This window comes from Balaenoptera ricei, chromosome 15 (assembly GCF_028023285.1).
Source record: "Balaenoptera ricei isolate mBalRic1 chromosome 15, mBalRic1.hap2, whole genome shotgun sequence".
Classification (NCBI taxonomy): Eukaryota; Metazoa; Chordata; class Mammalia; order Artiodactyla; family Balaenopteridae; genus Balaenoptera; species Balaenoptera ricei.
Window position 1 is genome coordinate 66,532,851 of NC_082653.1, and position 59,848 is coordinate 66,592,698.

Here is a 59,848-nt window from a genome sequence, read left to right on the forward strand (position 1 = left end):
TAGAGAATGGACTTGAGGACGAGGGGAGGGGGAAGAGTAAGCTGGGACGAAGTGAGAGAGTGTCATGGACATATTACACCACCAAATGTAAAATAGATAGTTAGTGGGAAGCAGCCGCATAGCACAGGGAGATCAGCTCGGTGCCTTGTGACCACCTAGAGGGGTGGGATAGGGAGGGTGGGAGGGAGACACAAGAGGGAGGGGATATGGGGATATATGTATACATATATTCACTTTGATATACAGCAGAAACTAACACAACAATGTAAAGCAGTTATACTGCAATAAAGATATTTAAAAAAAAACCCCAAAAAACAGATCACTGGGCTCCACCTCCGAAGTTTCTGATGCAGTCGGTCCCCGTAGGGCCGAGATTTTGCATTTCCCCAGTGATGTTGCTGGTTCAGGGACTACATTTGAGAACCACTGCTGTCATCTTAACCCTGGTTGCATAGCCACAGCTCTGGGTGTGTAGGCCTCCAGATGAACTGAATCAGAATCTCTAGAGGAGAGGCTGAGTTGCTTGTGTATTTAAAGTTTCCCTGGGAATTCTAATGCTCTAAAGCCCAGAGAGGCTGGGATTTGCCCAAGGTCACACAGCAAGGTGAGGCAGAGGCAAGACTAGAGCCCAGGACTCCTGGCTCTCAGAACAGTCTTCCCAACACATCATCATGTACCTGAAATTGCTGGGCTCTCTTAATACATTAGCATAGATAACCCTCACTTTACAGATGAGGAAACTGAGGCGAAGACGCCTGCCTACGGTGGCAAAGGTGAAGCAGGCACCCAGGGCTGCCTGCCTTCAATGCTGCCCTCTCAGGGGACAGTATAACAAAGGCCTGAGCTCTGAAAGCAGAAACACCTGGACTTACCTTCTGTTTCTACCACTTGGTGGAACTCAGTGACCAAGTGAACTTGGATAAGTATCAACCCCTCTGTAAGCCTCAGCCCCTCATCTGTAAAATGGGTTTAATGGTGTCTCACCCAGTGGAAACGGAATGTTCTGCTCCTGCGGGACCCCATGTTGGCCCTGTCTCCTCACACACTCGCTTCCTCACACCCTCGGTGATGTGTCCTCTTCAGGCCCCCAGAGCCCATTCCATTCCCTGCCCCGGACCCTGAGTTCCTAGGAGAAATCCCACCTAGCCCCTTTGCACATCAGAAGTTAGAAGACAGGAGTCCTTTAAGCTCCCATTCACACATCATCTCATTTAATCTCTACAGCCACCCTCCGGGCTAGGCATCCCCATCCCCGTTTTCAGAAAAAGACACTGATACTTGGAGGTTGTACAGCTCACAGGGAGCTGGACGGGAACAGGAGCCAGGGTCGCCTGACAGCAGAGGTCATGCTGTTAAGAGGCAAAATGTCCAACTGACCGCTGTGTGCAGACAAATCTGCTCATTTTCCAAGTAAAAGCAAAACTTACTCCTTTAAAAAAAGCAGTTTCCAAACCAAAACAGGAGGCTGGCATCCGTAGGCTGCTGCTGGTTAGCAGAGCTTGCCGCCTTCTCCTCAGTGGCTGCCCTCTCCCTGACCCCCCTCGTCCCTCCCTGCAGGGCTGGCTCCCACCCACGGCCTCCCAGCCCCTGGTTCTGGTCCTGACGCTGGCGAGCCGCACCGGCATTTGGTGGCCGGGAGTTTCTTGAAATCTCCTAGCTGCGCAGGGCACCTGTGCTCATGTCGTCCTACCCTCTCCTTCTCTCCTGGAAAGCTGCACCTGTGCTCATGTCGTCCTCCCCTCTCCTTCTCTCCTGGAAAGCTGCGCTCTGTGTCAGCTTCTTGCTTTGCTCGAAAATGCTCCCCCTTCCTGCCCCCTGCACTCCCAGGAAGCCAGACTTTGGTGAAGTTGGAAGTGCCTGGGCGGGGCTTCTCTGGACGGTCCAGGTGGGACCTGTGGTGAAATTCTGTCACCCTTGGACTAGAGAAAGGAGAACTTCGTTACTTTGGAGCCAGGATTTCTTGCTCACCATTCTTTCCCTCCCTTCTTCGTTCCCTCCCTTTCCCCCTCTTTCCCTCCTTGGTTTCTATCTTCCTTCCTGGTTGAAATCAATGACAAACTGCTCACCCCTGATGCATCCCCCTGAACTTGGACTCATTCAGAAATTCTCCTTCTGGGACCCCACAGGGGGCGTGGGTAGAAGCGATCTTCAGTCTCTCACCAACTTCATTGCCTTTCTTGCCAAAACCTCTTATGTCTTTACGCCAAGATAGCTCCCAAGCCTGGCCCTTCTTGGACAGGAGACTCAGCTCAACAACTATACTTCCACTGAGGACTCTGGAGTCAGAGAGTCCTGAATTCAAATCCCAGAATGGTCCTTGACGTTTGGTGTGACCTTGGCGATATACTTAACCTCTCTGAGACTCAGTTTCTTTAACTGAAAAATGGGAATAACATGACCACCAGAGTTGTTGAGATCATATGGGATAGCAGAGGGCCTGGCACTGCTCAAGCCTTGTTCCCAGGTCACCACACTCACCAAAACCTCTTTCTATCAGGCTGACTCACTCAGGTATGACTGATGATAATTTAAAATACTTACATAATGATTTCTACTTTTAAATATATTTTCATTTCTATCATCTCACTTTACCCATACTCACCATACCCCCTTGTACTATTATTTCCCCAAACAGTGCTTTTTGGAGGAGGAAACAGTCTCAGAGAAGTTGTGTAACTTGCCAGGATCAAAGAGCCAGTGAGTGGAGACTGAGCATTTCACCTGAGGTCTGGGAGCTCCAGGCCTGAGCCTGGTAAGAAGCTAACACATGGCCCTGCCGCGGAGAACTTGCATTTTTGTAACAGTTCAAAGAAATGGACCCTCTAATGGCCTTTCAGACCTTCTTGACTGGTCAGTGGAAAGGCCTGTATTGAGAGGCAGGAGGGGATCCCATGGGGTTCTTCAGTCATACCAGAAGGTGACCCCACCCCAGAAAGCCAACAAGAAAAAAGTCCTGGCTTTTAGAGCTGGAAGGAGCCTCAGAGAAAATCTAGTCTCTGCTGCCATTTGCCACATTTTGAAGAGGAGGCCTGGAAAGGAATTTGAACCCATGCCTTGGGATTCCCTCTGCAGGTTTCTTGGCAAGATGGAGGGGAGGAGGTGACACTTGGCTTCTGTACCCTTGATCCCTAGTGACAGCAGCCAGGAGGTTCCCCCAGCTCTCAGGGAACCCTGTGCTCCCTTCTCACCCCATCACCAAAGGAGCTGGGAGGGAGGCAGAAGGAGCCCCTCCTATCCCGCACGTGGCCCACTCTCTGGGGCAGGATGTGCAGTACTCAGCTGGGGGGCTCTGGGGACCCCTGTCATCACTCCAGGAGGCTCTGGGGAGTGCGGAACGATCCTCCACCCTCTCCCCACACTCCCCACTTCAGGGGTGAAAGAGGGGGAGGGAGTTGGCAGTGACTGAGAGCTCCATCCAGCGCCGAGCATCGATCTGGCTCTCAGCGTTGTCATGGCAACAGCTCTTCTACTCCAGAGAGGTCAGCTCACCACCATAAGGAGACCTTCTTTAGCCTCCTCCCCTCCTCTTCCCAGGCCACCCCTCCCTCTCCTCAGCCCCCATACCGCCCTGCCCCCCACACTGTCCTAGTCACCTTTCCATCTGCTCGTGACAATCGTCCTGTGCTGCCACCGTCCCTCTCCCCTCCACCATGCTCCCCCACCCTTCCCCCTCTCCTCTCGTCCTGTCCTCGCCATCTGTCCTCTCCCTGCACTTGGCCCAACCCCCATTGGCCGCTCCCTGCTCTCTGCCCACCAGCCATCACCCCTGCAGACCTTGGGGCCACCTCTCTTCTGGGCACATACAGAGGTGCAGGGACAGGAGAGGATGAAACCTCTGAGCCGTGCTGCTTGAGGCAGCCTCTTCCTCCTGCAAGCGCTTCTCCCTGCTGCTCCCCAGCCTGCAGCCTCCTCCAGGGGAGAGCTCAAGGCCACCAGACCATTTTGCCTGCCTGAGCAAGCCTAGGAAGGAGCTCAGACTTACTGTCAGGCCAATCTGGGCTCCAGTCCTTGCTCTGCCACTTACTTTCTTTGCAACTTCTGGCAAGTGGCAACTTCTCTGAGACTCAGCTTCCTCAGCTAAAGAAGAAAATAAAAACATGGTAACACTATCCACCTAAACCAGTTGCTGTGGGGAAAAAAGGAGATGCCAATAGCTGCTCACACTGACTGAGCCCTGGCTGTATACCAGGCACCGTGCTAGGCACCTCACGTGCGTAACTCAGTCACGTGAAGAGGCCACATTCGCTGTCTCCACCAACAGACGCGGAGCCAGTGCTTAGAGAGATGATGTGACTCACCAAGGTCACCATCACGGTGGAGAGCTGTAGGCAGTCTTTGATCCCAGTGAGACCACAACCAGGGTTGTTGGGTTCAAATTCTATACTTTCTTGTCCCCGATATTGGGAAAGCAGCAAGCCGGTGGCAGATATATATCACACCCTACCCTGACAGTTAATTAATTAAATCATTTATTATGTGCCTAACATATCCCAGGTGTTAGAAATACAATGATAAATCGCACACAATCCGTGTCCTTGAAAAGTTTAAGAGGCTGTGGCAGGAGACAGACAGGCCAATACGGGCAGTGTGGTGCAGGGGTTTGAGCCCACACCTGAGTGCAAATACCACCTGCCCAAGGTACCAGCAGGCGCTCCTAGGCTCATGACTGTACCTTTCTGGATCCTTGTCTCCTCATCCATATACCAGGGCTTTCAACAGAACCTTCCTAGAGTTGTGAGAAATGACAAAGAGAATGTACACACGACCCAGCACAATGCCCAGGATAAATTAATACCCCATAAAAGGGTTAAGTCAGTATTTTTATTATCAACTTGGTTACACTGGGGCCCGGAGGAGAAAGTGGTCCGTACCCTTTGGAGGAATCAGGAAAGGCTTCCTGGAGGTGGTGAGACTCTTGCAGAATCTTGGAGGAACACTGTGTGCCAGGCAGTCCAGGAGGGGCAGGTCATTTGAGGCAAAGGATTAAGCTTTGGGGTGAAGACAGTCTGGGGGTGGGTGAGGAAGGGCGCACGGTGTGACTAGCAACAGCGGCATTTATGGAGTATTTGCTGTGTGCCCGGTGCTGCTTTAGGTCAGTGGTTCTCCCTCCTGGCTGCACATTAGAAAAACCTGTGGAGGCTTGTTCTTCATCTGTTTTTGTTTTGTTTTGTTTTGTTTCTTTAATTTTTATTTATTTATGGCTGTGTTGGGTCTGCGTTTACTGTGCGAGGGCTTTCTCCAGTTGTGGCAAGCGGGGGCCACTCTTCATCGCAGTGCGCGGGTCTCTCACTATCGCGGCCTCTCTTCCTGCGGAGCACAGGCTCCAGACGTGCAGGCTCAGTAATTGTGGCTCACGGGCCCAGCTGCTCCGCGGCATGTGGGATCCTCCCAGACCAGGGCTCGAACCCGTGTCCCCTGCATTGGCAGGCAGATTCTCAACCACTGCGCCACCAGGGAAGCCCCTTCATCTGTTTTAATATGAATGATGGGTCCTTTTCCCTGAAGATTCTTAGTTACTTGGTCTAGGGTGCCCAGCCATCAGCATGTTTTTAAAGCTCCTCAGGTGATCCAGGATGGTGAAGCTCTGGTCTAGGTGTTTTAGAAGTATTAACTCTTTTAATCTCCACGACAGCTCCATGAAGTTGGTACCAAAACTCAGAGAGATTAAACAGCTCAAAGTCGTAAAGTTGAATCAAGGCAGATCTGACTCTAGGACTCTCTTAAGCATTAGGCTGGGGATGGAGAGGAAGGTGTTGGGGCAATGTTAGGGGAAAGCAGAGATAGCAAGATAGAGAGGATGGTAGGTGGATGGGTGGGCAATAGGTGCCATGTGGCAGCTACACTGATTGTCAGCTTTGTGTCCCCATCTCCTTTGGCACCAGGCGTGGGTGCCATCTTCCCACAAACATCTGCATGTGCTTCTAGGGATCAGGACCTGGGCCACCTCATCCCCAGCCCCAGACCTCGCTGAGTGAGTTGGGCACTCAAATTGTAACCTCTGTATGCACCACCACAGGTGGGATCTTATTAAAGTGCGGATTTTGATTCGGTAGGTCTGGTGGAGCCTGAGATGCTCCAGTTCCAACAAACTCCCAGGTGAAGCTCGTGCTGATCTGCAGACCACGCTCTGAGTAGCAAGTGGATAAAAACAGAAGAATAACTGCCTATTCTGTCTGTGAGAGCCCATGTATCCCTGAACTTGGAGACAGCTCCCTTCTTTCTGCTCTAGGAGTGACTTCTGCACCAGATGACTTGCTTTATTCATGCTTCCCATAGGTAACACAGAGTATTAGCTCAGTAGTGGTTCCCAAACTTTAGCATGCATTAGAATGCTAGAATGCATTAGAATGCTAGTGGTTCCCAAACTTTAGCATGCATTAGAATGCATTTGGAAGGCTTGTGAAAATGCAGCTCACTGGGCCTCATCCCAGAGTTTCTGATTGAGTAGGTCTGGGGTGGGCCTGAGAATTTGCATTTCAATCAAGTTCCCAGGTGATGCTGCTGGTCTAGGGGCCACAGTTTGAGAATGGCTGTATTACAGTAGTATCTCTAGGACGGCATTTTCTTATCATGCCCACGTGGTTAGATGCACTGGATTACTTACTATCCTTATGTAAGTGGCGTTTGGCATGGAGTCAGGATCCCTGGTTTCAAATCCTGGCTGTGCCACTAGCTCTATCAGTGACCATATCTGTTATGGATTAAGTTGGCTGCATATAATGGAAAATCCAGATAACAATGGCTCATACAAAATAGGGGTCTATTTTTGTCTCGTGACATAAAACACAGAGGTCAGTGATCCAGGGCTAATGTGGTAGGTTCTGGATGTCATCAATATTCCAGACTCTTAACTTTCTGTTCTACTCTCTTTAACTTGTGGCTTCTGTCATCGAGATGGCCTCCTGGGCACAGAATAGTCCCCTCAGCGCTGGCCTTCATGCTTGTGTTCCAGGAGAAGGAAGGGAGAAAAGGCAAAGGGTATGCCTGCTAAGTCAAGCCCTCTTTTAAGAAGATTTTCTAGAAGCCGCATCTAACGATGTCTACTTACATCATTGGCCAGAACAGTCACACGACCATCCCTCCCTGAAAATGAGGCTGATAAATGTAGTATCTATTATTTATTTATTTATTTATTTTTAAGCTGGGCTTATCACCACCACCAACAAAATCTGGGTTCTGCTTATAAGGATGAAGAAAGAATGCTACTGCTCAGGTAACTAGCAGTCCCACCCAACTACAGTAACTTCCGGCAGGTGACTTTCACTCTGGGGCTCCATCTCTGCAAATTTAAAATGAAGCTGATATTCCATTTATCAGCTTAATGATTCTCAATGATCAAAGAGATCCCATTCAGCTCCAAGGTTATCAGATTGCATGATTCTGAACCTAAACTTACTTATCAGTTATGTTCAGGGAAAAGGAAAGAGGCCTGGTTATTTCCCTCATTCAGTCCTCCAAGTGTCCTCAGTCTGATGAAATGTCAGAACATATCCCGTGCCTGTCTATCCATTCACCCACAACACCTATTAAAAATATTTTTGGGTACCTACCATCTGCTAAGTACTAAGGGTAGAGTAGTGAATAAGACAGGTGTGGTCCCTGCTCTCCTTGCCCTCTTAGAGCTTACAGTTTAGCTAAGAAGATAGACATTAACAAATAAGGCTGAAAATGTTCAACAAAGTACTATAATGAAAGTGGATATACCACATGAGTGCCGTAAAGAAGATATAGGGGGTGTAACTTAGATGGGGGAGGCAGAGAAAATTTCCCCAAGAATTTATTTTGAAGCTGAGACCTTAAAGAAAAGGGGCCAGTTATGCAAAAAGTCAGAGGAAGTGCATTCCAGACACAGAGAACAGCAAGTTCAGACACAGGCCCTGAGGCAGGAAAGAGTTGGGCTCATTCTAGGAAATGGAAGACGGCTAGGGTGTCCAAACATCAACAGTGAGGAGGAGGCTGACACGGAATGAGGATGGAGTGGTCAGCAGATAGCACAGCTTGTTGGTCGACACAGGCCTTGGGAAGGAATTTGGATTTTATTCTAAGGGCAGTGGGAAGTCATTGGCATATTTTAGACAGAGGTGAGTCAAGGCTGATCAGATCTGCATCTTTACAGCATTCCTTTGGCTGCAGTATGAATAACAGATTTTAGGGGGGCCAAAGTGGAGGTGAAGAGCCCTTTAGGAAGCTATTACATCTGTCTGAATAGGAACTGATGGGGGTGGTGATGAAAAGTGGTCTCACTGAGAGTTACCTTGTATATTCATCCATCCATCCATCCATCCATCCATCCATCCATCCATCCACCCACCTATGCATTCAACAAATATTTATCAAGTATCTTTAAGTGCCAGGTTCTACACTAGATGTGTTGGGTGAATAAGATGGTTCATTCTCTCTAGGAGTTCACAAATTAGAGAAGTAGAGAGAGACACATAAATCATCATAGTTCGGAACAGGCCATAATAGCAGTGAGTTCCAAGAGGTGTAGGAAGAGGCTCTTATCAGTGGTGATCTGTTTGTCTAGTGCCGACGGGAGGAGAAAAGCCACAATATGATTCACCGCTCCGGCTGCAGAGGGTGAGGCGTTTTCTAGGCCACAGTGAAATAAACACATTTGAGGGTAACAGCAAGACAAGGGGAAGTTTGGGGGATAGACAAAAATCCCAGAGGCTACTAGGAAGCAGGCCCACCCAGAATGTATGGTGCCATCCCCTGAATCTATCCTATAGGGTTTTTCTGCATGAGTTTGAAGCCTCCTTGTTGACAGCCCATTGGTAGTTTATCAGCTGGACTCCAGTGGCTGTCAGGGAGAACAGGACTGGCTGTCTCTGTTCCAGGCACAAAACAAATCCTTCAAACCAGGATGCCAAGGCTCTGGGAGCAGAGAAGCCATGGGGCCAAAAGCAGATGGGCTTAGGCAGACACAATGGTCAAATGATGCAGGCTCTACCACCCAACTGCCTGGATTCAAATCCTACTTCTGCTGTCTGCTAACTGTGTGACCTGGCAGTTGTTTAACGTGTCTGTGACTTAGTTTCCCATCTTACAGGAGAATGCAACTGTACTTTCCTTGCTAGGATGAAAAGACTTAATATTGCTATGGTGCTTAGGGCAGTGCCTGCAACATGATAAACACTATGTGTTTGTTGTTAACAGGATTGTCCCTGTCTTAGTTCTTCTGTTCAGTTCAGGGTTAGACCATGTGCCCTCTGGCTCCCAGGGGCTGAGACCTGGGAACTGCATACCAGGAAGTAACCATGGAATGTGCTGATATCAGGTGTTGTGTCTGGGGGAAACCTTTGTTCCATTAACCAAGGCTCTTTGAAATGGTTGTCCCAGTGACCTTACTTCTTGTTCCTAACAGCTTGTCACTCATGCCCACGACTGTCCATCTGCCTGCCCCATGCTCCAGTGGGTAGAAAGTATACTGTAGTAGAACAAATTTGGGTTTGGGAGTCAGACTTGTTTCAAACCGCTCAGCTCTGTGCAAGTAATTTAACCTCTCTGAACCCCAGTTGGTTTAACTTCAAAATGGTAAAGAGTGCTGAGCTTGAGAAATGCTGGAATAAGGTAGCTGAAGTCCAAGTTCAGTGACTGGTCCATAGTTAGGGGAGCAGAGAAACTGAGGTAACAGAAGCAATGAGGGTCAGAAAGGCAAATAACGTCATGACTGACAGTGTGGACAGACCCTGGAATATTACCTCCTCGGGTTCAAATATTCCAATCTTCTCTTCTTTTCTGTTCCATCTGAGTCTGGAAATCCACGTGCCCCAAATTTTGGCTCCCCAGCTGGGGCAATGCCGAGACGTTCTCCTTCGACCGTTGCTCCTGGCCCTTCAGAACATCTTATCAGGCTCTTGTCTCCAACAGAGGAAGCGTTATCATCCTGCCTTAGATGTGGTAACTGGGGCCCAAAGGAATAAGGAACTTGGGCCACGCCAGTGCATTCTGCTACAAAGTCCACCCAACAAAGAGACCACTCTTGGAAGAGCGCAAGGTAGATGAATGCTTGTATATTGGAGTTCATGTCCCTTTGTCTGATTTTTCTTGAATACAGAGTACACGTTGCAAAGATAACAAAGTCAGAATTTGGGGATCCCTGTGAACCGAGAAAAAGGATGAGAGTTGGCTCATTCAAGGTTTATAACTAGCAATTTCAACCAATTTCCTTGCTGTTCTGTGCCCAAGGAACCCTGGATTCCAGCCCCTGCTCTGCCTCTTTCTAGCTGCCTGATCTTGGACAAGTTTCTTAACCTTGTCTATATTTTCCTTGTATGCAAATGAGCTAAATAAATAATACCAGCCTCATAAGGTTGTAGTGAGGAGCAAATTTGTTTGCCTGTGTCAACATGCCTAGCCCAAGGCCTTGAAATCAGTAGAAACTCAATAAATGTTGTGTCCTTTCAAACAGCCACAGGTACAATCTCCAGACTTATCTATTGACAGTAGCAGATGATGGACATCTTTGTTTAATTCAGCCCCAGATTCTCCTTGCCCCACACACATAAGCGTAGCATATTAATATGACCCCTAGCAGTTTTTAAGTTTTTGTTTGGCTTGGCTGGGGATGGGGCTGGAGTTGCAGGAGAGCCAGTTCACCAGTGGTTATGAAGAGTCTCATTCAGACAGACCTACATGGTAAAACATTTCCAAATTCAATTACCAGCTGAGCAGTGGTGGCGTTCTGAACAGCCAGGCTCAGATAAGTCTTAGTTGGAACACACTTCTACTGTCTGTTCTCTTCTCAACTGTGTCCACCACTACCTGACTCTTCTCCCCAGAAATGGGCCTTGGGAGTCAGGCAAACCTGAATTTGAATATTGTCCCTGGAACCTACTGTCACATCTCATTGAATCTAAGATGACTTTGATTATAAGACACATCATTATATGTATCACCAAGAATAAAAGAACGGTGCCTCCAAACTATGTCATGCCATCAATTATAACAACTTCAGATATCATAAAATGTGCTTTTTAGAGTCATTTCCCCCTTTCTAAGAAACAAGGTGAGGAAACTAACATTTAGCAAGCACCTACCGTATGCCAGACCCTTATACACAACACACAATCTCACTGCATCCTCATAGTATCCCTGGGAAATGGGTTTTATCATCACCATCCCCGCTTTACAGAATAAGAAATTGAGGCTCAGAAAAGTTTTCTGACTTTTCCAAAGTCATATATCTTATGACTGACCTTGGAATGCCCAGATATGCTGCCTTATCTGGGGGCCGCCTTGTAGTGAGTTCTCCATCACGGAGGGTAATCAAATATAGGGTGGATGACCACAATGATGATATTGGAGAGATCTAATCAACAAATGACTGGCACAGCCATCCATATACTTGTAAAATACAAGCATGAATCCCTATTTTACAAAGGGAAATGCAGCCTCAGACAGTTTTAGTGACTAACACAAGGTTGTCATAATGCTAGGAAATGGACGAGCTGAGACTTGAACTCAGGTCTGTCTAGCTCCAGAATTTTTCTTTCACTGAGTTCAGAGTCTACTGGGAGGAGGAGAGGAGTTGATGCAGACGATAAATAAGCAGACAGGTAAATAACCAAAATTGTTATAAACATAATTATAAGAGCTGTGAAGGAATAAACCAGGTGCTGTGATAGAGAGGCAATGGGTGAGGGGGAAGGTCTCTTTCAATGGGGTGATGATCAGGAAAGGACTCTCAGAAGGGAGGGGAAAATTGAACCCTCAAAGCATTCCTGGTTTGAAGATTAAATCTGGTAATGCATAATATTTGGCACCAGGAAGTTCCCAATAATTGGTAGCTATTATTAAGAAAAGTAGAATACTTCCTCAGAGAACACTGTGGAATCAAAGGGGCACTCTGTGCTTTGTCCTACCTCCAAAATCTAGATCCTTTCTCCGATGGAACAGGAGCAAAGAGGGAGAAAACTCGGGGCAGTGAGGGGCTTGGCAAACGGCAGCCTTGGCGGCTCAAGGCTGCAGCGCCCGCGGGCAGCCGGCTCCTTCGGGGCTGGCAGCTCCCACGCAGAGCGGAGAACGCCAAGGGGTGAAGAGTCATCTCCGCTCGCCGAGCAGTACCAGTGTGGCCTTGGGGGAGTCACGTCTCCTGTCTGGGCATCTGTTTGCTCATCTGTAAAATGAAGGTTTGGGTCTGCAAAATGAAGGTCCCTTCCGGCTCTCTCTTTCTAATTCTGACCACCGCCTCCCTCTTTCTTTTGGTTATGTTCCCACAGTGCCCTCTATTGGCCATTCTGTAGCGAGCAGGGACTGCGCAGCCCCAGGGAGATCGCTGCTCCCCTGGGGGCCTGGGGAGACCCCACCTGCTAACGGCCCCTCTCCTGGGGGGAGATTTAGAACCCTTGCGGGGTACATACGGATCAGCACGCAGCAGAATGAGTCAGGAAATCTGACTTCCCGGAATCATAGAACTTGGGAAAGAGAAACTCCTTTTGTGGTGGTTGTTTTTTCTTTTTGGAATGAGACTATTTACTGCAACAACAGCAATATGAACTAACATTTGTTTAGTGCTGGCTATTTACCAGGCTGGGCTAGAGGCTATGCATGAAGTGGTGAGTATAACAGGCACAGGCCTGCCTGAAAGGGGCAACATCAACACTGAGGCCTATAGGATGAGCGCTTGTCCATCCTTCACCTGGAAAGATTAACAGGCCAGGAGAACAGCATGTGCAAAGGCCCTGAGGGAGGCAAAGGTCTTGGGGTGCTCAAGGAAGTGGAGTCAATAGTCAATAGTCGCTAGATACTGGAAGATAAAGAATCTTGGGATGTTAAAAAAAGCATGTCAGGTATAAGTGCAATCACCTTGGAAAAGTGCTTGGTAGTAACTACTATAGCTGAATATACACACTTCACCAGAGATGGGTACCTGTGCTCACCAAAAGCCAGGAACAAGAAAGCAGCACCCTTCGCAACAGCTGAAAACTGGAAACAATCCACATGTCCTCAATAGTAGAAGTGATGAATAATTTAGGTTGTATTCTTCCTACAGAATAATGTCAGCAAGTAGGATGATCAAACTATAATTAAACACAACATGGATCAAGTTCACAAAGACAATGCTGATCAGAAGAGCCAGGCTCAAAAGATAGACATAGTATGACTCCTCTTAGATAAAGTTCAAAATCAGACAGAGTTACTCTGTGGTGCTGGAAGCTGGGACAGGTGTTGCATTTGGGAGATGCCATAACTGGAGGGGCAGGAAGGGGGCTACTATTTCCTGAGCTGGGTACTACTTACATCGGAGTGCTCACTTTGTTAAAATTTATCAAGGTGCATAAGTGAGATATGTGCGTGATATGTGTATTATACACCAATAAAATATGGTGAAAGCATTCTGTGGCTACAAAGTGACATCACCTTTTCATTACAGCTGCATTACTGTCACACACAATGCAACACAGCCACGACTATTTTGGGGCCCTATGTGCCAATTTTCCACCTGAGAAGTTCCAACTGGAGGGGACACTTGACAAGGTAAACCAGTTCCAGTGAGTCCCCAGAGAGCGAAGAAAGACCAGCACAGGAGCTGGCCCACTGGTCTCTTCAGAAGGAACTTGAAGGAATCAAGGGAGGGAGCATTTTCTCCCAGGTCATCTCCAAGTGCTGAACTGCCTCCCCCCCCTTGTATTTCAGGACCAGAGAGGCGCTCTCCCAGGTTCCAAGCCAACCAGAGGGTTCTGAGGCCAAGTGTACCACTGGGAATGTGTCTTGAGAGAGCCCCCGGTTGGATAGAGAGGGCTGTGCTGGGGCCAGAACATGCGGCAGCCACAGCCTGTCAATGGCAGAGTCATAGATCATTAAGTGCAGCGGAAGAGTATCATTATCTTAATTTACAGATGGCCCAAGGGAAGTTAAGTGGCATTCTTGAACTCACGTCAGCAGAAGTCAGTCTGAAATCTGAATTTCTTGATTCCTGGCCCAGTGCACTCTGGGTGTCAGTTTCCTTGTGGACACAAGAGAGGGTAGATATCTGTAAATCTCCTCTGGGTCTCCCAGTTCCAACGAGCCTTCTGAATTCCTGCTGAGTGGGAAAGGATTTCAAGGATGTCTCAGGAAAAGTGGTTTTTATACCATTCAGCTTTGCTACAGTTAACTAGTGGCTGCCAACACACACGCACACACTCACGCACACTCATGCACACACAAATACACAGGCACACACGTGCATGTGTACTTGCACACACACACACACACACACACATACACATGCTCACATCTTGCCACAGTTCTGAGGTAGGTTTTTAGTCATCATTGCAGAGTGTTGAGGGTCATGAAGGGAGGTCTGTGTAGCATGGAAGAAAGAGCACATATTTTCAATTTAAGCAACCCTGAGTTCCAGTCTTGTAGTCTGTCACTTCCTCACTGTGCAACCTTGAGCAAGTTACCGATGTTTCTGAATCTCAGCTTCCTCTTCTGTAAAATGTGAAATTTGAAGTGCTGACCCATTTAGCGCACTAAATAAATGACAGGTATGTGCTATCTGTGTGATGATGAGTCCCTTAAATCTCCCTATGCCTCAGTTTCTTCCTCTGTTAAGTGGAAATAATAGCACCTATCTCAAAGGATTATTGTGAGGGTTAAGTTAGATAATAAATGTAAAATGTGTGGCACACTAGTTTGTACATATTAAGTGTTCATAAAGTATTAGTTCATGTCTGAGGGAGGGGGTACCCCCTTCCACGTGCCCCTGAGAGGCCTATTTCTGGCAAACACAAAGGTTCTTAAAAACGGTCCCCTTTTGGTCCCCTCTAGGAGGTAAGAGGGCAGCTTAATACATTACAATGGGGAAATAGCCCTGGTGCTGACGATCGATGGTGATGGTAATACTGCAGTCATTATCTGTGTGGTTGCAACGTGACTTCATGTCCTGTATCGTCTTTACTTCTCTGGCAGCTCTGCAGCTCCCATTTTTACATTTAAGGAGTGGGAACACTTGCCTGGGTAGGTTGGGACCCGGAGTCCAAGTGTTCTGCCCTTTAAAACTGTAGCTCTTCTCATTGAATTTGGAGCCAGGTTTAGGTACTGAAATAAGATATGTACAACCGGGCCCCTCTCGCTCCCTGCCAACCCAATTCACCTAATGGCAAAGTATTCTATGAAACAAAGCTAATTCCTCTCGAAGACAGGGGCTCCCAGAATCCAGCATTTTATCTGGACTCCACAACAAACACTTTTTCTGAGACTTGCCTGTCTGAAGGTCCTTCTCTGTGACTTTTTTTTTTTTTAACTGCCCTTTTTCTTTTTTCTTTTTTAAAAAATTTATTTTATTTATTTATTTATTTTTGGCTGTGTTGGGTCTTCGTTGCTGCACGCGGGCTTTCTCTAGTTGCGGCGAGTGGGGGCTACTCTTCGTTGCGGTGCGTGGGCTTCTCATTGCAGTGGCTTCTCTCATTGTGGAGCACGGGCTCTAGGCGCGTGGGCTTCAGTAGTTGTGGCACGCGGGCTCAGTAGTTGTGGCTCACGGGCTCTAGAGCACAGCTTCAGTAGTTGTGGCGCACGGGCTTTGTCGCTCCGCGGCATGTGGGATCTTCCCGGACCAGGGGTCGAACCTGTGTTCCCTGCATTGGCAGGCGGATTCTCAACCACTGCGCCACGCCACCGGGGAAGCCCTTCTCTGTGACTTTCTAAGATTTGATTGCTGATTGGCTGTGAAGAGGGACAGAATTCGCCACCCCAAAGTATGCGTCTTGGGCATAAGAATCATTTTGAGCTGGTTATTTTTAAGAAAAAACAGACACCGGAGAAGCCCTGAAAACTGAGTAGAAGTCACGTTTTGTAAGAGACGTTTACGTTTATGAGGGAAACCTCCGTCTGTAAGGGTGTGGCCCTCTCTGTACCAGGAAGAGAAGGAGGACTCTAAACCTCTATCAAAGGAGAGGCAAAGACTTAAATCTGCATAACAACAACGAAACTCTGCAAAACAACCTTACCCTTGTTTACCTGGTAACCTCCCATAACCGACCTCCTCCCCACCCAGCCCTCCCTCCCCCAATCGTCTTTTGTCTTTAGCTAGAGATGGTATTTAAGATGATGGCTTGGGCCATTTCAGGGAGTTACTCAGTTTTCCTGGGCATCTCCCATGTATACAGGAGGTAGACATGTTATTAAACTTATGTTTGTTTTTCTCCTGTTAATCTTTTATTATGGGGTGTGTGTGTGTGTATATCTGGGGCGGGGGGTGTGTCTCAGCCTCAACCTATAAGAGTAGAGGGAAAATTATTTTTCCACCCTTACAGCTGCTATGTGTGTTCAGTTCTGGACTTAGTCTCCCAATCTCTTACGTGCTTGGTTTTTATGGGGTCTTTTTTTGTGTGTTTTCCCCCCTGCTGTTAAGTAATAATCACTCTTCAGCTCTCTCAATTTGCTCTCCACTAATAACCTCTCTATCAGTTTCCTAAGAGCCCTCCTCAATGAGAAAAAAATACTCAGATTTCCAATCAACCTCCCCTGAAGTCACAGAAAATGGAACTAAAGGGAAAGAAAAGCGATCCTTGCTAAGACTGACTGACGCTGGGATGGAGTGCACATTTGGGGTCGAGCCCAGAATTCCTGTTCCCATTCTGAGTTGGCGCTTTCATAATTATCCAAGTGAGAACTTCTTCTTTATTTTTGATATTAAGCTCTTTCTTCCTCTCCTGGAAGATGACAGCATGATGCAGCCTGTGTCTTCATGGATCCAGCCAGTAATGTGTGAATATGGCAAAGCCCCTGTCCTTGAGGAACAAACAATCTAGGGTGGAGGATGTGGGACGAGTATAAACAGATCACTTCAGACGCAGGTAACGCACCTGAGAATGAGGTTCTGTAGAGAAGAGCTCACAGAGCAGAGTGTAATCAGCTCTAGACTGGGGAGCAGGGTCAGGAAGGCTTTCCAGGAGAAATGACCCTGAAGTTAATTAGGGTCACATCCCCAGAATGGGAGGGGCCTTCCAGGCAGCAAGACCAGCACATGAAAAAAACAGCACAGGTGAAATGGAACAGGTCAAGGAACTGTGGAAAATTCAGACAAGCCAGAACAGGGGTATAAAGGGGATACGTATAAGATCTGAGGCTGAAGAGACAGGCAGGGCTCAGACGGTGGGGACTTTGTCTGCAAGCTAGTAAGCTGATCTCATCCCATAGAAGGTAAAGAGCTGCTGAAGGGGTTTCAAGAGAGAAGTGAATTGCTTTATATGCTGACTAGCTGCAGTGTAGAGAGTGGATTGGGAGGGGTGAGTCTAGAGACAGACCAGTTGGGAAGCTATTATAGAGGTATGAGAGGACAGTGACTTAGGAAAGATCAGGGTCAATGGAATCAAAGAAAAGTGGATGGATTTCATAGAGTTTTAGAAGGGAGAATCAACTGTGATGAGGAAGGAAAAGAAAAGGGTGATTTCCAGCCCTTTGTAAGAGAAAGAGGTAGAAGAAGAAGGAGGGGGTGAGGAGAGATTATGAAATGACTTAGGTTGGGTGGAATTTATCCTTTAGGGTCCTCACTCCAATTTCCTTCAGGGGACCACTTTCCCCCTGCCCCTCATGCCCAGCTGGTCACAACACGTCTTCTAGTGTCCCTTATAGGGTTAAGAATGGACATGTGACTTCTCTTTTGGGAACCTCAGTTTCCAACTGGAAAATGAAGGGACTAAACCCTCTAGGCTGGGATACTTCCCTCTTCTCCCAGGCTGAGTTGAGTTCTCCTTTCTCCCCATCTTGCCGCAGTGTCTGTGTCAGTCTTACACTGCTTGGCTTTGGCTGTATGGAGTTTGTATGCCCTGCTTTCCCAAGTCGACTCTAAGGTCCTAGAGGGCAGGGCTGCCCAGTTCTCCTCTGCAACCTCCACCACTGCTACGAGGAGGTACCCCACGCACCCCCAGGACAGAGATGTCAGTGTTCCTGATACAAGTCAGGTTCCTTCTCACAGTCTCCATCATCTTTCTACTCCAGAACTTCCAGATGCTGAGTCTCGAGCCTATTTTCTCTGTGACCCAGGTTGGACTTCTTGTCTCAGTGCCCAGCTGGGCAGGACTGGGGATGGAGGAGAGGAAAACTAATGAGAGAGGAGACATGGTTGGAGTCCTGGCTCCTGGGGAGTTGGATCCAGGTCCTGTGTCTTAGAGGTATGTATGCATATGTACATGTATCTATGTGTGCTTGTGTGTGTGTGTGTGTATAGCATAGAATGTGTTTCTGGTTTTATTTTTTTCTGTACTAAGGTGTGTGTCTGCATCTACATGACCACGCATAAGTCAATGTGCACATTAGCATCTGTGTGTCCTTTAGTGTTCATGTCTGTCTATGTGTGAGGGTCTCTTTGTAGGCAAATGTGTCCACATGTTCCCATGTGCCTGTATGCGAGTGGATGCATGTATATATGGTGGCACATGTGTGAATATATGAGTACCTCTGTGTGTGTGCTTCGCATATAAACAGAGGCAGCATAGAGTGTCCAGTCAAGAGCAAATGCCCCAAATTCAGGCTACCTGGGGTTAAACCCTGAATACAGAATTTGAAAGCTATAAGCTCTTGGGCGAGTAATTCTTTAAGCCTTGGTTTACTCATCTCTAAACTGGGGGTAATAAAAGTACATATCTTCAGTACCTAATGTGAGGGTGGAATGATACAGTGTCCACAGTGCATCCAGAATGATGCACAGGACATGTTAAAATGTTAGCTGTTACTAAGTTATTCATGGCAATAAATATGTAGGTGACTGAGCTTGAGGGCCCAGGTGAGGATCTCTGTGTGTGACATGTATCTTTGAGCATGTAAAGTTGACGTGTATATCTGTTGCAAGTGTATGTTGGTGTGGGTGTGAGTTGTGGGCCTGAGGGTCAGTGGGAAAGTGTGTGTGAATGTGATCTGCCTGTGCATGCCTCTGTGCATGTTTGTGTTCCACCAGATTGTGAACGTCTCAGGGGCAGGGACTGTGTTTCCTTCATTATTTCACCCAGGCCCTTGGACCTGGGACATAACAACTGCTCAGCAGATTAGTGTTGATTGAATGAATGAAGTAGACTGAATATTCAGTGGCTCTTACTCGTAGGGATGCCCATTCATAGAAGACAAAAAGCTGTAACTACCTTGATGATAGGCAGACAGATGGAGAGGGAAAGAGAGACTAGGAGCTAGATGGATAGATTAGATGATAGATAGATGATAGATAGATGATATATAAATAGATGTCAGACAGACAGATAGACAGACAAAGGGGGTTCAGTCTAGTTAAGCGGAATCCCATGTGCTTTACACCGGAAGAGATATTAGAGGTTGTATGTTCCAGGGAATTCCAAAATTTTGCCCTGGGTAACCCTGTGGGTTATCATGGAGTTTCTTCGGGGGTTTGAGGAGGGAAGCACAGAACGGAAGAGGTAAGCCCCCTACCTGACATCAACAAGAGTCTATTTGCTTTTAATCTCTATATATTGGATGTTCATGTAGACTTGTATTTAAAGAAATAGCTCCACTAGAAATGTTGTGAATCTTGCTCTAGCCAAGCCCCTTTTTTCTACAGAAGGGAGAAGATGAGCCTCAGAGAGGGGAAAGATTAGGACCTCTGACCTCCTTTCAGGTCCAATCCTAGCATGCCACCTCCCTTGGAATACAGTAGTTGTGAATCCTCTAACTTACTGGGAAACAGAAAGCAATTCCTCCTGGGGACCTCCCTTTCAAAGAAGCCACTATCATAGTGGTCTTTTGGGAGATCTGTCCAAGGAACACCCCCATTTATCTGAGACCTGCCCCCTCAGGTCGGCCCCACTGGCTCTGTTAGCTAGATGAGCCCACTCGCCTGCCCTCAATGACTGGACCAGGGGAAGCACTCACACCCACAGGGAAATCAGATTCCCCGGGTGCAATTTGGATGTGGGATACCAAGATGCCAGGTGGTCTCTGTGGTCTCTGAATTAAGAAGTGATATGAAGCTGCAATGTCCATATTTAATCAAGGATGATGAATGAACGGGTAAAGCTAGTTTCACAGAGAGAGGGGGGAAATGAAGGGAACACACAAAGATAAGCAGATGTAAAGGCTGCAAGGTTCTAGGAAGAGTGACAGGTGGAAAGACAGACAAACTTCAGTTTCTCGTGGTTCTCCTTGTGCAGTCAGGCTGTATCTTCTGTCCTTGGACTTGGTGCTCCTATATCCTTATAATTAATTCCCCTCTGGCCTGAGTCCATTGGAGTGGGTTTCTCTTTCTTGCAACCATACCATCTCTGAACAACGTGGCACTTTGGAAAGTCTCCTCCTGGCAGATGAATAGGCTGTGCCTCTGATCGCCTAGCCCTGATCCTGTCACTTTCCCTGAGGCCGGCGTGGAGAGGCCTCATGCATAGCGTTCTCTATCTGTGGCATCTTCGTGGAGTCTTTGTGAGGGTTCATTCAAGGTTTCCAGAAAGGGACTTCGCCCATCCCCCAGGCTCTGCTGCTACATCCCCATGGCAGAATTGATGCATCATTTTATAGTGGGACTCCCCGCTTAACCCTTCAGAGCAAGGGCCTCACTGTTTACAGCTAGAGGTGTGCTCTTGGGTGACAGCATCTCTGCACCCAAACTGAGCATTTCCTCTAGCCTCCAGGTCCCAGGGGTAGGGGTTTGTGTAGTTTTAGGCATGTCAAAGCATGTCTGCAGTGTGGTGGGGGACAGGGGAGCAATGGGCACCAGTCTTCCCCAGAACAAGGTCTCCAAAAGTGGCCCCTTTACAACATGTTCCCATGGATATTGTTGAAACCGTGATGGAAATACACCAGAGGAAGCGGGGTGAAAGCAAACACTGGTCTGTTCAATTCACTGGCAGTCAGAACAGGAGGTGTTTGGGAAGACCGTGGGGGGTACCTTTTTACAAGCAATTCCCCCGCCCCTTCTCCCCATTGACACAGCCCCTCTTCCCTGAAGTTATGAACGCGTGCTACACTTGTAGCCACAGAAGCACGTCGCAAGTTTGCTTTCAGGATCCTGCTAATGAATGAGGAAGTCAGGCCAGCCCAGGTGACAGGGCACCCACCATGAGAAAAAGAGGAATACAAAGGCACTGAGAGTGTTAAACAAGGGAAAGCTCTTCTTCTTCTCCAAGCCTAGTCAGGCCTGGAGACTGTCTATGTGATTTGGAGAGAGAACCAGCAGAGCTGAAGGGTGACTGGAAGCCATCGCCAGAGGGAAGAACACGAGCTTCAAGGCCAGATGCCCAGCTGAGCTCTCAGAGCAGCCCGGCCAGGAGGACAGGCAGGAGAAGCACGGGCCAGACCACCAGGAACACTGAAACGCAAGAGAGGACTGTCAGGTGCTGGGCTTTGGAATTCAGCAGCCAAAATGAGGTGGCATCCCTATCTTCTGTCTTACAAGGATGACAAAGGCAGAGTATCCTTAATATTTATTTTGGGTTACAGCCCCTGGGAGGTGGCACAGGGCCATGTGGTAGAGGCAAAGCTGTCTCACCACCACCAAACACTTCATTTTCCTCTGGGCATGTTGGAAGGCACTTTTCCCCACCTCTTTTGCAGGTAGGTGGGACCATATGACTGAATCTGGCCAGTGGAATGTGGGTAGAAGCTGCTTCTAGGCCTGGTCCTTAAAACCTCCTACGTAATTCTCCATGCTCCCTCATCCATCATCTAGGGACCAGATGCAGAGGATCCAGGAGAGGACTTGCAGGGGACAGTAGAGTTGCCAGAAGTTGCCAGAAGCTAAGAACCTGAGTTCCTAATGACTGCAAAGGCACTGAACTGCATCCTCCAGTGATTTAGTGGGAAATAAACTGTTGTATAAAAGCACAGAAAGATGGGGATTGTTTGTTACAGCAGCTAGCATTACTTACTATGACTAATACTGAAGAGGCAGAAAGACAGGGAGGTGAAAAAGCACTACTTCTGTTGCTTGACTACTTAGCTTAGGATCCTAGTTCTGCAACTAGCTGCGCAGACCCAGGCAAGTTATTGAAGCTCTCTGCACCTGAATTTCCCTGTATGCAAAATAGAAACATTACTAGCAGCTATTACTGCATGAGATTTTTGTAAGGCAAGTGAGTGAACTCATAGCAAGCATTTAGAACAGTGCCTGGCACATGGTAAACACCATGTAAGTATTGATTTTGAAAATTAGACTCTAAGATCTGGGAGGTTGGAATCATATCTCTTCTAAACATTGCTGTATACTCAGGGTTAAAGAAGGGCTTGGATCCTGGATCATAGCTGCCTCATATTGGAGGTCCTGGGAGAGGCATGCACCGCCCCTTCCACCCAATACCAGATTATAACGGCTCTCTGTCCCCTAAATTTCGGAGTAACTTGCTGGTGTCCTTAGGAGGGAGGGGGAGAAGAATATCATAATTTTCAGAAACATATTAGTATATGACAACCAGCTTATAATTATGAAATATTGGTTGATGTTCAATTAATTCTAAAACATCAAAAATGCTTGTGGGAGATAGCAAGCAATGAAACCATAGGTGCCCTCTTGTGGTACTCTGCTACCAGGTCAGAGTGATTCCCTGCATTTTCAGAAGGCTCCAGAATCCACTACCCACCAAGAAATGAGTCAATTTGGCAAAGTCTACTGGGAAGCCAGGCTGTTCCAGGCACTGTGCTAACCTGAAGGACTGGAAGAAATGAATGAGATTGAGGTCCCTGCCCTCAAGCTGCTTCTGGTCTGAGCCCTAACCCCCCTCTCCAATGAGCACTGCTTTTCTGAGTGTTGTCTGAATGTTAGCACTGAGCGTGGAGAGGACAACTTCAGATTATCTGGAAACTTTTAGACTGTTATCTAGTTGGAGATTTGAGGATGGGTAGAACTTTTTCATGTCTGGGTTCACCAGCATAGGCCATTTTGGGGGACAGTGAAATCTTAATAGCATTGCTTTCCCTTTGGACCAAAATACATTTCTTAGATTTGTCTTCCTATTGAGCTCCAATTCATCCATCAAAAGCCCTTTCAGATGTCAACACACGCTGAAATTCTCTCCTGACCTTATCCAATACAGTTAATTACTCTTCTGTGTACCCCTTCTGCACTATCTACTTGCTTGTGATTTATTTGCTTATATGCCTATCTCATTTTTGCAACTGGCATTCATTTTGCCTACAGGGCTTATTCTGCTAATATTTGCACACCTGTCTCCTTTTTCTCATTTAGTTCAAATATCACCTCCTCTGAAAAATTTTCTGACGATTTATCCATTCTGATATTCATTTTCCTTCCTATCTTGGTAATAGAACCATCACACATTGGTTGGGGACATGGCCACCCAGGATAAAGACTACATTTCCCAACTCCCTTTGCAGCTAGGTGTGGCCATGTGACTAAGCACTGGCCAATGAGATGTAAGTGGAGGTATAAAGTGTCAGCTTCCAGGACTGTTCCTTAAAAGTCATTGACTTCTTCCAAGTTCCCTCAATCCTGGCCTAGATATAAAGATTGGTGCTCTGGCTGCCATCTTGGACCATGAAGGTGATGGCCACACCCTAAAGATGGTAGAGGGGTGAGATGGAAGGAGGCTGGCTTCTTTTTTTTTTTTTTAGAACCCAATCCCAACTAATATGTGTGGCATGAGTAGTTCCCATCATAAGGCAGCAAAATAATTGCTAAAATTTTCACCAATTAGTGACTCAAGAGAAAGTTCCTGTTGAGGGGGGAATTCTCTGGCCAGTGCAATCATTCAGGCCTTTAAGTACAGGGGAAATGGAATTGGTTAATTATTACTGCTTTATAGTAATGCCCTACTGCAGAAGGATGAGCAACTGAGGAGTTTTAATTGTTAGGGCCAAGTGAGAGAGCCAGAGGGTCTCTTTGGTAGTTAGTTAGCTTGTAAGAAGCCCTTATCTACTGCAAATAGGAGAGTAGGTACAGCTGAAGAGCAAATGTGGGCTCAATATAGTTGCCAAGCTTAAATGATGGTTGAATGCCCTGTCTAGGCAGCTTTGCTACGATGTCAGAGCTCTGGTTGGAAAAACCTGGGGACTGAGGAACATGGGATGAGATCATCTGGATAGAGGCTCCTAAGGACTGTGATTCTTCTGATAGCCCGGAACCAATGCCCTCAGAGCCTACCTCTCTTTATTAGGAGCTAGCCTTCCCCTATCCATGAAGTGAGTCTGGATTCTTGATGACCTCATGGTGCTGCCCTTTTAGCCCTGGATTGCTTGCCTTGTGGACTTCATTTATGTGTGAGAGAAATAAACTTCTGTGTTATTTAAGGCGGTTATTTAACCCTAACCCATACTGGTAATTTTCTATCACATCACTCTCCTCTATTTCTAAACTACGTTCTTAACTTTTTATTATCTATTTCTCAACTGGAACACAATCTCCGTGAGGGCAGGCACCTGGCCTGTATCGTTCACCATTATAACTTCAGTGCCTAGAACAAAGACTAGCACACAGTAGGTGCTCAATAAACATTTCCTGTCTAATGACTGGCTCTCCTGCTGCACTGTGAGAGCTCATCTCTAGAGCCAGTCTAGGGTCTGATTCATTTCAGGGTCCACAGTTCTTGGCACAGGGCCTGGCACGTAGAAGAGGCTATAACTAAATATGCACTGAATTAAAAAGAGGGAGAGTTGGGAGGGAGGGCTGTGGGAAAGGCAGGAGAAAATGATGTACCTGCAGTGCTGGTGGCTCCACTCATGACACCAAGAGATGGGGCACCTGGAGACAAGAGCAGAAGGTGAGGGTTTCCATAGTCATGCTCCACTGACTGTGGCACTGTAGCCACAGTTGCTCCAAGACCTCCTGGACCTGGCCATCACAGTCACGGACAATCCACGTTGTGGAAGCATCTATTATCATGCATATGAAACTTAATCCTCCCGCCAGATTTGTGAGGAAACCGTTCTCATCCCCATTTGACAGATGTGAAGACTGAGGCTCAGCAATGTCTGCCAGTAAGTGGAAGAGCTTGGATTTGAACCTCAGTCTGTCTGATTGCAAAGTGGAAGTTCCTGGCACCTCCTCCCCCCTCCCCTAGCTACCCTGTGACAACACATGAGGCAATAAAAGGACAGGACAATTCCAGGCAGAGCCTTCTTCAGGAGACAGCCTGTTTACTCATCTGGAGAATGGAAGTGGTAATAGTGCTTACGTCCTTAGACTGTTGTGAACATTTCATGTGATAATGCATATAAATGTGTTTGGTATGGTGCCAGGCACAAAGTATTATTATTACTGTTACTATTATTACTGTTATTAATGTTACTGCATCCTAATTTCTCTAGGACAAAAAGAAATGTTTTCATTTTTTTGGATTTCTTGATTCTGCCATTCCAGTGTGAATAAAAACCATGACTAACTACCACAGGTACTGCTAACCCGTGGGATGGAGGGATGAAAATTTGAGGAGCACTTGGAAAGCTTCTCCTATGTCATGCCCCAGAACACCGTAACTGGATTTTGAGAAGCACAGTCATTCCCCAGAAAACAAAGTTGGTTCAGGACTTAGACTGAGTTATGGGGACCTGGCAGGAGGGAAAAGGCAAAGGACACACGCTTTGGAATCAGACCGAGCTGGGTTCAGTCCTAGCTCCAACTGCTCATGAGTGGGTGATCTTGGGTGAGTCAATCTCTCTGAGCTTCAGTTTCTCACCTGTAAAATGGATGCATCTGGGGAGGATTAAGTGAGTCAGTGCATGCTGAGAGCTTAGCCTGATCTCTAGCGCACAGCACATGTGGCAAAAGCGATTATCATTACCCAAAGCATCTGCTGGAAAGATGCATTCACCAGTGGGGGGCACTGAGGAAGCAGAAAAAGCCCTGGGTTGTTAGGTTGGTGACCCCAGGCATCTGCAGTTAACTGTCAGCACTTGGCCAGCTGGTGTTATCACCAGGACGTGGCCACTTCTTACCTCTGCGAGTGATGGGTCCCAGATCTAAAACACGGGCTGGGTCAATAGCCACTCCTTCACTGCGGAGTTGACTTCTCGAGCAAGACTGTGGGGATGGAGAATTCTCATTATGTCAAAATGTAAAGGCACGTTCCTCTCCAGACTACTCCTGCAATGGGCAGCTCCGGCCCAAGAATGGCGCCTCACCCACTGTATGATCCTAACTCTGATGTTTGTTTTTCTCAATCTAGAGAATTCTCACTGTCATGTCAAGTGAACCTGGGTTTGAATCTCTTCTCCTCTCTTTCAGTTGTTTAATTTGGGACAAATGACTATACCTGTCTACTATTATTAAATAGTATCTTCTTGGTTGTGAAGGTTAAAAGGAAGTATGTCTGCAACACACAGGCACATAGTAAGCACTCAAGAAATGCCAACTCTTAGCAGGCAGTGCTAAATCTGGGTTAAGAGCGTGGGCACTGTAGTTACACCTCAGGCAGGGCATACCCCAGCTCTGATACTTTCTAGCTGTGTGGCCCTTGGGCAAGGGACCTCTCTGAGCTCAGTTTCCTCATCTGTACAATGGGGTTGCTAAAAGAATCTACTTAAAGGGTTGCTGTGAGAATTAAATTAGATAAGGCATATAAACGTTTTAGTACAGTGCCTGACACAGAGTAAGCACTAAAAATAGTCAACTATTATTAAAATCATTTAAAATGTCCTGGGCCAAGGAAACCTAGAGGACAGGCTCTTTCGTCTGATATACTTCCTGGGGACACAAGGATTGCTTACACGTGGGCTTTTGGAGGCTTAAGGTACATCCATTCATCCTTCTTTTTTCCCTCTCTTCCTCTATTTCTCCTTCCCTCCATTCCATCCATCCACCCATCCATCCATCTTTCCATCTCTTCATCCATCTAACTTTCTTTCCTTTTCTCCCTTCTTTCCTCCTTTCCTCTCTCCTTTCCTCCCTCCCTTCTTTCAATCCATCCATAATTCCAATAAGTATATATGGAGGTACCAGGCCCCATGTCAGGCACTGAATAGTTGTTCAGTCCAAAGAGATACTCACCGGCTGGCACTGTTCTTTAAGAGAATCGCAGAGAGAAATCTCACAATGCAGGAAAACTAGGTCATAATTTCCAGCAAACATGAACATCTGAACTGAGAACCTGCTTTCCGATGACACCCCATTCTCTTCCACGTAGATAGTGGAATCACGTTTATTTGGGCAGCTGGGAGGTGACAGGGGCAGGGATTTAACTTCTAGAGCAACTCAGGGGGCCTGAGGCCCTTGGCTGCATCTTTAATTTGTATCCAGTATAAAAACAGCATCGGAGAGAATTAAAGAGCCTCCCCACCTCCCACCAAGTGTTTTCTCCAACCTATAACATAGACTTTTATTCCTCCAGGCTTCCTCCACAATGTTACCCATAAGCCCACACGGTTTAAGTTTTGGGGGGCACAGTCCCTGGAACGAGACAGACTGATTTCAAATTCCAACCCAACCCACTTTCTAGCTAAGCAATCGTGAGCCGATTACTTTACTGAACCTCACTTTTCTTATCTGTAAAGTAGAGACAGGAGTATGCACTTCCTAGGGTTGATGTGAGCATTTAATGAGATAATCCTTATATTCTGTTTAGCACAGTGCTTGGTATACAGCTAAACTCTATGATAAATATTAGCCAGTATTATTACCACGGTTTGAATCATGATCTCTAGATATGCATTTCCCTTTGTTTTTGCTAGTTAACAATATTCAATAATATTTTGTCCCATAACACGCTATTTTCATGTTGTTCAGTTAGTGTTAACATCTGTATAAAAGTCCCCTGTTTTTGAACTATGAACCTATTGCCAACGTTATGAAAGATACTGAAATGAAAAATAATTGGCATTTCTTTACCCTGCCCACCTATTTTCTATTAATCCTTTAACGCTACAATTTCAGGAGTGATATTTCTGGGTCACAGGGTATGGTCATGATATGTAATACCAAATTATTTTCCAAAAGAGGCAAGCCAATTTACCCAACTGCCAGGCAGGGATGAGGTGATCATTCTTCTCCACCCCAAACCTCATTTAGGCCAAAAGATAACCCCAGATTGTCCGGTACCTGTTTTTGATGATGAAATATCTCACAGGGTCATTCATGTCCCCAGTGGGCGTGGCATAGCAGTTCCTCAACACCAGGTTAAATCGGGACGTGTCACCTCTCTCCAAGATGGCGCCCACATAGAGCATGGATTCAACAGACAGCACAACTGCAGCCCCTTCATAAGGAGATGTGTAGTTCTGGTCTTGGAAGAGGGCCATCCTGACAGTGAACTCTCCCTCCCCGTCCACACTGATGTTCAGGGAACTGAGAACAGAGAAACCACAAGAATGGAAACTTCAGGTTTTGACCAGTGAGAACAAAATCAATCAAGTCCCACACCTGTGTCGGGTTATGAAGGCAGAGGCACATCTTTGATTCCTAAATGAACTATTCAATCACTTACTTAAATCAAGCATTTACTACCTTCTAGGCACTAAACTTGACAATCACATGAGTCTGGCTCCAGGATTCCTACAAATTCTCCCTGCATCAGAGAGCAGACATACCTCCTTCTCTCAGAGAACACCTCCGTCTTCTAACCTGTAGAATAGGCCTTGGAACCAGTTCTGCGGGCTCACAGTTTTTGGCAGCAGACCTCTTCCCTCCACCCCATAGTCTTCAATGAAACACCAGTTTTAACAAGATAAATAAAATGGCTTTAATATTTTTTTTTTATGAACCTTGGGCCCCAACACATTACAGACTGAAACCTAGAAACTGAACCAGAAGATTTCTAATCATAACCCTGCCATTCTGTGAGCCCAGGAGGCAATAAGGGAATGGGAAGGGCATCTTGGGTTTCTGATACCCCCAGAAGGTCCCCCAGCAAGTCTAGGAATGCTGAGGAATTCCTTCAACAGGGCCCATTCCAGGCACAGCGATACAGCAGTGAACAAAAGACAAAAGCCCCTGCCCAAACTGAATTCCATCCAAATTGCTATTTGGTTCTATTTCTCCTGAGTTATGGGCGCTGTTTATCCAATCAAAGCTCATCTGGCTTAAATCCCACATTTGCAGGGAAGCCTTCCTGCCCCCAACTGTCCTCCCCAACCAAGATTAGGTCAGGGACGCTTGCTCCCGATCCCACAGCACTCGGAGCCTACCCCACACTGCGTGCACCTCACTTGTAAATAATTTTTGATATAGTTAGTTGTTTAATGCCTTTCTTCCTCAAGACAAATGAAATTGTTGTGCATTTTTGTTCCTTAGCGTATTTAATTAACACTGTTTCATGTCGTTGTATTGTTTCATAGTAATACTCTTTAATATCCACAAAATATTCTATGCCTGCCTTGTTCACGCTGAACATTCCTCATGCATAATCAACAAATATTTGCGGAATGAACGAGCGAATGAACGGAAGCTCCTGAAGGAGGTGGGCGGATCCTGTGGTCATCATAAGATGTCGTGAACTTCAGGGTTATGGGTCAGGGTTATGGGTCAAAGGGTAAGGGTCAGTGCCATACCTTACAATGGGCTGCAGGGCAGTTTGGAGGCTGACTTTCATGTCCAGCGGGTAGGCACACTGGAAGTTGATGCTGAGGATGATGTCTCTGATGATGAAATCGTTGACCAAGGAGAGGGTATTTTTGTAGATGGCATGGGTTTGGTTTCTCTTTGGCATAAAAACAAGACCACATATATGTTTATGTGGATGAGGGTACAAGTGTATCTGGGATTCAGGTCTGTGTGACTCCAGAGTTGATGCTGTCGGTCAAGCTGACACCCTGCCCTCTGACCTCAAGGAGGCAATGGGCCTCCTCCCGCAGTGGCACTGCCACTTTATGGGAAGGGGACTGAGGACCCCAGATCAAAAACTAGAACAATAGATTGTTGACCCTTGGGAACAGTCAGGAATCACCATGCCTGGTCCTCTGTGAACCTTTCCCACCTCATCCCTAAGTGAAATAATCATAATCATAGCTTACATTTACTGAGCTTAGGCATCAAACCTATTCTCAGCTCCGTCCTGGACAAACATGTGTAAGCTCACATACCTCTAGAGGCCCATGGAGGCTAAGTGACTTGTCCAAGAGCTCCCAGTTACTGAGACAGGCCCCACCAGCCCAGCTCCCGCACTCTGGCAGCAGTGGAGTAAACACCACTCACCTCCAGAATGTTTCCACAGGCACCAGCCTGGGTGGGGCTGGTCACCGATATCCAGTTCTTCCCTTCTCTTTGCATCATGCTGCTGCAGTTCCGGTTCCGGTCCTGAAGGTAGGCATGGACCTCATCCCCGAAACCCAGGCCTCCCAGCAGACACTTGTCCAGGGACACTTTGATCTCCTTGGCCCCACAGTCCAGCTGGGGCTGCAAACTGTGCACATCTGGAAAGTTGGGAGAGGAAGGTAGGTAGAGTGGACAGGGGTCTGGAAGTAGTGGGCAGAGCTCACACTTTCTGCCCTTTGGCAGAGCCACCTTGCCCACTGGGAGGCTGGGGAGACTGGAGGGGGCCTGGGAGCCACGTGGGATTCACACCCAGGCTTGTGGTAGGCGAGGTTGGCAAAGATGCCCCTGGTCCAAGATTTCCAAGCATTTTGTGTGCAGGCTTGGTGAAGGTTCTCGTGTCTGGTTCCTGTTGAGTCCCAGAGCAGGTCGCCCCAAAATATGCCTAATGGTACATTGATTATTTTGAATTAAAGTTACTTAAGGTACAGCTAATGCAAGAGTGACACTCTGACCCTCCTCTCTGTCTCCCTGAAAGCAGGAAATAAGTCTCCCCTGTGAAAGGTGCCCTCCCTGCATCTGGAGGTAGAAGGACACCCTTGTCGCCAGAGACGGGGAACTCGGTCTCCCTCTTCTCCCTCGGCTTAGAACACCCTCTCCTCTACAGGGCCTGCAAGTGTGCTCACAGGGAAGCAGGCTTGTGCCCAAAGCAAGAGTCGGAGGCCCTTGTTAGAGTCTCGGAGGGAAGGAGATCGTCTCAGCGGGAAGCTCATCCAATCCCCACCCAGGGCTTAGGGCGCATCTGTGGCATGTCTACCCATGGGTCACCTGACGGTGTTTGCTTACCTACTGGGAGGAGAAGAACATCACTTCCAGAGCCTGCCCATTTGGACTGCTCTGATTGAATTCTCATAAAAACCCTGCATTGTGGGTATTTTTTAATTATTAGCTCATCCCCATTTTACAGATGAGGACATTAAGGCTCAGAGAGTGCAGGCGGCTTGTCCCAGGCCCCAGGCCCCACCTGGCCAATCCAGAACTGGCACAGGAATCTGTCCCTGTTCCTCATGTATAGACTCTGCAGATATTTGAACACAACTTCCACACCTGCAGAGTTCTCATCCTCAGTACCTTTGTCCCTCGTGGGTCAAGCCCACTCATTCCTGAGGCCCTGGTCCAGTGGCTGACCTGGGAGTGTGCTCCATCCCTGCCCCCCATCCTTGCAAACTCACTGGCTTTGGGCACTCTCATCCCCTGACCTCGGCTCCATCCCTGCTGCCCCTGGTCCACACCTGTCCAGACCCTCTGACGTTCCCTCCCTCCTGACCTGCCCACCAGGCCAGCCCGATCCCAGCGCTCACCGGAGATATTGAGGTCCTGTCTGCAGAAGCAGTCCCAGGTGTCGTTGACGAAGCGACACTCCTCATTGGGGCGGCAGGTCCTCTCACAGTTGTCCACCGTGGTGGTGGGGTCTGGGGTAATGTGCAGAGGAAGAGGATCAAGATGCAGAGCAGGGTGGACCTGAGGCCACCAAGGCCAACCTTGTCATTCTACAGGGCACGGAAGACTTGTGCCACGCTTGGTGGAAGGGTCAAGCCTCAAACTCGAATTTCCTGACTCCTAATCCAGCGAGGTGAGAACCTCGGAGGTGCCATCCTAGTGCTTTTACGACAAGGCAGACGCTGTTCCCAGTACTTTCCATGCATTAGCTCGTTCATTTCACGTGGGGACCACATGGGGGTGGGGGTAGCATAGCAGTTAAGCATTTGGATCGTGGAGCTGGGGTGCTAGGTTCAAATCTGGCTCTGCCACAATTCCAGCTCTGTGAGGTTGGGAGAACTGCTGAACGTCTCTGTGCCCCAGACCCCTCATCTGCACTAACAATATAGTGCGTGTCTCATCAAGTTGACGGGAGGACTAAAGGAATTAATGGTTTAAAGTGTTTAGAACAGGGGCAGGGGCACTGTAATGCATGCCATGTTGCTGTTATTTTTGCCATCGTCCGTTTTTTTCAGATCAGAAAACCAAAACTCAGAGAGTTAAATTAAACTGCCCAAGTGAAATCTAAATCTCAATGAGTCTGAGTTCTTAATATGATGCCACACACGTGGATAGATGTATCAGGAGATTTCACCTTCAAATCCGAATCTCTGGCTTTACTTGAAATGCTGGAAGGTCTGGCAGCCCTTGGGCAACATTCCCAACATTCTGGGCAATAACTGACAGGCACTGAGTCGAGGCTGTTCTGCTCAGTCTCCTCCTGACCCGCTCCACTCGCTCTACCGACCCTGGGCACTTCACCGGGTAGCCCTGCTCCCCTCACCTGTGCAATATCTCAGATTACACTGCGGGGTGCCCTCCAACCGGTACACGTGGTACTGGCCCGGGCAGGCCTTCACCAGCACCTCCGTCTTCCAGAGGCAGCAGTTGCCACTCCAATGGGCACAGGCGGTACGGCTGACGATGCCCTGCCCGAGGGTGGGGTGGGTGCCATTCAGCCACATGGGAGCAGCCGTCTGGCAGTGGTACACGGGGACGCAGTCCTCCGCCATCCTCACTCCTCCATCTCCCACAAATCGGTACCAGCCGTGCTTGTCACCGTCACAGCTCTCGACTTGTCCCGCATTCTCTGTGCTTCGGGAGGGTTCATCCAGTAGGGTGTAATTCTGGCAGGGGTCAAAACAGAGCTGGGCCTCTGGGGTGCCAGGGGCTCCACACTCCAAGTCCTGCTCATAGGAACTGGCACTGGTGGGGTTTCTGTAACCTGGAGAGTAACAGCACGCTTAGGTTTACAGAGAAACCCCAGAACCTACAGGGTTTTTATCCCCGACACACTTTATTTTGGAAATGCTAGGGGCCCCAGTGAGGACAAGCGGCACGTGATCCATTCATTGAACATCAGCCGTCATCACCCTGGGGTCAGAATAATAATGAGGCCTTTGTGTGGTGTATTACAGGCATTAAGAACATCAGGGTCATTAAAATGAATAAAGTAGAAATGAAACTTGTCAGAGCCCATTCCATTCCCAGAAGTAACCATAAATTTGTTGTACAGTCTTTAGACCCTTTCTATGCATATGTTTAAAATAGTTTTTTTAAAATAAAAATGGGTTTAATGCTGTAGAGCTTGTTTTTTTCCACTTGCATCTTTCTTTCCTTTCTTTCTTTCTTTCTTTCTTTCCTTCTTTCTTTCTTTCTTTCTTTCTTTCAACATCTTTATTGGAGTATAATTGCTTTACAATGGTGTGTTAGTTTCTGCCGTATAACAAAGTGAATCAGCTATACGTATACATATATCCCCATATCCCCTCCCTCTTGCATCTCCCTCCCACCCTCCCTATCCCACCCCTCTAGGTGGTCACAAAGCACCGAGCTGATCTCCTTGTGCTATGCAGCTGCTTCCCACTGGCTATCTATTTTACATTTGGTAGTGTATATATGTCCATTTCCACTTGCATTTTTTACTTAATATATCATAGACATTTGTCCATTATCAGTAGATGAAGATCTAACACAAGGTTTCTCAGCCTCAGCACTGTTGATGTTTGGGCTGGATAATTCTGTGTTGGGGGCTGTCCTGGGCACCGTAGGATGTTTAGCAGCGGCCCTGAGCTTTTCTTACTAGGTGCCAGGAGTACTCCTCCCCGAAGCTGTCTCCAGACATTGCCAATTGTCCCCTGAGAAGCAAAATTACCCCCCACTGGTCTAACAGGACCATTTCTGATTGCTGATCTCATGGCTTGTAACAGATTCAGGGACTGTGGTGCGTGAAGAGGCAGACAAGTAAAGCAGCGGTGGGGTGGGGGGTGGAGGAAGCCACAGGCTGCTCAGTCTGGGTTTAAGCCCAGCTCTGTGCCTGCTGACTGGGTGACCTTGGCAGATGGTTTAACTCCCCTGAGACTCTTCTGCAAAACAACACCTGTGAGCTAATGGCGCCCAAACTTCATCCATTCCCACGCCTCAGGTCATGACGTTTGCCACACGTGTGTCCACCTGTCCTATTATTTATTTCATGTGTTTCTTTCAATGACTCTCTTTATAAGTTCGTTTCATCCTAAGGAATAATATCTGTGATACCATAGGTATGACGTACTAGTTATTTTGTTTAATACCCATGAAGAAAAGTATATATAGCTATCAAAAAAAAATTTTTTTTGCTGCGCCCCTCGACATGCAGGATCTTAGTTCCCTGACCAGGGATCGAACCCGTGCCCCCTGCAGTGGAAGCTCAGAATTTTAATTACTGGATCACCAGGGAAGTTCCCCAAAAATTCTTTAAGAATTTCTGCACCCTCGCAGTCATTTTGGGATATGCATGCCCCATTTGGGAAAATAAAGCTTTAAAGGATTGTTGGCTGGTTAAATGAGATAGTAGGTGCAAAATGCCATGCACAGCACCTGGGGCCTAGTAGTTTAAGCTAGTTCTCTCCTCGAGTTCTGATATGTTGAATAGTGTGAGTGCCTTAATGATGAATTAAGTATATCCTACCAGGATCACAACACATTCCTTTTTTTTTTTTCCCCGACGCACAAGCTACTTAATGGGTGACTGTGTGCCCAGCACCGATGCGCTGATTGCTAGGGCTCTGTCCATCCCCACGAAGCTCGGATCGCATTAGAGGGAATTTTTAGAAAAGAGATTTTCGAGCCTTGCTTATGCACATGCTTGTTTTAAGGAAAGGAGTCACTGCACTTGTTATTCTTGGATTATTTCCTGCACACACTGTATTTTCCCAAGGGAGGCCATGAGCTGAGTCCCTCTAGCCCCCTCCACAGGTGACACGGGCAGAAATTTTCACCCTTGTGTTGAGCCTGAGAACCCTTCCTACAAGCATCTAAGATGCCCAATCCATGGATCTTTGGAAGGACCACAGAGAGATCACTAAGCCTAGTCCTTTCATTTTACAGATGAGCAAACTTGTTCGGAAGAAGGAGAGGCGCTGGCCAAAACAAGGCACAGAGTGACTGGGTGATTCATGTCCTCATGAACCCCGGGCTCTCTGATCGCCCCCATATCCGGGCACGGGAAGTTATGTTAACTGGCTCCCACTGTCCTTGAGGGGGAGTTTCTGATTTGGCTCTTTGAGAGACTGTGACTGGATTCCAGCTTCTCTCATCTTGTTTCCCTCGACTTTTGGCTTCTGAGCCTTTGCTTTAGTCATGCCCCTGTCTCCTCACTGACCCTGAAGCACCTTCTCTGCACTTCCCTGCTCACTCTCCGGGTATTGCAGGGCATCTGAGATGCCAGGTGAGCAGAGCACTCACCTTGCTGCTCTGTAGATGCCAGGGTCAGAATGCAGGAGGCCAGGGCCAGCCACAGGACAGGAGCCATCCTTTCCATGAGCTGAGACATGCGCTCACTCAGTGGCCCGCAGATTATCCATGCAGCGGGGGGCGGTGCGGGAGGAAGAGACCCAGATACGATCAAGGAGACAGAGGTTGTTCCCTTGGGTGCATGCAAGGGTAAGAAGGGAACTCACATCAGTTAGCACGTGTACTAAGCCCCTTGCATACCTTAGCTCATTTAAGGCACCGAACCACCCTCAGGGAAGGTATTATTATTCCTCTCATTTTACCGATGAAGAAGCTGAGACTCAGAGTAAGTTAATCCCAGAAATATTCATTGAGCCCCTCCTATGTGTAAGCACTGTGCTGGAAGTGAAATAGCTTGCTTAGGCCCACATTCTTAGAAATGGACCGATGGCTTCCTTCACGAAGGGCTGTATTGCTTTAAAGCAGGTGTGACTTGAAGAAAGGAGGTGGTATAACAGGAGCAGGAGACTTGCCAAGTGGGTGAGATTGACAGCAAGAGAACCAAAGGCAAGCTTAGAGCCAGCCAGGACTGCAGAATGTCCTAGAAGGTCTCAGGGTAGTTCCTACTCAGGTCAAGGTAGTGGCTCTTGGAGACTGGATGGAGGGGGGCGGGTGACGGTGCTATGAATACCTACAGACAAAAGTCACGGCTTCCCGTTCTCAGTTCTGTGCATCAGGCACTGTGCTAAGAGAGCCCGAAGTGTCCTCTACGTGTGTAGATGCCTGTGAGGGTGAGACCATGTCAGATTGAGCCCAGGGCTTGCTCCTTGCACAGTGTCTGACGCACAAGAGTTGCTCAATAGGGGTTTGAGGGATGAATGAATAATAAACGGGGAGGGAGTGGATAGAAACAAAGAGCTGTGAAGAGCCTATCAGCACTCAAATAAATAACACTTCCTCTTCTGGGAAACTCTCCTCAAATGGAAAAATCTCTGGATAACTTCGTACAGCCTCTGGAAGACTTCAGTTGAAGATAGAGGTCTGTTTCTGGAAGGGATAGCGTGAATATGTTATGAGAGAGCGCCCGGGACTGGTAATTCTTAGAGATAAAATCCCAAGTAGAGGCCTGTCTTCTCGGTGGGGTGTCCAGGGACAAGGGTGAGGGGGCATCTTTAGGCCTGGAGCAGCCAGCAGGTGCCTGGAGTCATGGCTGAACTGGACATAGAGTGATAACTGGAGCCCTGGACAAGGGCCGGGGTCCAAACTCCTTGCTGGGTTCTGAAAGCTTCCAGAAACAAACAGCCCTAGCAATCCCAGTGAGTCAAGGGTTGGGGGAGGCCCCCAGGATCAGGAGAAAGACTGCTGGGGCTTGAAGCAGGACTTACCTGGAGGTGAGAACACAGAGCATTCCTCCTCCTCCTCTGGCCATGGGAATCCAAGCCTGCCGTGGACCGTCCTTTTATTGCAGTTTCCCACCCATGTGGCTCTCCACGATTGGTGCAGAGGTGTGACTGGAGTTAGCCTACCAGGCATACACTGGGCTGGTTGGGTGCAGGTAAGATAAGCAATTTACCACAAAGGATGGTGAAGGAAGGCCCCTTTGTTCTCCCGCCATCCCCCTGCATGTAAACCCTTTCAGCAGTCCCTCCTTCATGCAAATGCTGCTCTATAAACAAGAGCAGTAGGTACTGAATGCTGAACACACTGGGCACCGCTGAGTGCTTTGCACCCATTACTTCTCACATTTAATCCTCACAATAAACCAATGAAGCTGGTACCATATTTGTTACCAGAAACCAAACGCTAATCAAAAGGAAGGACTTGGATATTAAAGGATTAATATCCAAAGGGAAGTGGAGAGAAATCAAACACACACACTTGCTTGCGCAACAGATTTCCAATTGTACCTTGTGTTCCTAGCTAATCACCTTAAAGCACTTCTGCTTTTGTGTCGATGCCACTCAGCTTGAAGTCAGTTAGAGCAAGGGACTAAGTAAGGAAGGGGGGGATGGGTATTTCTGAGTTTTGGCCCATAGAATCTACCCAACTTCAGATGCTCAATGCTGAGGAGTCTGGGAAGGGCCAATCTGGGGATGTGTGAATCACGGACTAGCAAAGGATAGCCCATGCCCTTGGACAAAATAAGCATCAGAAGAGCCTTTGGTATGTGGGTTACCCTAGAGATTGGAAGGTATAAAACTGAGAGGAAGCTGAAGATCTTGGACTTTTAAATTCCAGGCTTGGACCTGGCTTTTGTGGCAAGGTAGATATTACAGAATTAACAAACGAGTCAAAGCTTTAGCAGAATAAATGGCCATTGCCTTTCCTGTGTTACCCTGGGACTCTCTAAGGAGCCAGGGCTACAGGGGCGGGGAGCATGGGTGTCTTGGCGTTGGTAACACCTTCCAGGAAAACCTCAACATGGACAAGGAAGAGATGGTACAAGCCACCTTCTCTACTCCTAGTGCATTTGGAGAAGAATCCCCTAAATGTGAAACTTATAACAACTGCAAATGCTGGATTCAGAAATTCATCTGAGCCCACAAAATAGCCCACTGATCCATTCATTTTGGCCAGGTACCCACCCTAGTCTCCCCTATGGCCACTCTCAACCTTCTCCATCCTTTTAAACAGTCTTTGCAGCCATCACTACTCACTTACTCTCTCCACTTCCTCCATTCTCAGCAGGTGTCTTGCATTCTACTTCAAGAAAATTTAAGTCATCACACTTGACCTCACTCAACTTTGTGTCTCCTTCCCCTAGAAACATATAAATATCTACCCCCATTTTCTAGTTCCTCCGCAACTTCTGATAAGGTGATCTTTCTTCTTTTCAAAGTCAGTTCCTCCATCCCTCTCTGACTTCTCCATTTCAGTCTGAGGCATATGGCTAAGACTGCCCTGCTAAGGTCACCTCTTAGGCAAGTCCCCTGGGCATTTTTTCTGGCCTCTTATCAATGGATTTTTCGCTGCTTTCTTCAGGCGCTCTGTATCTCCTTGACTCCCCCGTACCAATTGTTTTCTTGATTCTCCCCTACGTCTCTGGATACTCGTGCTCTATCATTACCATTATCATTGTCATTATCATTATCGTCTTCCTCCAGCTGTCCTTGAGAATGCTGGTAGGTCCCATTTTTCTTGTCACTCCACAGACTTTCCCTGGGAGGTGTCAAGTTATCTCATGGTTTCAAGGACCATCCACAGGCTGGTGAGTTCCAAATGTGTATCTCCATCCCTGACTACTCCCTTGAACTTCAGATCCGCCTACCCAGATGCTTGCCGGACTGCTCCACTTGGACTGAGATGCTCGAGGCACCTTGAACCTTAGCAGGTCCAAATCCTAACTCATCAGTTCCCCTAGATCTCTCCCTGCTCGTTGTATAACCTATCTTAACCAATGGTACCACCGCTCACCTGGTCACCCGAGCTGGAAACCTGGCTCCTTCTTTTCTCCCTCAGCCCCATTAATCATCAGTCTTTCAAATATTCTTGAACCCGTCCTTCCTTCTTCATCCCCACGTCATCAGCCTTAATTCAGGCCCCCATCATCTCTTAGGAGGGTGATTTTCACAGCTGCCTCACAGGTCTCCCTGTTTTCGTTCTTGCCCCCTTTGATTCTGTTATCTCCCTGCAGCCAGAGGCCACAGTGTCACCTCTCAGCAATACGCCCTACCCCCGGCACACTAGGCTTCCTGGAATCTGACCCCCTGTTCACAGCTCCCAGCTCATCTACAGATTTTCCCCACGCACTCTATGCTCCAGCCTATTTGTGGTTCTCAGAACTCTTCCCCCTCCACACCTTTCCATACGCTCTTCCCTCTGCCTGGATTACTCCGTGCCCAACCCCCTCCTACTGCTTATCATTCAGGTTTGCCTATTCCAGGAAGTCGTTCCTAAATTCCCCAGACTTGTTTGTGCTGCTCTTCTGTGCTACTATGCCTCTCTGGGCTGATTACCGTCACACTCAACTACCCACTAACGTATCTGTCTCCCTCTGAAGGCCCTAAGATCTCTGTGGACGCGGATCCTGTCTTTGCAGCTCTCATCAGCACCTAGTCAGTACTTGTTGGGTAAACAAATGGGCAGAAATCACAGTATGTATGCTCAAGACCCTTTCCTGTGTGTAATGCCTCAAACTCATGGTGCCCAAGTCTTACTGAGAGCTTGGTGGAAAGACACAAGTTCCTGCCTCAGGGCCTCTGCACTTGCTGGCCCACTGCCTGTAATGTTCTTCCTCAGATTATCTCCCCGGTTCATTTTCTTACTTCTCTCAGTTTCTGCTTATCAGAGAGACCTTCCCCAACCATCCTATGTAAAATAACACCCTAATTGCCTTATTACCCTTGTTTCCCACCCCCTCCCTTCCGAGCGCTTGTTACCACCTGACATATCACATAGCTATTGTTTACATGTATCCCCCTTTTAAACATAAGCTCCTTACCAGCAAGGGCTCTGTTTTGATCACTGTCAGTTTCCCTGCTGCCTATAAAAGCGTCCGGCCTTGAATTTATGCTCAAAATCTCTGTTGAATATTAAGTTGAATAACTATCTGATAGCAAACAAAAAAGGAATGAAAAATAAAGGAAAGGAAAAGTAAAGGAACAGAGGAACAAAAGGATAAATTCTGATGTGCTTTTTCCTCCTGGCTCTTGCCTTTGGTCCTTGTTTTTGTTTTTATGTTCTCTTGTACCTGAATCAAAGTATAGATGATTCTGCACATGCCTAGCCAGGCCCATCTGACCATGGACGTCCTCCCACGTAAAGCTCTTACGTAAAGGCAGCAGGCATGGGGATTCAGTGCGTGTCTGCGTGTGATAAGAGGTTCCTTAACTTGAGATATGCTGTCCCCACAGCCCCCAGTTTGCTGATACACACGTGTGGTTTTCCCTGGGATCAGAGGTTCTAATAATGGGTCAGGGCCTTGGTCTCTCCTGAATGCCACGGCTGGGGTCCAGGGAAGCAGCTGGCATCAAGGCAGACATTTCCCATTGGCATCAGCTTCCTTTGGTCTACTGGTCAAAGAAGTCCAGAGCCCCTTGGGATATCCAGGTCTCCTGGGCAGCCTCTGGTTGTGCGTGCAAGGAGCCTCCTGGAGGCCCCCCTTGCAAAGCATCCCCTCTCAATGGGGGTAATGGTCTGCCTTCTACTTCTGCTGCCAAGTCCCTGTAAACAGGTCTACATCTTCTACATTGGGAGGGAGAAGTGCAAAGGATGGAGGGGTCCCTAGGACGTGCCAGGTACGTCACCTATAAGGATTGTGAGACTCCAGAAGGCAGGGGCTGTGTCTATCTTATTCACGTCTGTCTTTTCCCAGCACCTAGCACAGTGCCTGGCATATATTAGGTGCTCAAAAAACTTTTTCTGGAGAACTGAATGAACCCTGTGAGGGCATCACTATTATCCCCATTATGCAGAAGCAGCAGCCCCCTGCTATACCCTCCATTTCTGCAATGCCTGACACACTTATCATTACTTGTTGAAGTCCTTTTTCCCCTGCCAAACCTTAAGCTCCAGGAGGGCAGGGATTGTTCACTGCTGTATCCCCAGCAGCTAGCACAGTGCCTGGCGCATAGTAAGTGATCAGCAAATATTTCTTGACTGACTGACTGAACGGATAGATAGATGGATGAAGCTCAGAGACGTCGTGTATTTTATTTAAGCTCACAGAACTAGAGTTGAACCCAGTCTCAGCGACCAGACCGTGAAGTCCATGACGGCAGGGATGGAGTCTGGTTTTTCTCATCATCGGATCCTTAGCACCACGGACAGTGCCTACATAGAGCAGGTGCCCAATAAATACTTATTGGGTGAATAAACGACTCACAGACTGAGCTTTTCAAAATTATTATTTTGCAACACTATTTAAGGAGATAGGGGCCTCATGTGCAGACATATCACAAGTCCCATTTTGAGAGAAGGCAGCATTTAAAGACACAGGCTGTTTTTCGGTAGCAAGGATTAAAGGGGAGAAAATAGGAGCAGAGCGACTGAAACGTGGGCTCCTTTCTCTGTGGGTAGAGTGCCAGCCTGCATCGCCTCCCCAGTCAGTAGGAAGTGAGTTGGTAACCACAGAGCGCAGGGTTTCCAGCCACTGATCACTGAGACATCAGGGTCAAGGTGGCCGACAGAAGCAGAGGCAGCCAGACCTTCAGGAGCCCTGAAAAGAAAGCGATTACAGGGCTGCCGCCAGCACTGATGTGCACATTTTATGTGCAAAATGAACATAAACTGCTTCCTCTAAACTGACCAATAGGAAAGGACACCCTCTCTGGGCTGATCAGTTAGAAAAAGGAAGCTTTCTCTTTATCTGCCCTGAAAACCAATTAGAAAAAGGTGCCCTCCCAGGTGGGCCAATCTGAAAAAGGCAGGCTTTCCGCAGGCACTAGCCTTGGTATCCCCTCAAAAGGGCACTCTTGTGCAGTGACCAGCTTACTCAACCTTGGTGACCTTGAGGGATATTCACAAAGGGCAAGCCTCTTGGGGATACCTTGACTCTCCAGCTCTGAGCTCACTGATACTGGGATGAACTAGCTCAGGTCAAACACTAGGCTGGTGTAACAACCTGCTCGGATCTAGGTGCCAGGAGCCAAGCAGGACAACAGTTACATGGATTCACTTTTCGTCCAGATTTTCAGTCAGTTCAGTGGCCATAAAAATCAAGGGCCATGAAAATGCTGCCGGTCCCCGGCCTTTGTGGTCAGAGGAGCAGAGAAGCAGAAAAACAGGGTTTCTTGTTTTTCTGCTGTGTTCATCCCGGCACTAAGCATCCTGAAAAAGGTGTTAGAGATAAGCCTTGAAGCTTCAGGAAGTGCCCAAGGTGCAGATCTAGAGTGTGTGCTTGCTCACTGTGTACAGGTGTGTAACAAGCGAGTCTATGTCTGTATATACAGATATGCACACATGCAGCTGCAGCTGTCATGCACCTTTGTGTGTGAATGTGAATACGTGCACGTGACCTCTTGTGTGTGTGTGTGTGTGTGTGTGTGAACGTCTGGGTGATGTCTGTTCTTGTGCACCTGTCTGTGCGTGCCTGCGTCCACGTGCACTGTTGTGGGACACCATGGCTATGTGTGCAGCCCCAGGTCCAAGACTTTCCGTAAGGGCCGTCACCTCTTCAGAGCTCAGCTCAAGCAGGCCAGGTACTCCAGCACACCCTGGGCCCACAGATAAAAGCCCCAGAGGAAGGTTCTGGTGCAAGTCCCTGTGCAAAGAGGACCTGAACTTACCCAAGCTACTGGAAGCAGCCCTCGAGACTGCGGCCTGGCTCCCTGTGGGAGGAAAGAGAAGGGTCAGTGCGTGGGGAAGCCTGGGTGAAGCCCCTTCCATCTGCTCCTCCTTGCAGCCAGAGTGGTCTTTTTGAAACCCCAATCTGATCGTGTCACTCCCCTGCTTTGGACCCCTCAGGGGCTGCCAGCTACTTTCAAGAGAAAGGCCCAAAACCTTAGCAAGAACCACATGTCAATTATATTTCAATTAAAAGGAGGGGGAGGGGGAGAAGGGGGAGGAGGGGGAGGGGAGGAGGAGGGGAGGGGGAGGGGAGGAGGAGGGGAGGGGGAGGGGAGGAGGGGGAAGGGGAGGGGGAGGGGAGGAGGGGGAAGGGGAGGGGGAGGGGGAGGAGGAGGAGAAGAAAGAGAAGAAGTACTCTAAGGCCTCACATGGTCTGGTCCCCAACCTGCATCAGCTCACCCTCCTCCTTCCAGCCTGCCTGGGCTTATCCCAGCATGGTAGGCTCCCTCCTGCCACAGGCCCTTTGCCCATGCTCTACTCTCTCCCTGGGATTCCTCCCTCTCCTCTGCTTCTCCTGACCCCTCATAGTTAATCCCTTCTCAATTTCCAAACCTCAGCTCCATTCTTCCCCAATCCTCCTCACTAGGTCTGCTTCCCCTGCTGTAAGAGCTCAGAGTTCCTGATCCATTTTCGTGACTGCACTTATCGCAACTGCAGAGATACACGATTATTTGACTGATGTCTCCCCTACTGGTCCACGAGTGCCACATGAGCCAGGCTTGTACCTCTTGCTGCTCATCCTGAGACCCTAACCACTAGCACGAGGCCTGGCACAAGGCAGGCATGAGAAGACAGCTGTGCAATGAATGAATGAATGAGAACCGGCAAGAGGAAGGCAGCTTATAGTCTACCTCGCCTCGCAGGATTTACTTGCTCCAGTTCTTCAGACCCCAGTAAGATCCCAAGTGCCAGGTTCTGTCACCCCTCCTCATCTCCAGAGAACATTTCTCGCCAGGAATGTGGGGAAGGGAGGGGCCCTCTTACCTTTCCGTGTGATGGGACCCAAGTTGAGGACATGGGTTTGGTCTATGATGCCCCCACTGCGGAATCTGGTCTCGGAGCAGGTCTGCAGGGAGAGGGTGACAAAGAAACCTTTCCACAAGGGAGACTGAATGTGGCCCTGCCAGGGGGAGTGGGCTACACCCTTCACAGGAGCAACCTCCTGCCTCAGGCTGGGACTTGAGGATGGTAGAGGCAGGGGTTGTTAGGAGATCGGTATACGTGGGCTCAGGTCCCAGCTCTACCATATGTTAGATGTAAGATCTTAGGAAAGTCACTGAGTCTCTGAGCCTCTCTCCCCATATAGAAAAAGGGGCTGGTAAAATACCTCCCTCCCAGAGTTGCTGTCAAGTATTAACAAGTTAACACACATAAGTCGCACTCACTGCTTAAAAATGTCAGTTTCTGTTATTAGAACACAAGCTTGCAAATAAGCCAGAGGTTCTGCTGCACTGCCCTGACCCCACCTGACTTCCCCACAGCCTAGGTCTCCTGCCCGGCCACACCAGCCTCATCTTATTGCTCTGTCTACCCCTGTACTAAAACAGAAACATGGCAGAGATGTTTATACGTTTTCTTTGAACCTTGTGGCCAAATGTCTTCGGTTATGGGAGCTGGGCGTGGTGGAGGGCGTGGTGAGCAGGCTGAGGGAGGGGAGGTGACTCACAGGTTTGCACTTTTCATTCACGGTGTCGCAGAGGTACACTTCACAGTGCAGGTAGACCAGGTCATAGTTTCCAGCAAAACGGAACATCTGGACAGAAAAGCGGCCCTGAGGGGACTCCCCATTCTCCTCCACTTGGATGGTCGAGTCCGCCGTGCGTGGACATCTGGGAAGGTTACGTCATATAACACGGTTGGCTAAGCAAACACTCTGGGGCCAGACTTCCTGGATTTAAATCTCACTCCACCACTTATTAGCTGTGTGACCGTGGGCCATTTACTTAACCTTTCTGAGCCTGTTTCCCTATCTACGTAGGAGGAATAATAATTGTAGCCCACACCATAAGATAGTTGCAACGATCAAATGAGTTAAAATTACAAAGTACTTATTACAGTATGTGATGTACAATAGGTGATACATATATATGATTCTAAAGTAAAAATGTCATCGGTACAGAGCTGCAACCATCCTAAAGTCAGCACTTCCTGATTTCCCAGGAAATGGCATTCAGGAATCATTACCTACCATTTATTGGCTGTCCACTAGTGCCTGGTGTTAATTTTAACAATGGAAACGTCTGAGCACTGAGGGCCACTGACCAAATTGGAGTGTGTGTGCTCATCTACACACATACACAACGCACCCAAACACATGGATAGAAACTCAAAACTGCACGTTCGGAGACTCACACAGGTGCTGGGCTGGAGCAGGGTACGTAGGTACTCTGAGCAGGTAAATCAGGTACCCTGTCTGCTATTCCACATTATCTGCTCAAAATGGATTTAGAAAAGGGGCTGAAGGCTGATTGCAGAGGAGAACCGAGAAAGGAACTTCTGGGGGTAGTGTTCCCTCTACTCTGTGCCCCCTCCAATTCAGATCTGACTTCACTTGGCAAAATAAAAGCCCTGAGGTTAAGGGGACCCACCTCATGAAAGGCAGAGAGCGTGGCACCCAGCGCTGCCCTCGGCAGCCCCAGGCACTCAACCCAAGCAAGGCACCTACGTGTCTCCTCTAGCTGCTCATGGTCTCCCCAACTTGTCTCCTCTTTACACGCCCTGTGATATTCTGAGCCTCTCACAGACTGGTGGTCCTCGGCCCAGCTCCCACCCATGCCACGGCAGAAACACAGGGCCACAGCCAGCATTTCTTCATGCTTCTTTTTCAAAACTTTCCAAGCTTTCCACAATGTACATGCTCTACCTTTATACTCAGACAAAAAAAAAAAAGCTTAAAAAAATCCCTGCACGGTAGGTTTGATTTATGCCTATTTCACATATGAGAACATGGATATCCTGAGAGATGAAATGACTTGTGTCTCAAACTAAGAAATAGCAAAGCCAAGATATGAACCCAAGTCTCCATGATGCCCCAATCGAGGTCATGCCAGCATTTTCCAAATTTCAGTTCTTTTTTTGCCTTAGCCAGAAACCATCTCCATGAATGTTTTCCTGTTTCCCAATATCTGTATTATTATTTTACATTATTATATCATTATTACTATTTCTTTAAATCTACACACCTTTTTACTGAAATACATCTAGTTTTTAGAAGGTCATGACCACAAATAGCAAACCAGTATTAGCTGCCATATATAAAACATGACCATACTAATAAATATAAAGTAAAGCAGTGCTATTACATTGTACTTAGACACTGTTGACTGTAAAAGGCCCGAAACAGACTTCTGCTCTCCTTCCTTTTTGTTGCAAAGGGAGATGAGCAAATAACAGAAGTGTGAGCATCAGATGAGCACCCAGCTGAGACCTTCCCCCTTGATGTGACCATGCAGATACTAAGAGAACTGAAACAGAAACAGGTCAGTGTCTCCTGGGAGTGCTTTCTCTGACTGCACTATTAGAATTGCAAATGCCCCTCCCCTTTTCCTGCTTAGGTTTTTTTCTACAGCCCCTTCATCATTAATATGCCATGGATGTCACTTTTGTTTCATTGTTGGTCTCCCTGCTTAGAATATCAGCTATATGGGGGCAGAGATTTTTGTCCCTTCTAGTCACTGTTATTCACACAGCCTGACACACATAAACTTCCAAAAATATCTGTTCAATTTATGAATGAAACCGTGAACTACTTTCTCACAGTGTGGTTCATGGTTCTCTAATGCACTTGAGTCAAAAGCAGCCCACCTGTGTCCTCCCTGTTTCAGTTGGCCCTTGGCTAACCATACCTCCACTGCACTCCTCCCAGCCAAGTGCCAGCCTGCTCCTGCCCGGGGCCTGCCTTTCCATCAGGTTTCTCATCCTTTTCTGAGTCCTGGACCCCCTCCACCATCTGGTGAAGCCCATGCTTCCCTCCTCAAAAATAATGCCTTAAATGCATAAACTAAATTACATAAGATTATAAAGAAAACCAATTAAACATAGTTCTTAAAATATTAAAACTTTTGATACATGCATTATATATTTACATATCTATTTTATAAATGTATATATATATTTACAAGTACATGGATTTGATATTACATCAAATAATATCTAGTAGAAATTCTAATACTATAGTAACTAAAAAGTATTGATGTGTGTAAATGTGTTCATATGTCCTGCTAATATTTCTGTGGTTTCTTGCCTATATCATAATGAATGGCAATGCTAAATTTCAGCTAGAGGTGAATGCATATAAAAATGTACTTTGTACCCATCCAAGTCCAAAGACCCTCCCTGCTCCCAAATTCCATCCGTGGGCCTTACCTGTCCTGGATGATGAAGTACTTCAAGGGGTCTGTGGCATTGCTGCTGGGTGTGGCATAGCAGTTGGTCATCAGCAGTGCAAACCGGGACAAGTCGCCCCCATCCAGCATGGTGCCCACATAGAGAAAGGCCTCGGTGGACAGGGTCACGGAGGAGCCTTGGTAGGGCTGTATGTAGGCAGGGCTCTGGAAGAGCGCCATCCACACGGTGAACGTTCCGGTCCCACCCATGCTGATGTTTAGGGCGCTGCAGGAGGAGAGGGGCTGGTGAGAGAACCAGAGCTGAGAATAGCAACAGATAGGTCATCCTTTCTGGTCTGCATTCCTAAGCAGCTCCTGGCAGTTATTTGCATTTTTATCCAGCAATAGGACTGGAACCCACCAACCATTGCTCTGCAAAGTACAATGAGCACACACAGGTCACTTAGGGATCTTGGTGAAATGCAGGTTCTGGCTCTGTAGGTTTGCGGTGGGGCTCAGGGTTCTGCTTTTCTAACGAGCTCCCAGGTGATTCTGCTGCTTCTGATGCATAGACCACATTTTCTGTAACATGTCCACCCCCTCAGGTGGTGGCCCCTGCGTTCAAGAAGCGCAGCAAACACATTCTCTCGGGAATCACCTAGATTCCTTTTTTGGTCTTAATCTAGAACAGTTTAAAAAGATGGGCTATGAGTCCTACAGTCCTTAGTCAGAGTTCTGGCTGCACCTACAGCAGAAGATTGGGGTTTTTAAAATGGGTTATTTTAAATCACATTAAAAACAGTCACACTGATGTAGACTCCATGGGATTATCCTACAAAGGACACTGAAAGACTGATGCCCGAGGAAATGGGGTACATGAGAAATAGTAATGTGGAAGTCCATTTCAGAGGTGAGAATGGGGTTATTGGTTTGGACTTGGTTAGACTGGAAAGAGATCTCTAGCTCAAGCCAGAGAGAGATCTGCGTACAGATGTGTTGTTCCCTGGAACTGACCAGGCCTGGGACGTGGCCACATTGCTCCAGGGCACTGCTCAGCCACACAAAAGCAGACAATGAGTAACTGTCTTCCTTCAAGTCAGCAAAGCACCCTCATCAGTGCCCAGTGCCCTTCCCCAAGTCTGGTTGGCCCAGGGAACATGTGACCATGGGCAAGCTTAAAAGACAAGGTCATGGTAGAGTGGGGACTCTATGCCTGATGGCCTGGGTTTGAATCCCAGCTCTGTCACTTACTAGCCTCTACAACTTTGGACAAGTTACTAACCTTCTTTAACCTTCAATTTCCATATCTGTATAATGGGAATAATAATAATACTTACACCTCCTGGGGTGCACTAAGTTTTCAATGAGATGTTCCATGTAGAGCACTTAGCACAATGCCTGACATATGGTCAGCTCTCGATAAACACTTGTTATTATTACAACTATTATTTTTTTCCAGTATCAGCTTCATTGGCTTGTGATTCATCCTGTTCAGAGATTTTCTAGTTTATTTAGCAACTGGATCCTTTTATTTTTTTAAATAATAAAACTGATAAAGAAGATGTGGTACATATATATACAAAGGAATACTACTCAGCTATAAAAAAGGATGAAATAATGCCAGTTGCAGCAATATGGATGCAACTAGAGATTATCATACTAAGTGAAGTAAGTCAGAAGGAGAAAGACAAATACCATATGATATCACTTATATGTGGAATCTAAAATATGACACAAATGAACCTATCTATGAAACAGAAACAGACTTACGGACATAGAGAACAGACTGGTGGCTGCCAAGGGGGAGGGGGTTGGGGAGGGATGGAGTAGGAGGCTGGGGTTAGCAGATGTAAGCTTTATATACAGAATGGATAAACAACAAGGTCCTACTGTAGAGCACAGGGGACTATATTCCGTATCCTATGATAAACCATAATGGAAAAGAATATGAAAAAAGAATGTGTGCATGTGTATATATATATATATATCTGAATCACTTTGCTGTACGTAGGAATTAACACAACATTGTAAATCAACTATACTTCAATTAAAAAATAGGAAAAAATAAAATAAAACCTCATGTGGCACTCAATGTGGGTAGAAGTTTTCTGGTTCCCACCCCTAAATCACCTCGTTAAAGACCCTCATACTCCAAGAAGCATGAATTGTAAACCCCTCTTTGTTCAAACTCCTTCTATTTACAGAGAAAGAAACTGAGGTCCAGATATGGGGTACAACTTGCCCAGTCCCATAGCAGGTCTGAACCGAGACCTCTCCCTTCTTTTCTCTGGTCCAACCACCCCACCCTACCCCTCTGATAAGCCAGGGACCCTAATATTGGTTTCACCTCTGCGGAGCACATTTGTGCTTCTAAGAAAGACAGTCCAGCATTGCTAAACCCATTTCACATATGAGAAGACTGACACTCAGAGTGGGGCCATCAACTTCCCAAAGCCATCTATCTGTGTGATGGAGCCGGGATTTGAAAGCAGGCTCCAGACTTCCTAGCTGGGCTCCTTAGGGGCTCCTGATGGAGTCCAACACTTCCTCCCAGCCACCTCCCTCCGCCCAGCTCCTCATGGGCGGCAGTGGACAGGGAAGCTAAGGGCCTGGTGCCTAAGGGGTTGTGGGGTGGAGCCGGCCAGGGACGTTGGGGACCCTCTCTGGCCGCACCTGACCATTGGCTGCAGGGAGGTCTTCAGGCTGACTTTCATGTCCAGGGGATAGGAGCACGCAAAGTTGATTTTGATGTTGCGGTCACGGATGATGAGCTCATCTGCCAGGTAGAGAGTGTTGCTGTATGTGGCATGAGTTTCATTCCTCTGTGTTGGGGTGGGGAGGTGGGGGGAGGGAGGGTGGAAAAAGGGGCATAGAATCTGAGTAAGATTCAAAGCCAAAGGTGTTGAAACTGCCCTCCCAGTTTCCACGAGCACGACTCATGTGCTAGCCCCCTTCCCTCACCCCAGCTAAACGCTCATACTGCATCATTGCACTGACCCTGCAATGACCCTAAGAGGCAAGGCAAGCACCTCCCTGCCTCTTGAAAGGAGACAGAAGTTCATGGGAACTGAGTGACTTGCCCCTGCTACAGGGGCTCTAACAAGCCTGGACTCTTCCCATCACCCCATGCTTCCTCTCGCAAACACTAAAAAGACTGAAAACCACGTACCGGGTCATCATTAATGGTGGAACTTCAAAAAGCCATATTTGGCAAATGACAATTTTTTCCTTGTTTCGTTTGTCCTCTTTCTTTTTCTTTTGGGGGATGAGGGAGATGGGAGGAAGCAGAGCCCACTCACACAAGTGTTTACCTCTGGGTCCCTTCGGAGGAGGCTTCTATAGCTGAAATCCTAGACCTCCAAACATCAGTGATGCAGACCCTGCCTCCCAGGATGGCCAGAGACAAACAGATCTGCTTCTGAACTCAGCGCTGATACCTACTGGCTTAGAACAGTCATTGCACTGTCTGGGCCTTACCTTTCCCGTCTGTAAAATGGGGAACTATCACTATGGATCGTCCTCGTATTTGCAGCTAACGTTTACCGAGCACTTACTATGTGCCGGTCACCGTCCTAATCATTTCACACACATTAACTCCTTTAACCCTCTTAACCCTATGCAGTAGGTACTATTATTACTCCATTTTACAGCTGAGGAAGCTGAGGCACAGCTAGGTTAAATAAGTCACCCAAGCTCACACAGCTAGCAAGTGGTAGGGCTAGGCTTGAACCAGGCAGTGCTCTGACCCTGTCCCACACTGGCCAGAACGTACCGTCATCACCGTCCCACAGGGCCCATCCCTGGCTGGGGTCACCACGGACATCCAGTCCCGGTCGCCCCTCTCAGTGAAGCCCGAGCACTGGCTGTCCCGCAGGTACATGAAGACCTTCTCAAAGCCCAGGCTCTTGAGCTGGCACTTGCCCAGGGACAGCTTAATGTCATTGACCCCACATTCCAGCCTGCGCTCCAGGAGGGAGAGATCTGAAATGATTAGGGAAGACAGGATTGGAGGGAGGCCTGGGACCACAATTCAGGGTACGGCACATCCCCAGGGCCCAGGCCCAGCTAGCCAGGTTGGCCGCCAGCTGGGGGTACTCAGAGTCGCTTCAGTCTCCCGCTGTGGTCTCCCTTCTGAGAGAGATGGAGACATGAGACTGGATTCCCAGCTCACTGGATGGATCCACGTGACCAACCACCAGACCATGTTACCCTAAGAGTAGGTTGTATACAAGGAACAGTATTATCTTTGGGTCATTCACTGCCCCGGCATTAAATAACATTGAATCCCAGTAAAACAAAACAAAACAACAAGCAAACAAAAAAAGCTAATAAGTTAACTGCAATTTCTTTCCATCCTTTCTACATCAAGGAGACAGTCCTCAATAGCTGCTAATGTTTTCAGTGCCCTACACTTGCTAATTTTCCTTTGAAACAACAGAGCGCAGACCTCTGGCTAAGTATTTGCAGCACATAACAACAGAGGGTTGGACTTTTTAAATTAAAGTATTACACAGCTGCTGAAATTGAATGCCTTTCTTTCATTGTATTCATTTTTACTGTTACCGTCTACGTAGGGTAAGTGTTACTTCCCACAGACACAGCAGTGAACTTCAATGTCCCAAGTTTACTTACAAGAACGATGTGACTAAAATCAGGACTGGAATTTGGGGAATACTAGCCTGCTTCACTCATTATCCATATGGGGAAACAGGTTTAGAGGTGGCCAGGGCCCTGCTCAGGGTCCTCAGCTGGTCAGTGGAGGGCCCGGCCCAAGAAACTGCAGACTGCGGGCCACGCCTGCGCTCTTGTGCTGCAGGAATATGGCTCAGGTAGCCTCGGGCCAACAGGTGGCAGCCACTTGCGTATCCACTGTGGTGCAGGGGGCCTCAGAACGAAGGCTGGGGGTGAGGTGGTTCCCCAAGCTCTGGGAGCCCAGAGAGCTTCTTGCTGGGTTTAAATGGATATTACCGGACCGGCTTTCCACTCACATTGGATAATAAGCATTCCCCGGGTCATCCCCACGGGCCCCCAACTCCCACGCAGGAATGTGTCCCTCCCCCGGTGACTGACATTTCTCAGGACCTCCCCTCCTCCCCACTGGCCTCACCGGTGATGCTCAAGTCCTGTTTGCACTGGCAGTGCCATCTGCCATTATCCGATTTGCAGTCCTCGTCTACACTGCACTCCTCACACGTCCCCTCCACGGAACCGGGGTCTGCAGGGTTACAGACAGACAGTCAACAAGGATATGCGCTCCAGTCCCTCGAGGCGCCCACGCGGCCCGGTTGGGGTGGCGGGGAGTCACCCACTCACCTGTGCAGTAAGCCAGATGGCACTCGGGGGGCGCCGTCAGGTTGTAGACATAGTAGCCGCCGGCGCAGGCCTTCACCTGGACGGGCGTGTCCCACAGGCAGCAGTGGCCGCTCCAGTGCGCGCAGGCCCTGAGGCTCACGATGCCGTCGCTGCTCGACGGGTGCGTGCCATTGAGCCACATGGGCGCGGCCGTGTTGCAGCGCAGGACGGGCACGCAGGTCTCGGCCAGGCGCACGCCGCCCTGGCCCACGAAGCGGTACCAGCCGGCCACGTCGGAGTCGCAGGCGTAGCCCGCGCCGTACTGGGCGCTGCGCCAGTACTCGTCCAGGATGCGGTGGGCCTGGCACGGGTCGGCGCACACGAGCGTGTCGCCCTCGTGCACGCAGTCCAGGCCAGGCCCGCAGGAGCCCGGCGAGCACTCACAGTGCCTCCCGTCCCCCCGGTAGCCCGCGGGGCACACGCACGAGTAGTTGCCCTCGCTGTTGACGCAGGTGGCCAGGGCGTGGCAGTGGCTGAGCCCTGGCTCTGCACACTCGTCCACGTCCGTGCAGCCGAGCTCGGAGCTCAGGCGGAAGCCTTCCGGGCAGACGCACGTGTAGGAACCTGGCGTGTTCACGCAGCTGCTGGGGGCGGAGCAGTTGTGTGCCCCAGGAGTGGCGCATTCGTCCAGGTCCTCGCACTCGAGGCCGTCGCCAGTGAAGCCCGCCTGGCAGGAGCACGTAGTGGCAGCCCCATCTTCCGTGCAGGTGGCATTGCTGTGACATTCAGAGCAGCTTCCTGCGGACGGAAGAGACCAGACTCAGAGTGGAGGCCGCTAGGCCACTGGTCACCCAGAGACTCTTCCCGTGTCCCTTAGGGTACCCACGTTCTTTAAGACTTAGTCCATAGCCGACCACCTTCGAAAGAAACAAACCAAACTCCCCTGATGGTGTCTAAGCATTGCCTTCAAGCTATGTCTTCTTTTCAAACGTCCACCTTTCCACCTCCAGAGGAATAATGCAGAGTTCTTGACACTTTGGTAGGACTTAGGTGACCCTGTCACCCCTTCCCCGACTTGGTACATTCTATGCCTTTTGCTCAGATCTCCTTCCCTGCTTCCTCTCTCTATCTGGCGGTGGCGGTCACACTTTGTTCCTCTGTGACAATAGTAATAAGATCGTATGGAGAAATCCAAACGAACCTTCTGGCCAACCCGATAACAGTAAAGATAGTGAGCTGTTGTTTATTAAGCACTTACTATATGCCAGACACTGGGATAGGCACTTTCTATTCATTATCTCATTGAATCCTCTCCAATGGCCCTGGGGAATGACTTTTGTATTTGCCCTTATTTTAAAGGTGAGGAAACAAGATTCAGAAGTTTTAAGCCACTTGCTCCACTGGTAAGCAGCAGAGCTAGGACACAAACCGAGGTGGCAGGACCATAGAGTGTGTGCTCTTAACCACGACAACACGATGGTATTTACTCTCTGTCCCAAAGCACCCCAGCTGGGGATTGTGGGGTGGTGGCCAGCTCCCTTCTCCAAGGAAAAGCTGAAGCAACGTGCAACCCAACGGAATGGTCACTTAAGTGTTAAACGGGAGGTATTTGGAAGCCACGTGGGTGTGTTCAAATCTCCTGTGTGGTTGAGTGTGTTCTTGACCTTCCAGTGAAGTGCCAGGGGGCCTCAGTGATGTTCTAGACCTTTGTCTCTCCGTATGTGATCCAAGGACCACAGCATCAGCATTATCTGGGAGCTTGTTAGAATGCAGAGTCTCAGGCCCCACTCCAGACTTACTGAATCAGAATCTGAATTTTAGTAAAATTCCTGGGTGAGTCCTATGTACATTATAGAGTAAGAAATGAATTTAGAATAAAGACTGTGCAAATCCCAAGCATAATAGGAGAGGGATTGAGACCGCCTTTGCTAATGGGGGCACTGCTCACTATACGCACACAGCACTTACTCGCTGCCGAGGTGTCAGAGGCTGCAGCTATGATGACCCAAGAGGTCACCACCACTACCATCCACATTAAGGTCGAAGAGAAGGGCCACTTCATCTTTTCTGCTCTTCACAGCTACTCCTGGTCTGGGAAGACTTTCCCAAAGGCAAGGAAAGGCTGGCCTCTTGGGGTTTCCTCCTTGTCCTTGACACCTGAAGTCCTGTGAACAGAGACGGATGGGATAAACACATGATCTAACTCCCAGCCCCACAGTACTTTGGTTGTGCACTGCGTAAGTCCAGGAGATGCCATTTATGTGAACAACAAAAAGTGTGTATCGTTGTGGCCCTTGCTTTGGTGGGGTTTTCCCCTCTATGGCCCTACTCTTAACTCCCACTCACATCCCAGCGTCAGCTTCCCCAGTTTTAGCACATTTGGAAGAACTGAGTCTCTCATCTGGAGCAGGAACCAGCAAGATGGGGGAGTGTTCTGGACTCACCATCTTATTGGAGGCAGCTTTGGGTTTTAACAGCCAACTCCTGATCCCCTGATGGGAAACTTTGAACTTGCCCAGATACGTTTATTCATTCAACAAACATTTATTGAGTAGTTACTATGTGCCAAACAGGGAGCTATGCACCAAGGTGACAGACAAAGTCCCTGACTTCATGCAACTCACATATTGTAAAGAAGTGGCTTGAGATAAGCAACTTGAGAGGTGATTAACCTTCGTAATGTATTTTAATGTTTCCAGAGTGCTCACTTATTATTTCACCCGCCTGGCAAAATAATCTACTATTACCCCAATTTTTACAGCACCAAAATAGCGTAGCATGGTGGTTAAATATGTGGGACCTGGAGCCTGCAACCAGGATTCAAATCCCTATTTTACCAATCACCATGATTGGTAAACTCATAGTGTAACACTGGGCAATGTATTTCAATTCGCTAAGACTTAGTTTCCTCATCTATGAAATAGAGATCAGTGCTTGCACAAATTGAGTGACTACAATGCATCAGGCTCACTGTGAAGAAGTCCCCTGTCATCAAAGAACCTGTGTCCTAGAAAAGTGTTTTGCAAGCCTTTGAGACAATGATCTGCTATAAGGAAATTATTTTATGCCATGACCCAGTGCAGCTGCTTGTACACATACACACGCACACACACACACACACACACACACACACATGCACACATGAAATGAATGTTTTATAAAACAATTCTTACCATTACGGTGTGCATTCTTTGATGACATATTCTATTATATTTAATTAAAATAAAATTCTTAATGTAATCCACAAATGATTTCATGATCCACTGATGGGTTGTGACCTATAGTTTGGCTAATAACCGACTGCATATTGTGGTCCGGGGATTAACTGAGGTGATATGTGCAAAGCAGGCTCAGAGCAGATACTCTTGTTCACTGCTGTATTCCCCAGTGCCTGGTACATAGTAGGCATTTCACTAATATGAATTGAATGAATGAAAAAATTGTTGTTAGGGAAGCACAGGCTGAAAGAGAGGGGGATTGACTTACTAAAGCTCACAAAGCCAATGGTCAGCAGAGTGATGACTCAACCTAGGTCTGACCCAAGTGTCCCATCTCTTCATTTCTGCTCCCCCCTCCCTCAAACAGAATGGAAATCAGCAGAAGACCAGATGGGGAGAAGTGGCTAGGAGAAGTGAGAGCTGCAGATAGCCTTACCTGAAGCCAGAAAGGTAGAATTAGTCCGTTTACAAGTGTGTGCCTCCTATATATATATATGTATATATATACACACACATCTGCCCCCCACTGGCACTCTCGCCTCCAGTTATTCTCTGGTTCTATTTCTTGATTGTTTTCCCAGGGGTGGAATATTTTCCTCCTTTGGCACAGTGTTTTCCTTTCCTAGGCTGTGAGCTGGTTGTTATTCTTTTTCCTAATTGGTAGAGACCCCAAATGATTGACATTGGGGGTCACACTTGTGCCCACAGTTACAAGCCCTCTGTTCTGCACCTTTTGGGATCAAGAGATTCCTTCGTTAGAAATTAACTGGGAAAACAGTGCCAAGTTACTGGGCTTTTTCTTGGTCATTGAAAAGGACGAGGTGGAGCCAGGCAGAGGTCAGAATCCGAAGCCAGGCTTCTCCAGGTGAAAAGGGTGTTCATTGTCCATACTGGGACATGTACCTGTGGCCGCTCGGGTTCCAAAGCACACTCCATCCTCATGGGCTAAGCCAGCTCCCCTGGGGTCCAGATGGGAGCAGGAAAGGAGCTGAGAATGGCTGAAGGTCAGAGCCAGAAGATAACTCAGACATCGTTGGACCAGACTCACTTTATGAACCAGGGAATCTGAATTCCCAAGAAGGAAGGTCCCTTGGGAGGTGGATAACTTTGTGACTGAACAAACTAACTTTGGAGTCAGTCCATCGGAATCCTGATCAGCCATTGCTGTGTGCCAGTAGGCTTATTTCTTTCCTTCCTGAGGTCATTTTAATCATCTATAAAATGACAATACCTGTCTCCTAGAGTTGTTATGGTGACTAAAGGAGATGATGCAAGTAAAGGCATGTAGCAATGATACCATCCGGGGAAGTCACTGCCAATGCTGCTTTGCTGATGTACAGTCACGGGGTAGAAAATGACAGAGCCTGGCTGGGTTCAACCCCGTGTCTCCTGACCTAATTCCATGTCGACGGAAATCCCATACTGAGAAAAATCAGATGTGTGTGAACTCAGGCTGCGCAGGAAATATGGCAATGACCCATGGCACTTGCTTTTTCAGGGCTTTCTTCTTCCACCTGGTTTAGTGGTTGGGTGACCATCGGCAGTGTCACACTCACCTCCTCAGGGGAATTTCATAGGCGTGAAATTACTGGGTCAAAGAGGTGGCACAGTTTTAAGAATTTTGATACCTCTTCCCAAAAAACACCCCAGAGAGATCTTTAAAAATTAGTTTACAATCCCACCACAGTACTCACCAACCCTGAGCTTTAACTTTCATCTTTGTCGAAAAGTGAGAAATATCTCATTATTTGCTTTGGCAATTCTTCGATGAAAAGGGACGTTATTATCTTTTCATTTGTTTACTATTATTCTTTTCTGAACTGGCTGTTTGTATCCTTTTCCTTTTTTTCCCCCCTATAAGAATATGTCTTTTTTCCCTCTCTTTTCTATAGCTTAAGAAGAAAATAAAAGTTCTTAATATTCTTTTTCTCCATCCTGGATGGTGAATATCATTTCTGGTTGGTGCACATGAGGCTCTATCAAAATCCGAGTTTGGGTGTCTCTAAAGGATTAAAGATGGAGCTCCAGGTGGCTTCTGGAGTTGTCTGGGCAGAGATCCTGGGCAGGAAAATGGGGAGTTTGGGCTGGAGACTATTCATAAGTCTAATAACCACATTATTCTAGTTTCTGTATTTGATGCTTTTACACTTTGAGACTTTGCTGACTCTGGAGGGACTATCCCACTGAAGGTAAACTAATGCCTAGAGATACCAAGGAATATCTCATGATATATATCCTTGCCATCTCTAGGAATATCCTATTCCCGAGAGCATGACTTTCATATGCACAACTGCCTGTCCAGAGTGCATCCGCCAACCCCTCCTCTATCAGGCTCACACTCAGGGCCACATCTTCCCTGCCCTAATCACCCCAGGACCAGGTACCAGACAACTAGGGACAACTCCCAAGTCCCAGAGCCTGCTGAAACTATTCAAACTAGCCAATCCTAAACCTGCTTACCTTGCCTCTTCTGTTCCTTCTTATGGAAACCACAATGAAGGCTACAGTTTCAAATTATAGCTAAATTCTCCCCTTGCTTCCTCTGCCTCCTGACCAACCCTGGCACTTCCCTGTGTGCCCCACCCACAGCGTGGTGTGTACCCTCCTCCTGGCATCTGTGAGTATAATAAACCATCTTTTCGATGACAGTTATCTCCTCATCTGTCGGCCTTGCCATACCTGAATTATAATCAAACCTACATTTTAAAACAATAAGCATCATCCCACTCAACACAGCTGGATCGTCTTGTGGTATTTCTCTAATTGGCTATTTTTCCACTCTTTCTTCTTCCTGCCCTCTCCCCAGTCCCACACACTTAATGACATCATGGCATACTTCATTGGAGGAACTAAGCCATGCCTCCTACATCTTCTCCATCTACCTGCCTCTGGACTCATCTCCCACAGCCCCTCTCCTGTCATGATGGAGACAATATCTTTCTGCAAAAGGCCTTTCTCTCCCTGTATGCTCTGATGACCTCCAAACAGAGGGTCCTCACCTGCGCAACGTACCCATACTGTTTACACCAATCTGAGCCCCTACTTCCTAAGGTCCCAGTTGCATCTGGGGGACCTGCAGGTAGCACACCCGTTTTCTGGCTTGTGGCCAGTCAGGGGTTCTGTTCCATGTGATTTAGTTCTAGCAGCCCCTGTGGACCCCTCCTTCTTAAAGCCACTGGCAGCCACATGGCTTTAAGACTGAAGCAGGTGAGCCTCGAATCGTGTCCTGAATACTAATACCTGCCTCTGTCGGGGCAACTGGTTCAGGTGAGTTCCAGGGCCCCAGGCTGTTCCCTGCTTGGTCTGGATGTGGACAGGCCAGGTTTGGGGGAAGAGAGACAGGGACACCAGCTCCGGAGTCCTGATAAAGCACAATCAACCTTTGTGTTACATGACAGGTAGAGTGTGGAGAGGCCCAGATGGTTTGTGCAGACCTTGCTCCCTAAAATATTATGCCCTCCTTTTCCCAAGAGAAGGTTTATTATCACCTGACTGAAATGAATGTCACACACCAGCAGCATGAGTCTGAATGACCTCCTAATATGTCTACGTCCTAATCCCCACAACCTGTGAATGTTACCTTACATGGCAAAAAGGACTTTGTGGGTATGATTAAGTTCAGTATCTTGAGATGAGGTTATCTGGGCAAGCCCAGCGCTATCTCAGTGGCACTTATGAGAGAGATGCAAGAAGAATTAGAGGAAGTAGGAGAAGTGAGGATGGAAACAAAAGGTCAGAGTTCTTTGAAGAAGGAACCATGAATGCAGGCAGCCACTAGAAGCTAGAAAAACAAGGTAGTACCGCGAGCCCTCATGGCTATGGCTTTTTAAAAGATCACTTTAGCAGCTTTAGGGAGTATAGATTTTGTGTATGTGGGGCATGGGGCATGGAGGTGCAGAGCGACAGTAGAGGGATCAGTTAGAAGACTTCTGTGAATGAGACTGGTGGGTGGAGATGGAGGACAGTGGGTGGAGTCATGTGGTTTGGTAGAGTTACTTTCATGGTAATAAAAGGAAAGCGAAACCTTGAGGGTTAGCCTAGCATATGGCTGCTTAAGAGAGTGGGTCATTTTTGAGATGTGAAAGACTGGGGACAGATTTGGAGTTGAATCTCTTTCTTACTGTGTTAAAATGAAACATAAAAAAAAATCAATCCACCTCTTTGCAAGTATCAGCTACCCTCTGGGGACCCCAACCTGATGGTGGTAGTGTGCGCATAGTGGTTAAATGCATGGTCTGTGGAGTGAAATTGCCTAGGATTATATTTCAAGGGCTTTCTAGCTGTGTGACCCTGCCTGGTTGCTTAACTTCTCTTTGCCTCAGTTTCCTCATCTGTAAAATGGGGATGATGAAACCTAGCTCCCAGTGAGGTTGTGAGAACTAAGCGAATGCCCACCATGTTGTAAACACTCA

The 59,848-nt window shown here is 47.8% G+C and overlaps 2 protein-coding genes across 5 annotated transcripts; both read right to left on the bottom strand.

Moving 5' to 3' along the window:
* Positions 1–20,744: 20,744 nt before the first annotated feature.
* GP2 (glycoprotein 2) lies at positions 20,745–38,936 on the bottom strand. 4 transcript variants are annotated; one of them, XM_059895941.1, is made up of 12 exons: positions 36,700–36,761; positions 36,010–36,097; positions 35,327–35,507; positions 32,385–32,825; positions 31,423–31,533; positions 30,005–30,222; positions 29,362–29,510; positions 27,914–28,159; positions 26,867–27,029; positions 25,816–25,900; positions 24,578–24,622; positions 20,745–21,238 (listed from the first exon to the last, which is right to left on the bottom strand). In XM_059895941.1, exons 3-12 carry the CDS (start codon positions 35,412–35,414, stop codon positions 21,180–21,182), a joined length of 1,605 nt encoding a protein of 534 aa, XP_059751924.1. In that variant the 5' UTR covers positions 35,415–35,507; positions 36,010–36,097; positions 36,700–36,761; the 3' UTR covers positions 20,745–21,179. The 4 variants fall into 4 exon arrangements, with proteins under 4 accessions (XP_059751924.1, XP_059751923.1, XP_059751922.1 ...); XM_059895940.1 differs by lacking the exons at positions 35,327–35,507; positions 36,010–36,097 and adding an exon at positions 38,729–38,936 and having other exon boundaries at positions 36,700–36,855; XM_059895939.1 differs by lacking the exons at positions 35,327–35,507; positions 36,010–36,097 and adding an exon at positions 37,976–38,141 and having other exon boundaries at positions 36,700–36,855.
* Positions 38,937–41,142: 2,206 nt separating this feature from the next.
* Positions 41,143–56,004, bottom strand: UMOD (uromodulin). The gene is made up of 11 exons (XM_059898443.1): positions 55,873–56,004; positions 54,187–54,383; positions 52,240–53,016; positions 52,034–52,141; positions 50,699–50,907; positions 49,600–49,748; positions 46,967–47,212; positions 44,268–44,430; positions 43,586–43,667; positions 42,541–42,582; positions 41,143–41,471 (listed from the first exon to the last, which is right to left on the bottom strand). The coding sequence occupies exons 2-11, from the start codon at positions 54,278–54,280 to the stop codon at positions 41,410–41,412; spliced, it is 1,932 nt and encodes a 643-aa protein (XP_059754426.1). The 5' UTR covers positions 54,281–54,383; positions 55,873–56,004; the 3' UTR covers positions 41,143–41,409.
* Between the last annotated feature and the right edge of the window lie 3,844 nt (positions 56,005–59,848).

Excerpts from the sequence above, each read along its gene's own strand:
- GP2 (XM_059895939.1), bottom strand. The coding sequence starts at position 38,102 with ATGGGGGTAGATATTTATATGTTTCTAGGGGAAGGAGACACAAAGTTG. Across the intron at positions 36,856-37,975 it reads GAATGGAGGAAGTGGAGAGA|CCCAGTGTATGCCTGGTAGG; the intron begins GTAAGTGAGTAG and ends GCACCCAACCAG. Across the intron at positions 21,239-24,577 it reads TGGAGCCACCAGCACTGCAG|TGTTCCTGGTGGTCTGGCCC; the intron begins GTACATCATTTT and ends CTTGCGTTTCAG.
- UMOD (XM_059898443.1), bottom strand. The coding sequence starts at position 54,280 with ATGAAGTGGCCCTTCTCTTCGACCTTAATGTGGATGGTAGTGGTGGTG. Across the intron at positions 52,142-52,239 it reads CCATCTGGCTTACTGCACAG|ACCCCGGTTCCGTGGAGGGG; the intron begins GTGAGTGGGTGA and ends GTAACCCTGCAG. Across the intron at positions 41,472-42,540 it reads GGCTGCTTCCAGTAGCTTGG|GGCTCCTGAAGGTCTGGCTG; the intron begins GTAAGTTCAGGT and ends CTTTCTTTTCAG.